Raw genomic sequence first — 72,089 nt, 5'->3', positions numbered from 1 at the left:
AAACAAAAACCAAAGATCACTCCTTTTTCATCATTACTTTTCAGTGAAATAAAACTAAAAACTATTGTAGGAATTTTTGGTTTTCTTCTGTACAGCTTCTACGACTAACTTTTACCGGAAAGAATAAAAATGAAACCTAACATTATAAATGTATTGATGTGAACATTCTGCAATTCTTCAAAACCAAAGGAAAAAAAAATCGTATAGTGGAACCATTTATAACTAATTAGCAATAATTAGATAACTATAGATATTTTATAACAGCTGATATACCCACAATAAAAGGTTACTTCAGGTAACACTCCCAAGAAACGGTGTAACTAGAGATTTCAACATGTTAACGGTTATAGCTCATCACAGTCAACGAATACATCTGTGAGGTAAAATGTCATTAGGCGAACTAATTTTTTTATTTATTAAATGTAAAATAAACCGACTTTCTCTAGATGATATTCAAACTTTACCTAAACCATAAAATAATGTTTTATAGGTTGTTTCCTTTGTTAACTTATTTTTGTTGTGCCCACCGCGGAGAGTAAAACCATAATTTTGGCGTTATATGTTCTCAGGCTTTCCCCTGCAACTGTTTGTTTCTTGAATTTCGCGCAAAGTTACACGAGGGCTATCTGCGTTAGCCGTTTCTAATTTAGCAGTGTAAGACCAGAGGAAAGGCAACTAGTCATCACCACCTACCTCCAACTCTTGGGCTTTCTCTTTTACCAACAAATAATGGGATTAACTTTCACATGATAACGCCCTCACACACAGTCGAAAAGGTAAGCATGTCTGGTGCCTTAACCACCTGCCCATCCCGGAACTTCACTATTTCATAAGATAAACTGTATTTAAGACAATAGTGCGTATTAACCCTTAAACAGCGGGAATGTTATAGATAGAAGCATCAGTTGATGGTGGCCAACGCTAATGGGTTGTGACATAAGTCTAGATAAAATGGATTGAGTGTAGCCTAAGGTCAGCGTGCCCGACTGTGAATCCGAGGGTGCAGAGTTCGTGTTGCAATTTCGTAAAATGGCGATCGCACTTTGAAGACATGAGTGACAGTCAAATCCTACTCGTCCCGCATGACCAGATGGTTAAGACGCTCGACTCGTAATCTGGGGATCACGAGTTCGAATTCCCGTCACACTAAACATGTTCATTCTTTCAGACTTGGGAGCATTATAATAATACGGTTCATCCCACTATTCGTTGGTAAAAGTATAGTCCAAGAGTTAGCGGTGGGGGGTGATGACTAGCTGCCTTCAATCTAGTATTACACTGCTAAATTAGGGACGGCTAGCGCAGATAGCCCTCGTGTAACTTTGCGCCAAATTCAAAACCAAACAAACAAATTCTACAGTTCGATTAAAGCAAATAAGAGATGGTGATAGATTACGTTTACTAGCTAACTTTCCTCTTACCTATCAGTTAAAAATAAGGAGCAGGTAACTCAATTAGCCCTTATGTATCTTCACGTGGATATCCTAAACAAATTGAACAGGATGAGTTGTCAACTTTATTTGTTTGTTTTGAGTTGAAAGAGACCAGTCAAAAAACAACTTGTTACCAACTGTATAAGATAAAACGGTATCAATGGAGTCTGAAATACAAGAACTAGATGCAAGAACAATGGAGGAAGGTGTTATTCAGTGACGAGACTCATTTCTTCGTACAGGGTAAAAAAAATCTGCATATTCGCAGATCTCCAGGAGAGAAACTTCGAGAATCTCACATCAATTAGTTAGTAAAACATCCCTTGAAGAAGATGTTTTGGGGATTTTTCAGCTACTATGGCGTCGGTGGCTTACATATCGTAGAAGATATGATGCGAGGACCACAGTACATCAAAGTTTTGCAGAGAAGAGTCGTTCCAGAATTGAAAAAATTTCTAGATGGATCTGGCATTTTTCAGCAAGATCTGGCTCCATGCCATACATCGAAACTTATGAAGAGTTTTATGACTACAACGCAAATAAAGGTGCTGGATTGGCCTGGAAACTCTCCGGACTTAAATCCTATTAAAAATCTTTGAACGATTTGTAAAGAAAGACTTCGGGGAAAAGACTGTACTACGAAAGAAAAGCTAATTGAGGCCATAATTGAGGTTTGGTACCGCGATTCAAAAATTAGTAAAGATTGCAGTCAACTCGTGGACTCTGATGCCAAAGCGGATTAATTATCTTCTGAAAAATAAAGGAGGTTTTATTATGTATTAATTTGTGAGTAATTTTTGGATTCTCAAAAATAAAACGCAAAAAATTGAAAAAATTGTAATTTTCCGTCTTGTTTCAATTAATTTGCACAAGGGTGTATGTCAAAAGATTAAGTTTCAATTTTTTAAAATGTTTACTTTCATACAAGAGTTCATAATATGTAACACATTCCTAAATACACTGTTTTTGTTCATTACATATTTCAGTATTTTTTTTTAAAACAAATACATTCTGAGGGTTTGTTTAAAAGTGAAGCACAAACCTTTATAATGGACTATCTGTCCTCTGCCCACTATGAGTATCAATACTTGGTGATTCAGAGGGTACAAACTATTTGATTGATTATCTTTTAATGCACATTAAAATTTAGTTAATGTTCATTAACATCTGTGAACTCGATTTCTGATTTTCAAATCACAAAACAGTTTAGTTGCCAACCTGACAGTGATTATTATTGAATTTGTAAGAAAAATTAAGTAGAAACAAAAAACTTGGGATGCTTAACATTTCAAGATTCAGTTATATATATATATTATAAGTAAGGATGACATTATGAAAAATATCATAAACAGATTCGTTTGTTTTTGTGTTTTAGCCGAAACCTACACAACGGACTATTTATGCTTTGCCCAGCACAAGGAACTAAACGTCGAGTTAAAAACGTTGTAAACCCTCACTCACTGGAGGATGATCAAAAGAACGTCGTCAAAAGAAAGTTTTTGTTTACAAATAAAAACGTGTCTGTGGTGGGCAGAACACAGACCGCTCATCGTGTAACTTTGTACTTAACCACAAACAAGCAAACAGTACAAAATACAGTTTTTATATTTTGTTGAATAAATACCTGAAAATGTAGATGCAGTTTGAATGAATGAGATTTTCAGTTAATATTTCAAGACAGTTATACTTTTGATTTTAAATAAAAACATCATTGCAAGAACTGCTAAACCTATTGCGATATCTGGTCCTTAGGCTTTTTTTATTCGCTTTCAGCTGGTTGTTTGTAATTGTTAATAATATTTGAAGACACCAAACTATTAAATCAAATCAAATGATTAACAAACGAGTTAGCTAAAAAAAAGATGAAATTATTCAAATTAAGAGAAATGTTGTTACCACTACAATCATATGGTATCTCTACGTCATTAATGATGCTTTTAAATTCGCAATTAGTTAAGTGGAACTAGACGCTTACATCTATAGTGATATTATATAAGTGTAGTACCGCTAATAATTAGCAGTTAATGTTACATTTACCTATAATTTAATCTATAAATAAATTATAGCTAAATTTACAAATACTGGGCGGTTAGATTGGTAGTGCTGTTAATAATAATATAATACATAATGATAATAATAGAAATAATAATATTGCTATAATAACTTCAAAATGGTTATAGGAAGTCCAGGGATAAGTAGTATGAAGTTTATAGTACGTGCCAGAATTGGGCTATGTTTGGGAACTATGATCTTGATGTGATTTTCAGATTATGAAAGCTACAATATTGTACATTTATAAATCTTACTTACTTGAGAATACACTAACGAAAACTTAAGGAAAATTATGCTATTAGCGATATAAAATAGTAGATTTATAGAAGTCTAGAAAGCAAGATACATAATGGATAGTGTTCGGGTAGAACTTTATATAGGAGAGGACGATGAAGAAAGTGCTGGGTGTGCAAGTAACATTACGGTAAGCAAGGTGAGGTAGGACTAAAGAAACAAGCCCTCTTAGCGTACAAGTACCTGTCTCTTATGAGTTTCAGTTTTTGGTTGTTTGCATAGAGCAAGGAAATAGTCAGTATGTGTATACAGTGGGAAACTCTGTCATTGAGTATGTTAACAAAGTTTGTTGTACAGAGTATAAAAGGAAGATGACTCAATTACTTGTCATATGTTAAACTAAAAGATATTGTAAATTTTGTTGACAGTTTAGTTGCTCTACCAAGGAATATTTTCTTTTTGTAGTCCTGGTAGGGACGAATGGTGATGGAAATTCTAAACTAAGAAAAACTGCTTAGAATGTAAAACAACAACTCATTCACAGATTTAAAGATACAACATGGTCCTTTCGTAATTCTTTCTTCAGATCAGATGTAAAATTGACTTACTTAGCAGGATCCAAGATTTAAACGAAATATTATTTAGGATAAACCCAGAACAACAGACAGGCTGTTTGCACCTGTAGAAACAGTTTACGAGAGAGATTAATTACATGCTAGAGGTAAACTGCTTTTAGCATGTTCAGGAATTTCTAACTAAATTCAGTAAATAATACACTAATAATTATTTACTTTTTCTTGTTCCTGAGCAGAAAGTGTTATTTCCCAGTTTCTTTTGGCTAAAGTAAATAGAAAAGACCAATTTCTCTCTTCAAACTTTGCTTTTGTGATCTGGTAATGAAATTTTCAAATTTATCCATTTCCCAGAACATTCCAGATAGATTCAGTGCTCAGTAGCTGATAGAGAATTTTCTCGAACTTCCAAGAATTTTCTAGAATGTTGTAGAACTTACGAGAATTTTCAAGAGCCTTTTAGAATTTTCTAGAACTTTTCGCAGTAATATATATATACATTTGCTCACCACTCACTCCTTGAATTTGGTTCTAGCTGTCTAAATGAGCACATAGACCTATCAGGTTTTATCAGAGATACCATCAAGAAGCTGCAAGCATTCTCCAGACGTATTCTGCTATGTGTGTGGCCAATTTATCAAAACAAGAGTGAGAAAGTACTCTTTGACAGGATCTGCTAAAATGTGTGAAGCACCTCATTTTACCTGTGAGCACTGCAAAAAAAACAACTCTAGAAGGTAAGGCGGACAATTTTTGTTTGCTTGAATAGTAAGATTTTATATTATACAAATTTTAAACCTTTTAAAATTTAAAGACAAAGGCTAGAAGCCTTGAAGTATGATGAGCATGGCTGGGAGGTTATCGGATACTTCAAAATGGTGGCATTCCTGATAGGTCTCTAAGGAGACTTTACCAAGTTTCGCTGTTATCTTTACCTTTGGGACAGCAGGGACACCGCAGCGCACTACAACAGGAAGCACTGGCCACAACGGACCGAGTTGTCTATGTGGAGGCACAATGTCAAGTGCGAGCGACTAGTGGACCTCCAGAAGGTGTTGTTCCCACCATTGCACATAAAACTGGGTCTTATGAAACAATTTGTCACAGCTCTTGATAAGGAGTTTGCAGCCATCAAGTACCTTCGAGATTTCTTCCCTAAGTTGTCGGAGGCAAAGATCACAGCTGGTGTCTTCGTTGGATCACAAATAAAGAAGATCCTGGAGTGTACAAAATTCACCAAGAAGCTCAGTAACAAGGGAAAAAAGCTTGGGGCAGCGTTGTCGCAGTTGCTCGGGGCTTCTTGGGCAATCACAAGGCTGAAAATTATGCGGAACTGGTTGAGGCTCTGGTGAAGAACTACGGCAAAATTGGCGGCAGGATGTTTATGAAAGTCCATGTCCTTGACGCTCATCTTGACAACTTCAAGGAGAACGTGGAAGCATACTCGAAGGAGCAAGGCGAGCGCTTCGACCAAGATATACAGGACTTTAAACGCCGCTATCAAGGAGCGTGTAACTAAAATATGATGGAAGACTATATTTGGGGGCTGACACGTGAAAGTGATTTATATTGCGGTCGTAAATCTCGAAAAACTACTCACTTCTAAACATTTTTGCATAACTTTAGTATAAATACATGAAATCTTGATTCATATTTTGTTTCATTCAGACTTTATGTGAATGAAAATGTGCAAATTTACCCGTTTTTACATAGAAAATAGTTTAATTTCTAAATTTCAGTATCCAGGTCACAAAAGCAAAGTTTGAAAGGAATAATGGTCATTTTCTGTACTTTTACAACATAAGCAATTAAGAAATAACACACACTCTCCAGGAACAAAATTTGTGTTACATAGTGCTGTTAAAGCTGAACTTGCATAATGGTGAGAATGTTTGATAATTTAGATATGACCCTATTAATAGGATAATTAAGACTACAGGAAAAAATATTTAAAACATAACAAGTTAAAAAACAGTTTTGAAAAGCTCCCACTATTATATCAATATGTATGCGGACTTACAACACTATAAACCGGATTTCAATACACATGGTAGGCAGAGCACATATGGCCCATTGTGTTGCTTTGTTCTGAACTAAAAACAAACAGTTTTGAAAACAAATATGTCAAATTTAAAAAATAACGTTTGTTGCTATATTTCTAGCGTTATGGGCGTTACAAACAAACTAGAGGAGTTCTGGATTCAAGTTAAAATGTATGATTTATCAGGACTTACTCGAACTTCGAGTTAGACGTGTACGATATTGACAATAGAAATTATTTTGAAACTCAAAAAAATTGAAATTTAACTTACAAAGATATATTTTTTTTAAAGATGGGTGGATGGCTGTTCTTTCTATAAGAATGAAGTGCCTTCTGTTGAAAACGAAAATATAAAAGTGATAGTTAAGATTTAAGAGGATATTTTGGTTATAATTATGAACAGCCCTTCCATTGGCAGCAGTAATAAACTATTGATGATATCAATGGAAAATTGTGGAAGGACGTCACAGTTGTCACTAAAACAGATAATGATGTACCAGTTATTCAATAATTTATTTCCCCGCACTTTGTTCGGAATTTTATTGGGTCAAGCAGTAGGTTTCTTAAAGTGATTTGAGATAGTTTAGATACCTTATTGTCAGACAGAGATGACATTAAATTTTAGCTTTATTGTAAACCATTAATAAAGATAAGGGTTTAAGTGGGGATCATTTGGAGAAATAGATCATTGTGTGCTACAGTTGAATCAGAAAAAGAAAGGAAAATTAGTTCGGATTTTCAGAACTATATTTTGAGGCTGTTGCACAAGGGTGAACTGAGGAAAATGAGTTAAAACCGATGTGGGACATATTTATGAGAAATTGTTTGTTTTATTAAACTGACCTTGGTTCAAGAAAGCTCGACTCGTAATCTGAGGATCGCGGGTTCAAATTCTCGTGGCACCAAACATGCTCGCCCTTTTAGCCGTGGGGCGTTATAATTTTACGGTCAATCCCACTATTTGTTGGGTAGCCCAGGAGTTGGCGGTGGGTGGTGATGACTAGATGCTTTCCCTCTAGTCTTACACTACTAAATTAGGAACGGCTAGCGCAGATAGGCCTCGTGAAGCTTTACGCGAAGTTCAAAAACAAAGAAGCGATCAAGAATGTTTCTAAAATGAAGAAAAGGATAATGGTGAAGATGAAACCTAACTGGCATACTAAAAACACGAAGGCGAAAATTAAAAATACATATCATAGGTTTAAATTAGCAGAAAGGATATAAGGTTTAGAGAACATGGAAAGTTATGTATTTGGATGCAAAATAAATTAAGATATAAGAAGGTTTAATAGGAAATTTGTGTCTGTCTGATAATACCAAACTTTGTTCAGTGTGTTAAGCATAAGAAAAATGTTCAAGTTGGTTTCTGGTAGTTGTTATAAATGTTCAAGTTGGTTTCTGGTAGTTGTTATAAATGTTCAAGTTGGTTTCTGGTAGTTGTTATAAATGTTCAAGTTGGTTTCTGGTAGTTGTTATAAATGTTCAAGTTGTTTCTGGTAGTTGTTATAAATGTTCAAGTTGGTTTCTGGTAGTTGTTATAAATGTTCAAGTTGGTTTCTGGTACATACGGCAGTTGTTATAAATGTTCTCTTCTCTCTTTACAAAACAAAATATTAGCAATCACCTTGAACGTTTTATAGAAAACATGAGGACTGAACTGAATCGTATAGATATTAATGTAATAAGTTGGTGGTAAATAGAAAGACGGAAAGATTAGGATAGATATAACACCAGGACGAGACAATGTTTTCCAAGCGGCTTATATAACTTTAAAGACCAAATACATGAACCTGTCTCTCTTTTTCACGTTGTGTAGGTCAATAGCCAGTGGACAAAGAAATAAAGATTGGAGAATTGCTTACCTTACTGCTATTTTAAATGACGTGATAAAAACTGCCCTGTAAATTATAGACCAGTTAGTTTTACTTTCTCAGTGAGAAAAAACGTAGAGCATCTGATAAAACGAGCTTTGCAAATTCATTTATTGATTTATGCTGTAAAAGAAAGCCAACTGAGATTCGAAGGGAAATAATACGTTTGCTTATTACCTGGACAATGGAGAGGACGTGGATTTGGTGAGTTGTTGTTGTTTTGAATTCAGCACAAAGCTACACAATGGGCTATCTGTGCTCTGCCCATCACGGGTATAGAAACCCGATTTTTAGCGTTGTAAGTCCGCAGACATGCCGATGAGCCACTGTGGGGCAGAATTTGGTGAGCTTAGATATTTAACAAACTTTTAATAACATATCACATAAAAAATGTCAGAAAAACACGTAGGCTTAATAAGTCTTGATGCTAAATGCCCCTGAAGAAGAAGGTACACCTTTCTAAAGCACTCAGATTACATGGTTTTATGTTTTGTATCACAAAGAGATTAACTTAAACACGCACAGGTGACTGTTAAAGAGGGTCTTAATGAATGGGATTGTAAGATAGAAAGATAAAGGACAGCAAAATTTATTTTATTATTAGAATTCTTTATATTTCTTCAGAAGTCATTACTTGGGCGTTTGTTCTTTATCTAAACTAATTATACTGCTAGAGGCAAAATAAGTAAACCACTGAGGTTTGCTGATAGCATTAAACATTGTGGTATTTTTATCTGTATTAAAGATGTTGATATCATACAGCATGGCTTAAATCAGTTGGTTAGTTAGACATATATTAAGCAGATTAACTTTGATTATGTATAAGATAATACATTTTGGTTGTCGAGGCGCAATTGTGTTGTAAGTGGTAAAGTTATTGGAATTTAAATCGTATTCGTTGACACAACGAATATAAGTCCAAAGGAGTAGATATGTAGACCTTAATGTGTAAAGAATACTGTGTACAGTTTTGGTCTTTCTATCAAGAAAAGCATAGTGACTTATTGAAAAGGGTTCAAAGGTAAGCTACTAGGGTGATTTCAAGGGTGCAAGGGTGATGTGACGTGGACAGATTAAGATATTTTAATTTATTTTCCCTTGGCACGTGCTGAACTCCTTGAAACCTATAGTATTATTTGGAGATCAGTAGAACAAAAACCTCTAAGTCCTTTGTGTTCTTTTGTGAAGAAAATACGACTAAAGGACCCACTGGAGACTTGGGAAAGACAGGTCAAGCTCCAGTTAAGACGGTTTTAATTTTCTGGCAACGTGACTGGCTTACAAAATGAGTTACAGTTAGCAGTGATAAAGATCTGTACCTTATAAAGGTTTGAAATGGGAATCAGTACTGTTCTGGAAAGTAAACTGTGGATTTATATGGTAGCTTGAAGGCTGTAGGTCTCTGGTCATCCATGTGCTGTGTTATATCAACATTTTGTGTTTTTTTATGTTATTATTCCTGTTGAAATTGCAATTAACTTACCGGTGTCTCTTTTATATGTGGCTTTAATCTTGTTTATCTGTACATAGAAAACTGTCATTGAATCATGGATTGTTGTTTATTATTCTTAAATACTTTTAAATTAACATCTCTTCTTCACATTTTGATATCTGAAAATTTCTTTTCTACACTCTGCTTCTATGAATTTTAAGTTTTGGATTTTTCTATACATTTGATTTTTTTTAGTATTCACTGTGAAAATGGTTGATTACTTTGACAAACCTAAAAATAACGTAAGACTTCGTTTACTTTCAACTTCGAAATCTACATCTCATCAGAATTTTAAATTACTGAGCCTTACAAAGCAGCAGAATTATAATTCAACACATGTAAAGCTGTATAAAGAAAGTTTCAAAACAACACACGAAAAGTTATCCAAATATCCCTGAATTAGCACACAACACTACTTTGCATACACTGGTCAATGCCATGATCTTTTTTTTGGAAAATACTTAATTGTTTCTTGTTCATATAATTGAGTATCAGTAGTTTATTATGAATTATTGGGATGCACGGGTGTATTTTATAAATGTATTTGTAGTTAAGATAAAATGGTATACTGTTAAATTACCATGTTGTCTGAACCGTTTGGATCAAACCAAAGTAGTTCAGAAGTGCCTCATAGTGACTTAGTAACAAGTCTGCAGGCTTACGACACTAAAAATATCAAGTTTCTATACCTGTGATGTGCAGAGCACAGACAGCCCATTATGGTATGTGCTGAGCTATATTTTCGCTCGTTTTTTTCAATAATCCTCAGAAAATGTTCAATAAATTTAAATATATCGCAAATTCTCTCTCTATACTAGTCTTTTACGACTTTTTTCCATTTCAGTATCATTAGAAAGCTATTAATTCTTTACATATTTCAGAAACACTTCAAAAAGTTTCAATCAGATCCTGAATTTGATTCCTGTGTTAAACTATATTTAAATAGTATGGATATATTTCATTATTTTCACCTCACAATATATTGAGTATAATAACTGTTATTCTAATAATTACAAATGTCACTGCTAGTTTAAAAGCTTTCATCTATCTAATCGTAAGCGGAACACTTTTACAATAACCTAAGAAAACTGCTTTTTGTTATTGTTCTCCCTTGTTAGGTTGCTTTCAGGCAGTTGCAAAAAGCTACAAGAGAAAATACCTGAACTCACCATACCTAATTTTGAACTGATAAACTAGAGAGAAGGTAGATGGTCAAAAGCCCTAAATGGAAATTCTTGGGCTACTCTAATCGAATAATAAAATTTGACTGTCCTTCTTGAAACACATCTATGTCCTCAAAATTGCAAAATGCCATTTATGGCAGCAAGGAGTGTACCATGAACTTTCTAACTCACAGACCGGCATGCTAGCCACTAGAACATAACTGAGCATAGAAAACAAACACTACTGTTTTAACCAGATCATTCATCTTAACCACGATGGTGTGTGACAAAATAACTTTATCTTCTCTCCTACTTTATCAATTATTTACACTCTTTGTTAATGCTATATCCTATTTAAAGGTAAAATGTGACTAAGTCCTTATGTCAGTCTCAGATAATGCATAAAATTCCTCCTGATTTAATCCATTACCTTGGATGCTTAGTAAGTAAAATACACTTAGAACTCAATCTATTATAATTATAAGAGTATTCGTCTATATTTCGTTTAATGCTATTCTTATCAAAGATTATCCTTTATAAGTCCACAAATAAATTATCTTAAGGGTTAAGATAAATATGAATGTGTCAGTTCGGATTTGGTTTGATCTTCGTTCCTACCTGTTGTTAAACATAAGACGTCCAGTGAGTGAACCACTTTATTAATGCACCAGTTATTTCAACTGGTTATGAATAGCACGGTCCGGACAGCTATAATCCACTCATTAAGTAAGAAATAATTACTAAAACCTCAACTGTGTATCAGAAGAACATTTTAAATCAACTCAAATGTCTTCTCTAAAGTGGACGAAACAAACGACAACATTCACTGGAAACCATAAACGTTTCTCACTTCAGTTCTAATGAACAGTCAAATAATAGTTTTGTTCGTTGCTTTAACAACCACAGATTGCACGAATTCAAAAGTCAAACAAGGGATTTATTTTTATTACTGCAATTCTAAAGTTACGGACGAAATTAATAATGATGCTCGTCATTCTAGCATGTATAGATAAATGAGGAAATTTCTTCGTCTTCATTTCCAACATCCTTCAGGAAACGAAAAAAAAAACAACAGAATAATATTAATGGTCCGTTTCATCGCAGTTTCCGGTTTGACATGTTAGATAAATCAAATGAACAATTATCTCCTCTAATTGTTCTACTTCAGCTTTCGCATTCTGAAAACATAATGAATGTATAATACGTCACCACCGTTATCTTATAACAGCCTTCTTAATCTTAGCTACTTTAGTGAACAAATAATTTTTGTTGTTGTTGCTGTAACTTGACTTTATAAACATAAGTGAACTTAACAAACAATAAGTACAAACGTCATTGCTACATAACCCACAGTAAGATGATTAGATAATCAATATATGTTCTATGCAAAATAATTATTATCTTTCATACTGACTAAACTCACTTATGCGTATACCATTAAATAAACTGAAAGACAAGAAGCTATTAAAGTTATGGTTTGTTCTGCAATGTTTCTAATAGTGAAACACGGTGGAAACATGTAGATTCTGACCAATTACACGTTTTATCTTTCCTTGCGAATAGGGTTAATATCTTTAACTCTATGGTAATATATGAAGCAAACAATTATTACTCGTGTAAATTATTCACTGGGTTGAAAACGTACATGTAGCAGTCCCTTAACTTCTGTAGGTATGTAATAACAATTTACTAACTACATTACAAACAAAACATTTACTGTAATTATCAATCATTTACATGAATTGAATTATATCTTGGCATGAAGCTTGTTCTATACTGCAGAAAATAAGACGTCCAACATATAAACAGAATAAGTAATCTCAGGTCCTCCACCAAAAGTAATATACAAGTTTCATCCATGAATGCTATAATTGTAAAGGACATGACCTTTGAAGATTTTCGCATACCATTCATACAATGTGAATATGTAATTGGTTTACGTGTATATCCATATATCCGGTGGGACAGCGGTAAATCTATGGATTTACAACACTTAAGTTTAGGTTTTATATGTGAATTTATTCATTTGTTTGTAGCCACTTAGAGCAATGGTAACGTCACCCTGTAAAGGTTTAATATTTTCCAAGTGTCGCTAGATATGATGTCTCGGTTTGTCGTTTTTTATCATACTAATCAGCTGAAAATGAGGTGAGTATCACGTGATGAGGAATAGGTTTAATCCATCTATATTTTGACCTCGTCCATCTGATTTGTTCAAACTTCTACGTACCTGACCTGATACGTGAGTAGTTTAAGAAGGTCACTTAACTTTTTTAAATGCCTTAAGTACACACAATAGTACCGTAACACTTTATAAGCTTTGTACATTCAAATACGAAATACCATAATAATAACAAAATTATTTTGTATTCAAAGCAAGAGCTTTCCCTCTTGTCTTTAATATAAAAATGCTAGATTAGTAAGGAGCTAATCCACATTTTATCTTCACCATGAAATTCATATCTTTAGATCTGTAACGGTACAAGAACAAGTAACTAGTACTTACATAAGTGTTCTGTAAGTGACCTACACTGTACCCTTTATTTAACATTAACTTCCTTAAAAGTGCTGGTTAAAGTATTTCCTATATCTCTTGTTATTAACGTTTTTTATTGTCATATTTTTATTATAGAAATTATTTTGCATTTTTAATATACGCATTCAGGACTGACACAAGCCTCTTGTTAAGTTGGACTTATGGTTGGTCAAACCTCAACAACGAGAGGCAGTTGGGGAACATTTGTTGTTGTTTCTACTAAGTGCACAGAGTGTCCAATACGTTACGAACGCGTTGAAACCGTTCCTCCAGTGAAATCAATACCAAAATTTAATGGTCCTGAACAAACATATTATTCCTTTGGGAAGACTTTTATTTGACGCCTTGGAAGTTTCTTTGCACTTTTCGAAGCAAAATTTCGAAACTTAAACTTATACAAACTTTTATATGGGAAATTAGTCTAGTAAATGTTCTCTGTTCAACGTTACCAGAAAAGCATGGCAATTTCTGTAAAATCGACTCGAAATGTTTCTATTAGTAAAAACTGTGTTTCTGTCGTTTTGATTGTTATTTTGTAGATCTGATGTTATGGGAAAATGGAAACAAAATAACAACAATTATTCTGCGACTTCTTGACCACAGCGTTACCAACTAAGGACTTGTTGGAATTTCTACAAGACGTAATACCTTATAAATTAATTTTCTTTTATCCTTGTCCTGCTGAAAAACAACATAATTTTAAGTCAAGGGTTTTAGAAACACATTTATTTGTCAAGCAATCTGCCCCTCCCCCTTTTCATTTTTTAACCCTCATGGTATTTCTGTTATGAACGTTTTTATCTTGTTAGCATCTTCTATAGCAATGCTTTCCAAAGTGGGGAAATCCGAGGGTTGCAGGTTCGAATCCCTATCACACCAAATATGCTCATCCTTTCAGCCGTAGAGGCGTTATAATGTTACGATTAATTCCACTATTCGTTGGTAAAAGAGTAGCCCAAGAGTTGGGGTGGATGGTGGTGACCAGCTGCCTTCCCTCTGCTAAATTATAGACGGCGAGCGCAGATGGCTCTCGTGTAACTTTGCGCTAAATTCAAAAACCAAACCCAAACCCAAAGTGGAAAAACCAAGGTTTTCCTAGGCCATAAAGCTTTTACAGGTGGCCGCAAAAAAAAAGCCGAAAACAAAGTTGCTGAATTGATTTTAATTTTAAATAAATAACAAGCCGATAAAACTTGTAATGAATTAATAAAATGATGCAGTATATCGAAAGGAAATGCTATTGTTGTTACTACGTCACTGTTTTTCAATCACATTGCTAAAGTAAATAGGACGGACATTTTAGAATTACACTTTAAGATTTATAGCCTCAGACTAAAAAAGTTTGGGAAACACGGTTCTATAATACTTGGTCATTAGCCACTTGCTTAAAGAATATAATACAGAGCTTTAATGACAATCGAACTACTGAAACGCTCTAAAGTGTATTTTTCTATTAGCAAGGTCAACAAGAATAGGAACTTCAAATTTCTACCTCGTTGAGCTTCAATAAATTTCTTTACCAAGGTCGCTGTCCATAGAGAATTAAAATTACGATCTGGTTGGACCTCACTAATGAGGCAAGACATGACTCTGTGTTGCCAGCGTCAGATGTCTACCTTGTCTACTCACAGTCATTTGTTCCATAGAAAACAAGTGTATAGCAATTTGTTTCAGTAACATGGTAGCGATTTGTTTTCTTTCGCAGCAATTAATATGGTGTGTTGAAAGCGTTTCAACACCACAACTTGTGCCTGTGGTTTACATAGAAATACATAGAGGCCTCTATAATTAAACTGAAAACACCTCATGTGAATTGTTCCTCGACAAGTTGTAACAACATGAGCTTCACGAACGTGGCAAGATTGCGAAGATAAAAGAAAAGGATTTATGGTCATGTTTCAGAAGGTTTTGTCAGGTAACTTAAATAAAATTCAATTACGGAAGTTTGGGTAAGTAAGTGGTACTTTAAGAATCAAGTTACTAATCTTATACATTAAACACGAGCCTTGAGAATGCATAAATACAAACGGAGTAACCTATACTGCAAAAACGTTGAAAATCCCTACAAATAAGACCTGATGTGTTTCTGAAGTTTATATAAACAAATAAAATGCATTCGAGACATGAATCCTATAATATCAGTGATCCAAAGTTCGATGGGAATAGCACAGATAGATCATTGTGTAGCTTTACGCTTAACAACAAATAAATAGACAATGGATAAGAGAGAGGCCGAAGTTTTGGAACGTTCAATCAGTGAGAATGAATTCTGAAAAACAATAATTATAATGTTCACACACAGTCAGCTTGCTATGAGATATTAGGTGTGGTCGAATACATCAATCGAAAAGTTTCCACCTCCTGAGTTCGAAAATGTAACTAGATCTCAAATCGGTAAAGAAATTAAGAAAGTATGAGCTAAAAGTTTGTACTTCAAAAATAAAGTGACAAAACTTAGAACCGTTCTATAGACCGCTATGCCTCAGGTAGGGAAAAAACTCTTTCTCAGGGCTAGATAGGCTGCTTGGTGTGCTTTATTTAGAATTTCGAGTAAAGTTGCTCTCGGGCTATTTGCGATAGTAATCTTTTATTTAGAAGTGTTATGCTAGAAATGAGGCAGCTAGTCAACACTACTCCTCGCTAACTCTTATGTTGCTGTTTTACCAATGAACAGTAGGGTTGGCCGTCACAATATAGTACCCCTACGACTGAAAGGATAAGAATATTCGATGGCAGAGATTCAAACCTACAACCATCTTATTACAAGTTGAGCTCCCTAACCACTAGACAGTGCCAGGCCACAGATATGTTGAAGTGTAATTCTTTCCACAACGACAAATTATTTTCAGGAAAGCACTTTGTCTGTTATTATTTACAATTTTGAATTTCTAAAACTTGGTTTGTTCGAACGACAAACTCCTTGTTATTTTATCTTTAATATTTCGTAATAATTTTTTTTGTTATTCTTTAAATTGTTTACAACTATGAACTTTGCTTAGATTTATCCTCATCGAGTTTCGGAACTCTGTTTGAAGTCTCGGTTGAATTTGTAAAAAAATACAACATAACAATTTTGTTAAAGAGATAAAATCTTTGTCTGTCGTTGAACAGTTTTCAGCCTTAATGCCATTATCCACTTATGTCAATGTTCTTTAAAAAGCATCGAGAGATGTTTACTGCTTGTGTTGCCATCTGTTACCTTACTTTTCAACTAATATTGTCTTGTATTTTAATACGGATTGCTAGAAACCAACAACAATATTAATTTTTTATCAAGTTCTCTAACAAATAGAAATAACTTTTGCAACTAGCATCACATGTAACCTTACTTTCTGTGGAATTAGTATAGAGAAATAAAGTACAATTTGGAAATGCGAAATGAAAACTTTAGAAACGAATTTTAAAATGTAATTTATATTTTTATTTGACATTTTAAAATGTCTCTTTTAAGTTGATCAGTAGCATTAACATGTAAAGATGTATTCAATTAATTTAAAACTAGTTACCAATATTTGAATAACCTTCAAATATTTAATAAAATGTTAGAGAAAATATTTTTGAAAATTGAAATTTCCTAAAAAACGTGGTCCTTTGAATAACATAATTATTTCCAATGTCATCTTAACTCTTTCTAGGGTGAAATTCACCATAAGAGAGAAGTAAGATTTCATTTATAAGCTTCAATAAACTGGAGTAGGGGGCTTCTCTGCTTTTTCTGTACAGTGCAAGTTTATATTATGTGAATAACGTGCAAAGGTTATAAACTACGTCTTATATTCCGGCTATTGAATGTATGTTCGTATTGGCATACACTAAAGGTAGGAAGTGAGTGATAAAACTTTTTAAATAAATTCTTCTAACCGAGATGGATAAGCAACCAACCAAAGAATGACTGGATAACATTAGAGGTGTTATTTACCGAAGGTGGTTCAGGAAGCTGACTCCTCCCTTTAGCACTCTCCTTTGTCAACAAACTTTGACGTGTTTGAAGTTCACAAAGTAGTGAAGTCCGTGTATAAAATTATCAAGCCATCCATATATATACTTCAAAGTTCATTCTGTACGTAATAACAACGAATGTAATTATCTTTAAACCATTCAATGTTTATAATTAATAGAAAGAAAGACTCTGTATCGCTAAACCCTTGCGATGAGTATTATCAAACAGAACACTTGAATAGGGAGGAAACACGTGTCTGTTGCCTCCAATATTAAAATCACCATTTTAATTTAGACAAATCATTCTGATGCTTCCACGTCATCTCTAAAATGTGAGTCAGTTCGTTCCAACAATAAACAAAAGATAACGATGTTTCTGTTGTCTGCTGAAACATTAAAAACGAAAAACATCACAGTATTTGTAATATTTTACTTAAGTAACTGTTTTTTGTTATTCGGTAATTTTAATCAGAACTTAAATTATCGGTAACTTGTTTGAATAGTCTTAGTATTATTAAATGTAACATTGAATATGGTTGCTACTCATGTTTTGAACACAGTTCTTTTTCCGCAATAAAACATAGTAATCACTATCTTCACATTAAATTTGTATTACAATGAACAACAAATAATGAAAACAACAAAAAATTAAAGGTTAGTTTAATTTATCTGATTGTTCTGGCCCGGCATGGCCAAGTGTGTTAAGGCGTTCGACTCGTAATCCGAGGGTCTCGGGTTTGAATCCCAGTCGCACCAAACATGCTCGCCATTTCAGCCGTGAGGGCGTTATAAGTGACGGTCAATCCTACTATTCGTTGGTAAAAGAGTAACCCAAGAGTTGGCGGTGGGTGGTGATGACTAGCTGCTTTCCCTCTAGTCTTACACTGCTAAATTAGGGACGGCTAGTGCAGATAGCCCTCGAGTAGCTTTGCGCGAAATTCAAAAAACAAACTAACTGTTCTATAGCCCTCCCCATAGTGGTTCAGCGTTTAACGTGAGGGCTTATAATGCTATAAATTTGGTTTCTCACTCACACTGGGTACAGCACAGATAGCCCATCGTATAATTTTGCGCTTTACGACTAACAAAACAAAAGCGCTTCTATGATTAATCACAATTATTTAAAAATATTTTGATGTAAGAATATCAGGTATTCAGAATACATTCATACAAACATGTCACCACCACAAAAAGAACGTTTTCTCATGCATAACGCACTACTAAACTCTTTTTGTACTGAAAACTTGAATTAACCAAAGCGCTTTATTTTAGTAGCACGTTACCGTTTAGTAGTTGTTGACTGGAGTGTAGAAACCATTGCAGTAGTAAACAATGATGACTGGCTTTATAAAATATGTCATAGACTTAACCAACGTTTCATATGTTCACGGCAGAATACTTAACAACGTTATCACGTGTTTCTTTGCTTGAAGCTAAGCACAAAGCTACTAAATAGGCTATCTATGCTTTTTCTACCATGAGTTGAAATCCGTTTTTTATCTTTGTAAGTCTACGGACACTGGGGGGAGGGAGGGTGTTTATGGTGTGTTTTCTGAGGTTATTGGTCATTTCATAGTCACCATTATAATGCTGTATTAATTATGTTTAGGCTTAAGAAAAAATGAGACGTTTTGGTAACATACTTTCTTAACCATTACATTTGACTGTTTATCACATAATTACATACGATTTTTTATTACATAATTGATGTTTCAAATTGAAAATATGACTGAACAGAAATGTGGGAGGCAAATTAAAAGTTGTTGGGGGATATGCGACACATACGTATTCATACGGGGGAATCCAAGTTTCACCTTAAAGCCCTGAAAGCTTTTGGGTTCTGGATTAGGTTTTATGCATTATTCTAATTTCCTAATAATACGGCCCGGCATGGCCTAGCGCGTAAGGCGCGACTTTTTTTCTTCCAGCCGTGGGGTGTATAATGTTCAATTATTTTTAAAGTAGTTTTGGTGATGACTAGGCCTTCCCTCTAGATACACTTGAATGAGTAGCTTTGTGCGGGGAGCTCCGGTACTTCCTTTCCTACGTTACTGGTGAACGAAATATTATAATGCAACAGAAATATGAAATTTCATGTGTGAATAACATAGAAATAATGTCGCAATCGTGACCTATCAAAACACAACGCTTCTCCCCACACACACACACCATAACTAGTACAACTGCTTAAGTTAAAAACCAAACTTGTAGCGTCTCGCAGGATTCCAGGTTCTTATTTCTGCACTATTCGCAGAAAAACATAGAAAATATATATAATATTAAAATCATGTTTTGTATCTACCTCAGAAACAACCTCAAGTTTTATTAGAATAAAAATATGTAGAGAGTAAGTGAACCTTTTATGTATATGAAAAACGCCCATAACCTAAAGTCAAATAAATTACTATATTTTATTCGTAACATTTAACTAACTCTGGATATTTTACTGGAATGTAAATAGTTATTCTCAATTTCATTGCTCAAACGTGATTAATAATCCTGACAAAAAATCCTTTTTACTTGTGAATTTATTTTCCTTTAGTAAGTATGTGTCACTTTCCTATAAACTTGGTGCAACAGGAAATTTGAAACTAAATGTGAAAACAAACAGTGAAAAAATAAAGAAAAACTGCAAAGCGTTGACAAGCGTGTCTACACAACCGCAAGCATGAAAATTGAAAAGGTTCCCCGCTAGTACAGCAGTCAGTCTACGGATTGATAACGCTAAAATCAGGGATTCGATTCCCCTCGGTGGACTCGGCAGATAGCCTAATGTGGCTTTGCTATAAGAAAACACACGAAAAATGTAAACCCTTGAAACGTTTTTGGTTTTGACAACCTATGATAAAATGTCAAATGACCAGCTACATGGTGCTTTCAGATATGAATTAAAGATTCGTGATTATGACACCATTTAAACTAATCACACGCGAGCCAATGAAAAACGCCCCCTTCCCCAGTGGGACAGTATTAAGTGTAGTAACTAGCAACACTAAAATCCGGATTTCGATTCCCTGAGGTGGGCGCAGTAAATAGTTCAGTTTGGCTTTGCTCTCAAAAAGCAAGCAAGACGGTGAATAATAGAGCCATGGAATGTTGTAAGTTTAACGTGTAAATCAATACCAAACACATCTCGGCATTCTTCACAGTCATCCATTGTTGTATATAAAACCCCTGGCGGTAACTTTTTTCAGTAACGTGTAGAGCTTGTGTTGGCCATGAATGATGTGCACTAAATGATTAGGCCCGGCATGGCCAAGCGCGTAAGGCGTGCGACTCGTATTCCGAGGGTTGCGGGTTCGCGCCCGCGTCGCGCTAAACATGCTCGCCCTCCCAGCCGTGGAGGCGTATAATGTGACGGTCAATCCCACTATTCGTTGGTAAAAGAGTAGCCCAAGAGTTGGCGGTGGGTGGTGATGACTAGCTGCCTTCCCTCTAGTCTTACACTCTAAATTAGGGACGGCTAGCACAGATAGCCCTCGAGTAGCTTTGTGCGAAATTCCAAAACAAACAAACAAACAAACAAAGCACTAAATGATAACAGTTTCCATGTTCTCAACGAGAGGTATTTACTTCCCTTGTTTCTAACAGCAGTTTATATTTTTCCTGTAACTACTGTGTTAAAGTACAGGACGCTATCTTCGTGTGCAGAAATACTATTGGTTGTTAAATATTGCCCCAAACTAGTCGAATGTAATTCGTGTTATATAAAAGACTTTACTTTCGAAGTGATAAATTAGGATGAATGCAGTTAGCCGACTCCAGTCTCCAGTTATCCTAATTGAGCAGTGATTTTTTTAATAATGTTGTGTAAACCATGTAAATTTCCTACCCACAGTCCGGCACAATAGTCATTAAGCTGTGCTTGTTTGATCCTCATAAAAATGGAGCTTGTGCCTTCCTTAAAATATATATAAATAAAATAAAATAAATAAATAAAGCAGTCTTGTTGTTAATAAGTAAATCAATAAAAGTTTAACCCTGAATATAGAAAATAATAGGTCATCGCCGAACCTGATCCTCTCTGGTCCAAAAACGTGGATCAAATTCTGATGACGAAGATCATCTAGTAACATATAAAATTATGTTTCAGTTACTGACTGGATTTTGTAAAACAAATGTATAAGTTTTTCAAACACCTTTTAAACAATATATATGAAAATAAACATTAACTATCTTACAAACTTTAACCCTATAATACAACTTTAAAAAAATAATAACATAAAATTATTAATTAACATAGAGTTTTGAACATTATTTAAATTCTAGATCGCAGTTTCATTCTTGGTAAGAAAATCTCATTGTACAATATGACCTGTTTACGGAAAAACTGTACAAATGGATAACCTAAGAATAAATATGAATTTACCTAAGTAAGCCTAACACGTTATAAATTTACGTAAGTAGGCCTAACACGTTATAAATTGGAAAAGTAGGCTTGTCGTATGACGAAGCTAGTTTCACAGTATGTCAAATCATACAGTATATTTAGTTTTCCACACTGAAATTCTAAAGATCTGTAAAAATAATCTTTAATATGACAAAAAATTTCATAATGAAAGTTTTATTGCAATCAGCGTAGTTGAGATATTAAGTAATCCGTTCTTAATAAATTTCATAATTTTGAACGCGTTTTATGAAACTGTATCTTAATACTAACAATGAAATATTATTGATAATAATATATTTCAATTGAGTTTATTTGTAAAAGATGGACTAGCTCCCCAGTGGCACAGCGGTATATCTGCGGCCTAACAACGCAGGAATCGGCGTTTTGATGACTCTCGTGCTGGGCAGAGTGTAACTTTGCATTTAACTACAAACAAAAGATGGACGCTAAACCCTTTGTTTGTTTGTTTTGAATTTCGCGTGAAGCTACACGAAAGCTATCTGCGCTAGCCGTCTCTAATTTAGCAGTGTAAGACTAGAGGGAAGGCAACTAGTCATCACCACCCACCGCCAACTCTTGGGCTACTCTTTTACCAACGAATAGTGGGATTGACTGTCAAATTATAATGCCCCTACGTCTGAAAGAGCGAGCATGTTTGGTGTACGGAGATTCCACCCGGGATCCTCGGATTACAAGTCGAGTGCCTTAACCACCAGACCATGAAACCCTTTGTGTTTAAATAGTTAAAATCGGGAGATTATTAACATAATGAGTATAAATACTTTGCATAAGCGATTAAATTAACTTAGGAAATATGGATGTTATTCCAAAACGAAAGTATTCATTTTTCGTTCGTGATTTATACTTACAACTCTTCTACTTTTATATTATAGTGTCTACGAAGTTTGAGGAACAGCTGATGTAAAAATATTTTTGTTTCCTTTTAAATGGTTTACTCATATACCTTGTGGTATTTAATTAATAAAAGTAATATAACATTTAAACCGCATTTATTTCTTAGTATGAAAACAAAAATATTTGGCTTCTTTTTTCTATGCAATAATAAATAATTTTGGTTAAAAAGGTGTATTATTTTTATCAAGCACCCCTGTGCTGTTGTATTAAACTATTCGTTTCTTTGTCGTTGTATTTAAATATTCGTTTCCTTGTTACTGAATTAAACTATTCGTTTCTTTGTTACTGAAATAAACTATTCGTTTCTTTGTCGTTGTATTTAAATATTCGTTTCTTTGTTACTGAAATAAACTATTCGTTTTTTTTGTTGTTGTTGTTGTATGAAACTATTTGTTTCTTTATCGTCGTATTGAACTATTCGTTAATTTTGTGCGAATTAAAAAGAACTTTACAAACACTAACTTTGTACTATATCAGTCAGTCCAATATTGTCTGTATAATTATGTATATATATATATATATATATATATATCAGGTTATCCCATAAGTTATGTCCGAAAATTTAATACAAAAAGTACATCATCATTTCTTTCTACAAAGACAGCAAGTTTTACTTGCACTGAGCCATTGTCTGCGGCGCTTAATATTTTTTTATAATATGGCCATTTTTCATCTCCAGTCACTAACCTGTCCGAAAAAGGCGAGTTACGTTTACGAGAGTGCAGATAAGTGCAAATGTCTACTATTGCTCTAAGGCTTCTGTTAAATTATGTGGGACCCATTTTCCAGCTTTTACACCTTTCCAAACTGTTGCAGATGACGGTGAATTGTTGAATGCATTGAATTAAGATTCTGTGCTAGTTCTTCAACTGTTACAGCACAATCTTCATCAGGTGCAACCAGCAGCAAGTTATCATTAAACTCAACAGGACGACCTGAATGTGCCGCATCACTTAAGCTCTAGTCACCTGATCTGAACTTCTGAAACCACCTACGACATGTTCTTTCATTGAGAGACTCCACACCATAAACATCTTGAATGTTTCGTGTAGTTTCTGCTGCACTATTGCCTTTTTTAAACTCGTAAAGCATTATATGCCTAATGTGGTTATCAGAAACTTCATCTTTATAAGTGTTTATTTGATTAATTATCTGAAAAAGTGGAGTCGGGTTAGTTTATGTTATTTGTCTGAACATTTTTATACACGTCCTACTGCACATTTTAATCATTAAAGCCTTTTTGCTCGACATAGTTAGTATGAAGGGATTGAAAGATTAGGAAAAATATCATAAATGACGCATGATTACTACAGTCACAAGTCGACTGCTAAGCGCACGAGGTTCCCTGCAGCACAGATATTAAGGCCAAGTGATGTGACGTGATCAGCCGCAGCCAATGATGGCCAAGTGAAGCATGACGTCACGAATCACACGAGTGGGGTGAACGGAACGGACACACACAGTGTGTGTGTCTTGACCTCGGCCGAATCCCTGAGATTGACTCAGCAAACCCCTGGGGTTCGATTGAATCCAGGTTAAGAACCACTGCTTTAATAGTAAAAACATTAATAAAGAGTAATAACCTGGAGAACTTTAGATATAATAATATTTTCGTTTTTCAATGTCTATATATATTGTAGTGTCAATAATAATAAATAAATGGATAAATGAAACAGCATGTTCTTGTGAAAGAACAATACAAATGTAAATTGAGGCACTAAAAAGCGAACGGAAAATAAATATTAGAATAAAACAGTTCAACAAAGGAAAATAAACATTAGAATAAAACAGTTCAACGAAGGAAAATAAACACTACAATAAAACAGTTCAACAAAGGAAAATAAACACTACAATAAAACAGTTCAACGAAGGAAAATAAACATTAGAATAAAACAGTTCAACGAAGGAAAATAAACATCAAAATAAAACAGTTCAACAAAGGAAAATAAACATTAGAATAAAACAGTTCAACGAAGGAAAATAAACACTACAATAAAACAGTTCAACGAAGGAAAATAAACAATAGAATAAAACAGTTCAACGAAGGAAAATAAACACTACAATAAAACAGTTCAACAAAGGAAAATAAACATTAGAATAAAACAGTTCAACAAAGGAAAATAAACATTAGAATAAAACAGTTCAACAAAGGAAAATAAACATAAGAATAAAACAGTTCAACGAAGGAAAATGAACATTACAATAAAACAGTTCAACGAAGGAAAATAAATATTAGAATAAAACAGTTCAACGAAGGAAAATAAACACTACAATAAAACAGTTCAACAAAGGAAAATAAACATTAGAATAAAACAGTTCAACAAAGGAAAATAAACAATAGAATAAAACAGTTCAACGAAGGAAAATAAACACTACAATAAAACAGTTCAACAAAGGAAAATAAACATTAGAATAAAACAGTTCAACAAAGGAAAATAAACATTAGAATAAAACAGTTCAACAAAGGAAAATAAACATAAGAATAAAACAGTTCAACGAAGGAAAATAAACAATAAAACAGTTCAACGAAGGAAAATAAATATTAGAATAAAACAGTTCAACGAAGGAAAATAAACACTAGAATAAAACAGTTCAACAAAGGAAAATAAACATTAGAATAAAACAGTTCAACAAAGGAAAATAAACATTAGAATAAAACAGTTCAACAAAGGAAAATAAACATAAGAATAAAACAGTTCAACGAAGGAAAATGAACATTACAATAAAACAGTTCAACGAAGGAAAATAAATATTAGAATAAAACAGTTCAACGAAGGAAAATAAACATTAGAATAAAACAGTTCAACAAACTTAAAAACGAGCAAGCAATTTTCATTAGTAAAGACTTAAATATTTATAGATTAATGTAACCCAAAAATGCAGAGAAAGTAAAAATTTGCCATTTACGCTTTGTGACATAAATCTACAAAAGTTCTATACTACCCGATTTTCGTTTTCTTTTCACACTTATGTTTGCTTTTCGATGTTTAACGTGGACCCACGATTTTGAAATGTTTTGTAAGTGAGTGTAGTCGTTAAAACATTCTGGATAGAGTCTAAGTCAATATTTATTAAGCTGCAATTCTGTTCAAGCTCGTGCATAAGTCATACATCCTGTTTCCCCTATATTTTTTCCACAGACGTATTTTAACGAAATGAATGTGAGCGATTACTTACTTAACGTTAATGGCTGTTTTTTATACACACGCGTAGCGCTCACTATATTGATGACACGAGTATACTTTAAGTCTTTTAATACTGTTCGAGGATCATAGACGCAAGCTTTTATAAGTTACTTAGCTTTGTGTGTGTGCGTGTGTGACATAGATGTATGATATAATGTGTTTGTTTTGAGAAATAGACCCTATGTGCTGATGTTTTCTTGAATTATGTAAGTACCTTGATGCTTATAAGTACCAGGATGGGGAGGAAGTGTTTGATTTGTGTGGTTTTTACTGTTAACAATGTTGAAGGATCGTGTGATTGACATTCATGACTTCGATTTGGGACTTTGACAGCTAAAATGTTTTTTCACTTAAATCAACAAATGTTCACTGGAACAACATAGCATGTTTAAACACGTGTATTAGATTCTTTTTTCTGTTAATGGAAAGTTTGTCAGTATGTCTGAAATTAACCGAAGTGTTGGTGGTTTTTTTCACATTTATGTGTTAATGCTACGTCATTAAAGTTTGTAATTAAATATATTACCTTCCCACTGATTACAGTAATTAGCCTTCCTTATCCTGTTGTATGATGTTTTTAAATATGTTAAGCACATTCATATTTAAATGTGTTTTATTGGTCACACACCTTAAAATGGCCTTTTATCATAACCTCTGCGAAGAAAGTTTTTATTTGTATTCAGTAAGTTTGCGCTCATCCGTATGTTGAATAATAATAATACGCATATTCTAGTCACTCTTTAAAAATACGTCCAAAGCTTTAAAAATATTTCAAATTATAATTCTTTGGTAATGCAGAAAACAATATAATCTCATATTATATTATATATGAGAACACCCGTCAATATAGAGTTAAAAACTTTGGGTAATATATAAATTTGCTTATTCCTAAAACAAAACATTGGAATACACATTAAATCAGTTAGTTTTAAAATACTGTAGACAAATTAGGACAAAATTTACATTTATCAGTTGTACTTTGCCAAACTCACAGTTAAAGAACCCAATGTTTTATATCGTCTCACATTTTAATTAAAATGTAACCTTTTAAACATTTTTATGTTTAAAAACTTATTTTTATAAGTTTTAACCGCGGCAGAGCAGCTCGTAAAATGTTTCTTGAGTTTTTTTTATGTTGTTTTCTATTTAAAGTACAAACTTTTTGCTCACAGCACCGCCATCTCTTGACCGATTTGAAATCTAAATACAGTTCCAGGCTCAGAGATCAAACCCTTTCCATAGACGTGCTTGACCACGCCCAAGGTCTCATAGATTAATTAACTCTAATCCTACCTAAAAAATTTAAATTTGATAGTATGTTAATATTGATACCCCTAGTAGCACAGCGGCATGTCTGGACTCCCACTGCTATAGACTGGGTTCAGGTACCCGTGGTAGGCAGAACACAAATAGCCCATTGTGTAGCTTTGGGCTTAATTCTAAATAAATAAACAAAAGAGATATAGATGAGTAATAAAATCGAATCAGTTATACGTACGCTTTACGCTTGGCGCCCAGCGATATAGCTAGCTAACAAGAAGGAGAAAAAATGTCTCGAAAATTAGTTTACCTTAATCTTCCCTAAAATAATTTCAAGTACCGAAACTATTGGGGATTCTCTCTTATCTTTAAATAGTCGTAATGGTGAATGGAGGAAGACCAAGCGTTTTAAGTACAACGTAGGGACCACTTACTTAATGCAGATATAGAAATATTAAACAAATAACAAAAAAATAACCGAAACTCTATCAATGATACTTTAATACACCAGGTTGTTTTAAAAACAGTGTTATTCAGAGCTTCAAGGTTGTACGAATAACAATGTTATTCAAAGCTTCAAGGTTGTACGAATAACATAGAGAGGCAGGGACTGACGAGCATCGTTTGTGTTTGTTATTTGTTGAGGTTCACTGTCAGTAAATTTTATGTTACGACGTCGTGCGTGTAATTTCGTTTCACCAATCTATACAGAATGAAACTAGGAAGTAACCTAAAAATGAAGATAATTCAGTAGTCATGGTTTTCACTTATTGAGCATCACGAAATTAAAGCCTACATTCGCAAAAGAAAATATATATTAACAATTACGGGGAGATGTCGTTTATCAGCTCATGAAAATATAGTAAGTATCTTTCGTGAGGAGAGTAGTATATCCAGAGCTTTTCTATACGAATATTCAGAAATAGAAGTTAAAATCGCCAAAATTTTTGTTTTCTAGTTTCCTTTTTCTTTCTCTACCAAAATTTATTGAAATGCAAGATCGGTATGAAAACGATATAACCTCTTAAAAACATCAGTTTTGTTTTTTTTAGAAATTAACCACAAAGCTACACAATGGGTTATTTGTGGTTGGCCATCACAGGTATCGAAGCCCGTTTTCTAGCGTTGGAGCTCCGCAGACATAACGCTGTCCTGTTGTGGAAAGTATCAGTTTTGCGGTGATCACAATGAAAAAAAAATGGAGAATAAGAAATTAGGGAAGAAAGAATACAACTAGAAGTTACATTAATACCAAAAAGTAGCTTTGAACAATGATCACAAAATAATCATACTTTGAAACGGAGAGGATATCAACAAATAGATAACGTTAACAATTGAATAAAATGGAGTCAATAGAGCGTATAAAATATTTACTCTGTCGTTTAGGGTTTTCCGTTGTTCCGTAGGACAGCGGTGTGTCTGCAGACTTACAGAAGCTGGAGGTTTGTTTGTTTGTTTTGAATTTCGCACAAAGCTACACTAGGGCTACCTCTGCTAGCCGTCCCTAATTTAGCAGTGTAAGACTAGAGGGAAGGCAGCTAGTCATCACCACCCACAGCCAACTCTTGGGCTACTCTTTTACCAACGAATAGTGGGATTGAGCGTCACATTATAACGCCCCAACGGCTGAAAGGGCGAGCATGTTTGGCGCGAGGGGGATACGAAACCGCGACCCCCGGAGTAGCACGCCTCAACATGCTTGGCCATGCCGGGTCGAAACTGGAGGTACTGTAGACATTATTTAATCAAACTATAAATCCCAATTTTGTCTCCATACGCTTACCTAGAATTACATTTGATGGAGTCAAAACAAGTTTAAGTAAATCATGTCTTCAGTATCCCTGTCTTACTTATTTTACAATTTCTATTTGCAGGTTTTTAAATCCACAATTTTTTATTTATCTTATTTTTTACTAGATATTCAACTATGGGTAAAGAATTACTAACTACCTTTATACACATAACTAGTAGTTAGTTGATACGGTTTCTGATGATTTACTGTGACTGTTGACCAATTGATCAAATTATTTCTAGACGTAAAATGTTTTGTTTGTTTGTTTGTTTGTTTTAGAATTTCGCATAAAGCTACTCGAGGGCTATCTGTGCTAGCCGTCCCTAATTTAGCAGTGTAAGACTAGAGGGAAGGCGGCTAACCATCACCACCCACCGCCAACTCATGAGCTACTCTTTTACCAACGAATAGTGGGAATGACCGTTACATTATAACGCCCCCACGGATGAAAGGGCGAGCGTATTTGGCGCGACGGGGATGCGAACCCGCGACCATCAGATTACGAGTCGCACGCCTTAACACGCTTGGCCATGCCAGGCCAAATGTTAAGCTGGACCCAGAGATTGTCATGGAAATTTGTTTGAGAATATAGTGAACAATTGTAGTTTCTGCGTAACTAAATTCTCTATGTATAATGCATAAAAATGAGCAATATATGTCTAGATTAAGACACAACTACCACTAAACGGGTATAAAATTATTATTCAAAAAAATGTAATAAAATTTAATATTATGTATACTGATCTTTTTTCTTTTCTTTTTTTCTACTCATTCACTTCATACGTAATATAGGGGGCGGCTCTCTAAAGACGTCGATTGTATCGTGTACAAAGCATTGAGAACGTACTTCTTATAGTCACCTAATGTTCACCTGTTATTAACTGATAATTTCTGTTTCATCCTATACTTAATTTTTTTCAAGAAACACCAAATATGTATTGGAAAGCTAACTCCAAGGGGATAATGACAACATTGTTTACACCAGAATCGTGATAGTTTTTTCAGGTTGTGTAAAATACAGAAGAAACAAATATATTTTTCAATACTACAACGAACTTTTGTAAAACGAACAATTTTGAAAGGTTTTTGAGCAAAATATAAAACACGTTTTTTTTTTATGGATTATCCTGAAATAGAGTTCTGCATGACTTCGTTTGAATATAGAATGAGATATACTTGCGAGTTAAACATTCACAATTGTGGGTGTGTTTTTAATCTAACAGCAGTGAGGACAGGATGATTCTAAACTTGTAACAACGTTTAGGCTATTCATTGAACCTGTTACTCACTGAAAACACTCCTGAAACCATTTTATTTGGTGTTGAAGTCAGCTATACAAGTCCGAATAATCCATCTCAGAACAAAATATCCTCAAAATCCCGCAACCCACGACTCTCCAAAAGTTAAAGAGACTTTTAAAGATCAGGCCCATTTTTTTGTTATAAGTGGACTTGGTCCCTTTAGTAGAGATTTGTGTGGCTTAGCACGGTGTAAGGGTTAGTAATATTCGTTAATTAAAAATGCTTTACAACATTCCATAAACGATGCTTTTCACATATCGTTTGTTTCTTTGTTTGTTTTTGAATTTCGCGCAAAGCTACACAAAGGCTATCTGCGCTAGTTATCCTTAATTTAGCACTGTAAGACTAGAGGGAAGGTAGTTAGTCATCATATTACCACCAATCGCCAACTCTTGTGATACTCTTTTACCAACAAATAGTGGGATTGATGGTCACTTTATAACGCCTTCACGGCTGAAAGGGCGAGCATGTTTGATACGACCGGGATTCGAACCCGCGACCCTCGGATTACGAGTCGAGTGTCTTAACCACCTGGCCATGCCGGGCTATACCCGTGGTTGACACAGCCCAGTTAGCCCATTAAATAGCTTTGTAATTAATTCTAAACAAACAAACAAACTGACTGTCTTGACTGCACTTTTATGCCTCTTTATTGGTCAAGCTTGATTTCGCAAAATTTATTTATTTCAGTCGGTCATAACATGTCAGTTTGGGGTATACTATAGAGTGAGGATGGTAGTACTTGCACCGACAGTTTCCACAAGCTTACTCTAGTAACTTGTGTAGTTAAAAACTTGTTTTCACAAAGGCACGTATTTTAAGTAGGCCCATATAACAGATGGTTCTTAATGAAACATCTTGCGGCAATTTAGTTTTGAAATTAAAGCGCTTATATGAACGGTATTTGTTATAACTATAACAGGTTTGATATATTTATATTATTAAAGCTTTAAGAAATATTGAAATAACTGTAACGAAAATCTAAGTGTTTCATGCTTAAGTTAGGATAACAAATATACGTTTATTCTAAAATATATAGATGTGTTTGTTTGTTTTTAATTTCGCACAATATCTGCGCTAGTCGTCCTCGCTTGAACTAAGCTTTTTGTAATATTTGAACGTGTTTTCCTGCGGTGAATAATAATACAAAGTGGAAAATTACATTTCTGTATTTTCCACGAATATGTATCGTTTTCTGTATCATAGCTACAAAATTCTGGCCCATTAAAGCAAAACGTGAAAATATCTGCTGCCCCCTTCCCTTTTGAGGGCTTGCATATGAGCATTAGAGTTTAGTAATTTTTGGAAGTTATCGTGATATTTCTAACTGAAGCTGTGCTTACGGTTTTCAACTACGCGAAATCTTCGACCACTGCGTACAATTTGTTCTTTTGCTGTCACGTGCAATCTCGTTTTGTTTTTTGTTCAGTTTATTTTGATTTTTCTTACATTGAACTTAAAAGTTACCGGCAGAGTTACAAATGGCAACAAAGCAGCATATGAACTTAAAAGATACAACGTTTTACTCGATTAATAAATTAGCAAAGTTTAAAGTCTTAGCTGCTGTTGAATTTAAACCAAAGTTTAAATACACTATTACGAAACAACACAGGATTTTTTTAACGCGAGTTTCGACACTCTCACGGCTGTTTTCAGTTTGACGTAATCCAAAGGTTGCCAAACTTCAACACATCTGAAGGTCACTAGTTAAACACCTTTGTGACATCATATAACTTGAAATCTTCGTTACAAAATAAACAGAGTATGTGTTTCTTTATCAAACAAACGTTGGAATGAGGAAGACAGGTAAGAGTATCAACATTTGTATCGTTATAAATTTGGTATTGTTCCATAATTGTAAATTTAAATATTATTTTATATTACACAGCATTTTTTATCTATTTACTATTACATTTTTTATTAATCTTGCTGGGATAACGTTGAATAAAACGAGAATAATTGCATAGGGAAGACTAGAAACAGATTATTTGGATATTGTTGGCACAGTACTTTTACGGCTCTCCTTATGCTTGGTCGTTTGCAGTGCCTATTTTGGCTAACTCACAAACAGCGAATTTGTGTGCAACCGAATTCAACCTTCAAAATATTAAATTAAAATGTGCGTGGACATAGTCAGGAATAGTACTGAATTCTGTTATCATCTTAATGAAAGAGCTTTTTGAAATTCCTCTGTGTTTAGTCTTTATAAAATTCATCGAAGTGACATTTTATTAGATCCACAGGCTTTCGTTACGGACATTGTAATTATTTAAGGTCAGTTTTTTCTGTTTTTATTTTTTTTTTAATTTCGCGCAAAGCTACATGAGGGATATCCTGTCAACTCTTGGGCTACAGTAGTAACATCATTTTTGGCTTTATTCAGCTTGTATGAATAATTAATTGACTTTTTGATTATGTATTGGAGGCAACGAGTACCTTTAGTAAGTAGTATAGAATCCACCTTCATTGCATTAACAGTATTTGTCAAAACCGTAACTAACATCACGAACTCGAATTTCTCCAATTATTTCTCAGTGCGTTTGCTCTTTTTCTTAAGTTTTAGAATATTTTAATCTAAGCTTTCTCGATGTTAATATTATATAACTTTCTACACATCAAATAATTCAGCCATCAGTTCACCGTAGGAGATTCAACTTGCTTTTACTCACCCAGGATTCGGTTATAATTAAGTGTTAAAATATCCCATCACTTAATGTTTTGGACTAAAATACGTGAATTCCCTGAAGCACTGCAAAAAGGGGAAAAATTCACTTACGAATGTTATTTAAAGCATCATCGACCAAAAATTGTAGTTACATACAACACAATATTTGTACTGTTTATTTGGTTCCTTGTACTTTATCCTCTTCTATACTTCAATGCTAATGAAAATACACGTGTCAATATTCTTGCACCCTTTGCAACATGCCTTTTCAGGCCATGCACTCTTTTTGACCACGGTGAATATTATATATGTTTGCTTTTATTTGTGAAGATTTAACAGAATTTTTAATATAGACATTTCAGTTTTGGAGAACGTAATAACAACACAGTCGATAGCGTTTTAGTTTTATCTTCGTCATGGCATTGTAAGGGTCTTTAGAAAACATATTTTTCGTTGTTTTGTTTACCTAACAAAAACACACACTCACACTTTAGTTTAATGTATCTGTGTTTGATGCTAGTTTTTCCAATATTAACCAAACTGCTCTAATTTTAGGTATATACTACCAACGTCTGTTTTATCACATTTTCTTTATTATCAAATGTAAGTTGTATTTTAATTTCAACATGAGGATTTCCAAAATAGAGGACCCGGCAAAGCCAGGTGGTTAAGTCACTCGACTCGTAATCTGAAGGTCGCGGGTTCGAATTCCCGTCGCACCAAACATTCTCGCCCTTTCAGCCGTGGGGACGTTATAATACTACAATCAATCCCACTATTCGTTGGTAAAAGAGTAGCCCAAAAGTTGGCGGTGGGTGGTGATTACTAGCTGCCTTCCCTTTATTCTTACACTGCTAAATTGGGGACGGCTAGCGCAGATAGCATGGTCTGGCATGGCCAGGTAGGTTAAGGCGTTCGACTCCTAATCTGAGAATCGCGGGTTCGAATCTCCGTCGCACCAAACATGCTCGCCCTTTCAGCTGTGGGGGCATTATAACGTTACGGTTAGTTCCACTATTCGTTGGTAAAAGAGTAGTCCAAGAGATGGCGGTGGGTGGTGATGACTAACTGTTTTCCATCTGGTCTTACACTGCTAAATTAGGGACGGCTAGCTCAGATAGCCCTCGAGTAGCTTTGCGCGAAATTCAAAACAAAGCAAAACCAAACCAAAATAGAGTGAATCATTTGTCTAAACATACAGGTTAAGTGTCATTGGGTGGGTTCTATTGAAGTACTAGGCATAAAGAAAAATGCAAAATCCATCCATTAATGAGAACAAAGCGTTTTATTTCTACACTATAAGTTCTACAACTAGTTAAAAAGTCTCCCATTAGCACAGCAGATGTCTGCGGACTCTCACCGCTATTAATCTGGTTTCGATACTCGTGGTGAGAAAAGCACAGATGGCCCATTGTGTATCTTTGTGCTTAATTCCAAACAAACTAATTTAAATAATAAGCTTCAGTTCACAGAAGACGATAATAAAACTTTTTACCTACTTGTTAATTTCTAATGTTCTACAAAATTTATAACGTATTTCTTACTTCATCTGCGATAACTCAAATAGACTCAATAATAAATAATCGACTATTATAGCTTAAATTGCATTTTATAGAGTTCAAACTCTTTTAAAACATTTTGGAGGAAATTCCAGGCGTCAAACCCCCTCTAGGGGCAGTGTGATGATTTAGAAGTTTCATGCTTTAGATTCGTAGTTGAATGATGGCTAGTTCGAGGCTAGCTCGCGTCATGCGACTGTGTTCTTTAACAAGACAATTTGTTCCAATATATTCAGTCTATCTAGCTCTTTGCGTACCGGTTGTTTGCTATGGATTCATCTGGGTACTAACTGAGCTGCAGTTTAGCACTAGATCCTACATGTCATATTGTTTAAGGAGGGATTTGACCTTTTGAGCGTCGCTATAGATGTCAGTTGTTGTCTTTGCTTGTATCTCAACAAATAAATAAGATTTGAAATAATTGAAAGTGACAATTATATATATCAATGACTTCTCACAATATCTAGAAGTGGACCAGTAACAACCTTGGCTGTCTTTTGCAGAAGAATCCCAGCAGTTCTCAGTTGGAGTTTATCATATCTCGGATTGTTCTTGCTCTTGGCGATACACACTCTAGGTGCTCACACTAATGCTGTTTACTCCAACTTATTTGCAGCCAGAGGAGCTTCCATCGAATGCTAACACAAGTGTAAGTTCCACCTTCGTGCCTTTAAAATCTTATATACTGCAACTACCAGAAAATTCCTTGCTACGGAATTTTGAGAACCATTAGCTACAACACAAAAGAGAACTACAACTCGATGATTTATAGCAGCAGTCAGAACATCTTCTTGCACTTGTTACACAGGATGCAGACGTCCTTGCTATACTCCTCTACTGGTGGTGGTTGAGTTTTACCTTGCTGGACACAAAGGAGCCCGTACTCGATTAAGGTTCTTCAGTTATTCATCTGTGATTTTCTGAAGGGTTAACTTCAGCATCCATCTATTACTGAAGTAGTATACCTGATAGTTTGCATTTGGTATGCAGAAATGTAGATGGTTTAATCTTGCAAACAGTGTTCAAGGTCTGATATTCTTAAAACAGAGACAGTCTCACCATACAGTGAGATAATACATATACATTTCAGTGCTGAAGTTATCAGATGATAACGATATTAATAATAAAACTGTTTTTTTAAGCTTTTAACAACATGAAATATTGGGCCAAATTTATTATATACATTAACAAAACAGAAATTCCAAAACAAGTCCTATATTCATGATAACAAAACTTTTCTTTCCATCTATTTGTAGCATTTCCAGGTAAAAGTGATTTCTGCACAAATATAAGGTAGGTCTATTTAATAACATAATGGTCAACAGAAATTTTTGGAGTAATTTGAAGAAATTAATTTAGCTTTAATCTTACATGAAAAATAAAATGAATGAATAGGTTTAGGAAAGCTAAGACAATTCTTATTCAGAGCAAACAAAAGGAAATGCAGTGTGCTAAATTGCGCAAACAAAAGTCACTTCTACAGAATCACTGAGTACGTCATTAGCTTTCCATTTCTCATGATGAATATCTAGCAAACTAGTCATGATCAAAATCTGAATAGAACTGAAAGTAAAGTTGCTTATATTTTGGGAAAAATTTCATATTTTTACTTTTGAGAGTTAATCACCACATGGCTGTTGTTATTTTACAGCATTCACAGGCTGTAACATACAGACATGGTCCACTCAACCAGCAAAGAACATTACAGTCTTTAGCCCGTTTACCAATTCCTCGGACAGAATAGATACTATCTGCTATAAAGAAGAAACGAATCAAAACAAGTTTATGCTAAAATTGCATAGAAACTAGTTAACTGTTTTTTTGTTGTTGTTGTTGTTTCTATATTACTGAAAGCATGTAGACAACATTTTATGTATCTGCAAATCACACGTATAATCTTACACCTACAACTAAGAATAGCGTAAACATGAGTTTAGAAGATTTTCCCATTGTATATTGACTAGTCTAATGCTGAAAATTGGTCTTCTTTAAGTAAATAACTTTGAAAAAGGCAGTGGTATTTTACTAAAACCTTGATACAAACGGACAAATAACTTATTTTTAAATGATAATTTATCTGTAAGAGGTGAATTGTTGAGAAAAATGTTGTATTGTTATAAAATGTTTGCATTAAGCTATTTTGAAAAGTAATCTAAAATCATTTTCTCGTTTTTCCAAATATTGCAATTGAAGAGATAGCACAGCGCAGATACCCCATTTTATGGTTTGTACTTTAAAATAAATAAGCAACAATCGTTTGGTTCTGTTCCCCAGTGGTATAGCGGTAAGTCTACGGATTTACAACGCTAAAGTCAGGGATTCGATTCCTCGGTGGACTCAGCAGATAACCCGATGTGGCTTTGCTGAAAGAAAATAAAACACTCATATTAGGTTGTGATCGATCGACTCCATATTTTAAGGTACATATATTTATTATTTCATTAAGGAATTTTGGATTGATCCAGTAACTGAAGCGCCGTTATAAAAGCAAACAAAACTATGAATATTTCGCAGAGATTATTTTCATATTTATACCTCACTATTAAAAAACGTTATTTTTTCTATATTTTACCTAATATTCTTCTTCTTCTTCTTCATGTGTCAAGTCTGCGGCAGACATCGACGACCATGGCATGCCAGACTTCTCTGTTGTCAATCCTCCTTATCAACTCGATGTTGCTCATTGAGTTCTTGGTGACATAGTTATTGAGGCTGTCGATATATTTAGTTCTTTGACACCCTCTGCTTTTCCTCCCTTCTATTTTTCCACATAGCATCTGTTTCTCTATCCCATTCTTCCTACGGATGTGTCCTAGAAATTCCATTTGTCTCTTTCAGTGATGTTGAGAAACCCACTTGTTGAGAAATTTATATGCAAAAACGGCTCGTTTGGGTTGAGAAAATATTTTACATAGAAGGTCGAAACGTTGTTCGCTCTTCTATGTAAAATATTTTCTCAACCCAAACGAGCCGTTTTTGCATTTGTCTCTTTCTTATAGTTTTCATGAGAGACCTTTTGTATCCTGCCAGTTCCATGACTTCCACATTTGTTTTTCTTTCAGTCCATGATATTTTTAGCATCCTTCTAAGGAACCACATTTCAGCAGCTTCTAATCTCTTCTCTGTATCTTTGTTCAGTGTCCAGCTCCCACAGCCATATAAGAGAACAGACCATACATATGATTTCAAGGTGTTAATTTTAGTGACATTTGTTATGTTCCTGTTTGTGAATATGGACTTCATTTTATTGAAAGTATCCTTGAACATTGCAATTCTTTTCTTTATTTCTGTGTCACTCTTTGCATTTGATGTTATAGTATATCCAAGATATTTGAAGCTTTCGACTTGTTTTATTCTCACGTCCTTGCCGGTTATGCTACATGTGGGTGTAATTGATTGTTTTGAGATAATCATGCACTCTATTTTCTTTGCATTTAACTGCAAGCCTTTTTCTTCACTCTCGTCTACTACATAATATTAATCAAACAATAACTTCAAATTATGACATTATAATATAGCACCTAACTTGGGTTAAAATTTGGTATTGTAAATAAAAACTGCAGACTTCGAACAAAGTCACTTTAGTCTGAACTTAAGATATTGTACTTTAATGGTTTGGGTTTAACTTGAGAAGTTATCCAGTCATTAGTACGCACAAGATGTTGTTAGATGTTTTGGATATAATTAATAAACTGGGTATTAGTAATTAGTACAAGGTAACTATATATCACCTACGATAGGGGGCGCAAATAGGATATACTATGGTAAGTTGTAGAATAATCTCTAATTGAAATTAGTTATACGTAACAATTATTGAATGACTGATATTTTTTACACGAAAGAGTAAACAAAATAAAATACATGTACAGTACCTATATGTACAATTTTAATAATTAATGTATAGTTTGAAGGCTGAAAGCCGTATGGTGGAACCGGGGAGAAGGTGTGGGACAGAAGGCCAATAATAAAAATATAGGCTAAAGCCTTATATTTGTAATGACACTGTATTGATAATAAGTCTAGCAGATGACTTCCGAGTTTAACATTAAAGTATGATGTGGTTGGAACAATTAATGTAACATAACATTTGAGGGCAGTCTTATTAATTTCATCAAACATCTATCTGTTTATAATTATGACTAACTATACTCGTCAATAATGAAGCCTCTTGAAAGTTAAGTCTAATTTTCTGAATCGTGTTTAGTATAGTAACACATCCGTAAAACATCAAGAAGGTAATCAAATCTATTTAAATGCTGATGACCTTGTTTGAAAAATGAAATGACCCAATTTTAAGACCATTTTAACCCTACCAAATCTTAATTCAGGGTCTCCTAGTCCTACCATTCTTAACAATTTAGCTGATTAACATGAGAAAAAGAAATGCATCAATCCTGTCTATTCCATTTATAATTTTGAGCACTTCAATCAGATCCTCTTTAATTTTTTTTTCATCAAAACAAAATATTTTCAATTTATTTGAGTACATTAATCAAATCCTCCAGCCCAGGAATGATGTCGGTGATTCTCTTTTGAACCCTTTAAACAGCTTGTTATCCTTAAGGTAGTGATTCTGAAATTGAAGTCTTCCTCATGTACTCTGTATACAGTTTATGCCTGTCATCTCACTTATATTTTATACAAACACATAATACATATGCACACATAGTATATAAAACCATAGGTTTGGGCTAAAAAAGTGCACTGTCTAAAATTACCTAACCTCTCGTGAGTTGCTAGGAGATGAGCCTGGTGAGCTCCCAAAGAGAGGTGTGCTAGTGATTGGAAACCATTGCTTTAAATGATGTTTAACCAGAAAACTTTGGAAAGAAATAATATCTGTCAGTCTTTCTGTAGTTACAACCTAAATTCTTATTTGTTTTTCCACTGCGAACAACACATTGCCTGAAACCTTTGAAGAACATAAGAAAGTGATCAACAAATAATATATAAATATTTAATATATTGCAAATAAATTATGACTAGCATAACTAGTACCAGTATGAAATAGGAGAGTACATGCAGGCTTACTTCCACTACTAGTATTAGTATTTTATAAATCTGTATGTATTATTTAAGCTAAACAAAAATCTAAAGGGTGAAGGTTATTGCACTTGCTATAATGTAAAAATTGGACAAATTGGTTGGTGATATATGAGATTATTTTATGATAAAAAGACATTCTGTGTGAACTATATATCTGGATCATTTTTACGACCAAAATGATTATGGGTGGTCATGTGGTGTACCTAGATCAGGCTTAGTTATTTGTTAAAATATTTAACTTCTGCTTCATAAATTCAGATATTTACCTTATAATAAATTAACCCACTAATTTATCATTATGACAAGTTACCTGTTCACCTTTAAAAATATATATTCTATTGTTTTATGTGATACACTGGTACCAGTAATTTTGGCCTTGTTTGTGTTGTTAGCCACAATGTTCAAATTCTACTTGTTGAGTGAACTTATAAAGATATTTTAAATTAAAAACAACTTGTATTCAACAAAGAAAACTCTTGCCTTGCAAACCTGTATCCTTTCTCAAGAACATTACTTTATCTTGATGAGGGGAAGGATGAGCACTTGATACATTTAAGATTATCAAAGGGCTTTTGATAAAGATAGCAAAGAAACATATTGGTGGAAGATATAGGTGGAGAAAAAAATAATAAATTCTATTGTAGAATTGGTGGATGAGAAAAATCAAATGTCTGTTTTATTACGGGAGTCTAGTTGAACTGGACTTCTGTTGTCAGTAGAGTTTTCTTCAAGGGTCAGCATTTGGGCATTTACTCTGTCTTTGTTACATTATTGATACTGATGGAGTGTTAATTATAAAATTATTAAATTTTGCTTATTACATTAAACTTTTGAGTATTACTTGTATTTGCTGCTTTAAAGGTGTTGAAGTATTAGAAGTATAACTTTAATCAGTTGATAGGTTTGACATATATTTGGCAAATTACCTTTAATTCCACAAAGTGCAAGACTGCATTTGGTTTGTCATGAGTTGGATCACGTGGTTTAATAGACTTGTAGATCAGTATTAACTTAAAAACATGACTGAAGAAAAGGATATTGGCATAGTAGTGGATAAGTCACTCATCCTTTCCAAGTAATGATCAGTTTCTAGTAATACATAGTGTTTGATAAATCGCTCACGTCATCATCTGTTGCTAGTAACGCATATAATGGATAAGTCACCCAAGCCATCCAAGTAATGATATGTTGTGCATGATTAAACCAGTACAATTATTTCAAGGATTTATAGGTTATCTTATGGAGAAAGGTTAAGATCTGTTATTTTATTTTGAGAAGAGTAAGAGGTTCATTTCTTGAAACTTAAATTACATAGTGAATTGATAATATAAAGGCTCTGAACTCTTTATACTGTGTTTTGAAAGTAATAGGAGGATAGAACATATTTAAGATAAAGTAATAGGCTGTAGTTATTTTAATTTCTTTAATAAGTTAATTAACATGTGAATTAAATCACCTTTATAGAAGTTTAATATAGGAGTCAAAGATTTTCTGAAAAGTAAAGTGTAGGCCTTGAAGTATTAAATGTTTCCTTATGTATCCATAGGTTACATTATGTTGTGGGCAGGTTATTCAGTAGGAATAGATTATTTATGGGAGGTGGGGTCTGTAATGTCTTTCATATAAGATATTGTACACACTTCGTCTAAATCATTTGACTAGGAAATATTACTTTTTGGATATGTTTTAAATACAATAAATAAAATCTAAACTGGAGTGGTTGGAATGACTGAAGTTTGTTTTTCCATGAAATGCTATCGAGTTGAGTGCATTATCTACTATATAAAGTGTGTAATACATTTTATATGTATTTGTACAAGACAAGACTTTTAGTTGCAGTGGGCTTTTCATTTCTCAGTTTTATAAACACCTTTTTGATATATTATAGGTTAGGTTATTTAAATAAACTGTATTGAGCTTGTTTAAAGAGTACTTAAGTAATGGACATAGTCTGTATTGATATATTGTGTTGCTTAACATGTATAAGGAATTGCGATAAAGATTAAACTTCTTGGAAATATGTTTTCTTGTATAAGTTTTATAAGGACATTTTAATAATAGCATACTCCAATCTAATAGGTTTTGAGTGGAGTTTCAAAGATTTTTGACAAAGTAGTGAGTGGACACAGAATTGACCAAGGGTCAATAATTGTCCGACAGTAGACGTAACCTGAGGTCGAGAGGCAAATGATTGTGTTGGGCTCTGTGTGCAGTTATCATAAGACCAAATGTGTTTTTCTAACGTAAGGAATTTAGTAAGAACATAATAGATGCTTTGCATTATTGTAAAGTTTACATTAACATGTTTTAAATAAGTGATTAATTAAACTATGAAATTGAACAGCAACAAATATCTAGACTGGTTGATTTGCTCTTAGGTATTTCAGTTGGATTACTTACACACTATATAAACTTGAATGCTCTTAGAGTAATATAGTTTGTAAACAGTTGTTGCTCATATGTCCCAATTCACATATGCAACACTTGAGTAAAGTTAGTGAGGTCTCTATGTTGAAAATGAAATAATTCAGTGTTAAAAGTATTGTTTCAGTTTCTTGAGCTAACATGATATACATATTTACTACAGATAAAGGTGTTGCTCTGGTGTTTTGAACATTTCCTTTAATAAAGTAAAATATGTTTGAAAAATAATTGATTGTTAGAAGGCTACACAGTGAGCAATGTACTTGGATGAAACTATGTTAAATTGTAAACAAAACCAGTAATAAAACTTGTTAAATTAAACGACCATGCAGTTGTGAAAACTGTGTATGATTATTAACAGAAAACGAAAAAATCATTCGCTTTCTGAACTTTGTGGAAATTTAGAAAACTGGAAATCATTAGTATACCAACTACATGATTTGGAAGTCTCAGCACACCTTCTCTGTTGTTTTAGTCATAGGCTGTACAGTTAAATATTTATCCATCCATTTTGTAAAGGCAAGATGTTATATGAAAAATCTTCATACAATATATAACTGTGTGTAGGTTTTACTATATAAAGTTTATTGGTTTAACAATTTTAAGTACAAACAATTTGTAGTAATATCTTGTTAAAATTGTCGTGCTTTCTAAACACAAACCAGTCTGATTCAACTTCAGTGCACTTAAATGATATTTAAAAAGTAAGTTTCAAAATATTATGAGTAAATATATTATTTTAATTTATGATAAAAAATAAACAGAAAAGGGATTTGGTGGTTAAATTAACTAGAATAACGTGAGCATTAATTATTGAAGGGCTGTTCAATCTGCTGCCAATTGTAATAAATTCTATCATTTCCTTAAAATTTGCAACAGTATAAATCATAAGCAACTACTGTGCTCAATTTGTTGATATAAGTGTCAAAGTTATATGAAACAACAATTCTTAATAGTATGAGAATATATATAAATACATATATGTATACACTCACAAATAGCTTTAATGACATATATTACCCTCTGTTAATGCCAGTTTTTGCTTGTTACTACCTTTGATACTTCCATTTATCTCCGTATACTAAAATGCAAATTATTATGAAGCTACTCTCCACCAATAGGAATGTGACACTACCATAATTGTAACTAGCACTCTCTAACCTAGCAGCTGTTATTTACTACTAGATTGGCAGTCTTTGAAGAGATTTGTTTTTCCTCATGGTTTGATTCACTTATACACCACTTTCTTAATTTTTATATTTTAGTTACATTGTTATTTACCATTTTCATTCTCTTTTCTTGGTGAGTTATGAATTATTTTATTTTCTCTTTCAATTTTATGAGTTATGCACTCAGGGTTTCAGGTAATTATGACTACAACTGCTGGAGTAGAATATACTGACCACATTCAGTGGGTTGAGACCACAATTCTTGGCCCATGAAGTGACAGTTCTGGTCTTACAGGAGTTGACCAGTTTCATGCAACGATCAGGACAAACTGATGATGGTCCTATCATAGTTTTCAACTATTGGGAAGTTTTTTTTTAAGATTTCAACAACCTACCCCCATTTTGAATATATTGTAGTTTATATGAGTTATTTTGAGAAGCATTTGTGTTTGAGGGTCAGTATGGTTCAATCCCACATACTGTGGATGATCATTCCAACATCTCTTTTTGCAACTCACAGCATTAGGTGTCTCTTCTCCCTTACTTGGGATCAGGCTCCAATAATTTGATTACCTTTTCCCATATTTGTCTTCATTGACTACCTTTCTTGGGTCAAGGCTGGTTAGAGCCAGACTCCTTCAATTTACTCGTGTTTGTAGGTCCTTGATCCTTGACATTTAATTTAATCTATGGGTTGTGAATTTTGTTTCAGTAAGTCTGGTCAACAGCTTCAAACATTTCCCCCCTTGTGTCACAGTCATGTCTTCTTCCCTCCTCCTTGTGACCTCAATTTTTCCTGTCTGTTTCATTCAGGGAGCCTTAATTTCCATTACTGTATGCACATTTGGCTGCTGTTTGCCTCCTCAGAATTCGACTCAAGTCTTACATTTCCAGTTTTTCTCTAGGACGCTGTCATAGTGGGTTGGCTTGTCAAAGTAAAGCAGATTTTTCTAACACTCACACAATGTTTTAGTTAATTTAAGGTAATTTTTCAATTTCTTCCTCCATTGGGAAGTACCTGCTATAATTCAGTTGTGAGAAATGGAATGTCTCATATGCAGTATCTCATCATTTCCTTCTCTTACTACACAAGGTTATCTTTCTTTTGGAAATATGGATTCTCGAAGCCCTTTTTCCTCTTAGTCATACTATCATGGACTGGTGGTTGAATGGGAACAATACTACTGTAGGTGTCTCTCATCATCCTCCTCAATCAGAATGTCAACTTTCATGGATACTTCTCTTTCCATGTATCTTGACACTCAGGAGATTTTTAGGACAATGATCTCTTTCAAAAGTTTTCTCCACATGTCAGTCTCTGGAAAGTTCTTGCAGTTTTGGGCTTTCATTCACTCCCTGCAAGCTCTTTGTGGCAAATGGGAACAGCCCACTCCAACATTTCTGTGTCAGTCTCATACATCACTGGACAATGGGTATTCAGTTGATCAGACTTCTGTTTTGAAACATTGGATCTTTTGTGTTGAGCTCACTGCTGTCACACTACTTTGTTGACAAGTCCTAATCTGAGTGCCCTCAGTTTCATCACAGATCAGTTATCCAGTCTTGACAAGATTCTTCCTGTGGCAGGGTCTTTGGATTCTTTTTTTTTTTTCTTTGCATCCTGTAACATGTACCAGATTTGGACACCTTTGCCACTCTTCTCAATACACCACTTCCACAATTTTTGTCTCATTTTCCTCGTATTTTGGTGGTGAGTTCTAAGTTGTAATTGGTTTGGTTGTTACCTGTTCCTCTTCTCCAGTGTGTCCTAGCCATATTTCCACCTCTTTGTATAGTGTTCTACTGGTGGCTATATATTGACTAGCTCACACACATACGTTCCACTGCCAGTTTTTGGTGTTGTCTACCCTTTTTCTTCCTTTATCTGTGACACTTCTTCATAAGCTATACTGTATCATCCATTTGTACCTGAACTCTGTCTTCACAAGTAGTTTTGTTCAGTCTCTTACCTAAAGTGTCAGACTTTCACAAGTAGCATTCTCCATTTCTTGTCCTCTTCCTTTCTCTGTGGCAGTTTACCAACATCACACATACACAGTGTATCTTAAGGGGCTATCATCTTTCTCATCCTATGGTTTCTCACATATGATATCCCTTTTGCTTTAACATTTTGAATGGAGCCTTCCAGTTGTCTGTCTCTTGTGAGCTATAGAACAACATTATTTGCCATTTTTCAGTTTTCTGACTTGTATTTTTGGTTGTATTTTTAGTTGCTTATCCATATCATTTTGTTCCTTCTGCTTCTTCCATTCTCCCCTATCTGCTTCCTTTTCTCATTAGCACCTCTATTTAGTCCTCCAGGCTCTTCTCCCTTTTCTATTGAGACTATTGCCTTTGTGGTAATTGTATCACATTTCCTTCTAGTCCATGTTCCTGCTGTTATTGGGTACTAACATTGTCATTCTGGTGTGTTCGTGATCAAAGTTCATCATGTTGTTGTTTCTTTCACTTCTGTGTTCTCCTCTTTCCTGATTGTTCCTTTATGCTCAAGATTTCAGCTGCTTAAGAGGATACTTCTGCCTTCACACCCTTTTACCATTCCCTCCTACCACCTTTTATGACCATTCTGATCCTGCCAGCTTCCTTTGCCCATTCATGGCTCTCCAGTGGTATATGATGTATATTGTTCTCTTCTGTGGTTCTTGAGTCTGTTTATTTCCTATGTGAAATTCTCATCTCTTGACTCTTTTCCCATTACTCTTTTGAGTTAAACTCACCAGTTAGTATTTCTGGTATTTTTCTTCCTTTCCTTCTGATAATTGTTGCTTTTTTCATGTTTTCTTCATATCAGATCTGTTACCTTATCAAGTCCCTTGCCGTATGTTTCCATCTGCCTTTGAGGGACATCATCTGTGCTAAAACTACACATCTGTGAGTGGTAAGTACTCCTTTACTTTTGTTCTTCTTGGAAGGGGCTTTTATCACATATTTGGATCTGGATCCATGGTGAGTGTTCCTGATCAGGTATTCTTTATTTTAAATATGCACTGTATAACCTGTGATGCTCTACCATTGTAGATGACTGTGATGTTGAGGCTCTTTCTACTGTGGACCTGGTGTACAATTACAGATGCTGCCAGATGTTGGTTTGTTGACACTGTCAATCTGTTCCCTGTGCTTCCAAAATACAATGTCATAACACATACCAAGGTCATATTGCATCTATCGTTTGAGTCGTAGTGTTCTGCAGGGCTACTCGTAGGTATACCTCATGGGTTTTTGCTTCATAAATATGTTTGTCCTAGACCATACATTCATGTACTAACATGAGTAAAGCAGACAGGGTTTACTGATTCTCTCTTATGATCTGTAGCATTTGAGGCTCTTCCTATCATGGACCTGATGTACAATTCTAGATGCTTTCAGATGTTGGACTGAGGACAAACACCCAACTGGGTCCTTTAACCCTTCTTACCATCTGCCAGTTCTTGGTAGATCTGGTGTTGATTATATTGGAGATGTCTACCTGATAATGTGGGTTTTTCATATGGAGGCTTTTATTCCCTGAAGGCACCCATTCTGGAGCTTAAAGGTGAAGGACCCTCTTCCTACTGCAGAACTGATGTACAGTTCTGTATACCATTAGGTGTTGGTTGAGGTGGTTCTCTTCTTTTTACAGTTTGCTGCATTCTAGCCACTTTATATAGGGTGGTTCTAGTTATTTTTGTATATTTAATTGGGGTCCTTCTTAGTTTCTGCTCCTTCAGTGACACATTACTAACACGTAAAGAGTATACCTAGTTCAGGAGTGTTGTTTTTAGCTCATTCTTAAAACCCATGGATTTTTTTTCTAGGCATTTCCTCAAGAAGGGTCACCTTTTCCTCAGCCCTTCATTGTTCAATGTAGGATTCTAGCTTCTTATGAAAAGAGATGGGATATAGTCTAGGTAGTTAACAGTTTCTTAAACTGAAAATGTATTTTTGATAGAAAGTTACTTCTGCTTACATTTCCCACCCATTCTCTTCACATCTGCTGTGGTTTGATGTGCTTTGACTGATCTCAAAGTGATTAACAGCAGCAAGATTAGAAAGGGCGCTAGTTATGATAGGGGTAGTATTGCATTCCTGTTAATACTGAATAATTATTGGCATGTTAGTATGCAGAGATAAATGGGAGTACCAAAGCTAGTGGTAAGTGAAGATTTGCACAGATAGAGAACATTGAGAAAGTTTGTTTGTGAGTGGAGGTATGTATTGGAAATACATTTTCAATTGAAGAAAATGTTAACTACCAAGAGTAGTTGAAAATATTACTATTATTACAGTGACTGCTGAGGTGTATATTGCATTTTTTATCTAAACTTTTCGTGTGTGTGTGTGTGTGTATTCAGGGCCAGGTTGGGAGTTTTCTTAATTTTTATTATGTTATATATTTTTCCTGGAGCTGGGAACTCCCATTATATACAAATGCAATTAAATAATACAAGTTATTTAATTTAAATACATTTGTTACTTGCATAAAACTTCCCAGGGAGTCTTGCAAGCTATGTAGAAGTTTTCTAGCAGTAGAACAACTGAAATAAAAATACCTGTTAAAGGGTAAAATTAAATGGGAACATATGTTGTCCTGCATGTTGATGAAATGAATTTCATTCACCCCTGTATGATTGAGCTATGTTTTAGTAGCTAAAATCTGTAATGCTGCTTCCTACAACATATAATTTATTGAAATTTAATAAAGGTACGACAAAAGAATTATTGTAGATTTGTAAATCAGCTATGTGTTATTTCAGTAATAAGTAAGCATAAATATTATGCAACAAAGTAATTTTGATGATTAATGAATGCAGAAAGTTACATAGACCAAATAATTTTTCAGTTGTATTAATTCTTATTTAAAACAGTTATATAATATACAGTGCTTTCCTTCTTATATAGTCCTTGAAAATCTAATTGTCTTGACTGAAAATTATAACGTGAATATTAAAATTTGTATTTAAAATAAATAAAACAAGCATTAAGAGCTGTATTAGTATTTCTGTGAATAGGTTTTAAAAAATTACATTAGTATTGCATATTGATGTATAATTATAAGTATTTTAATGGGAAAATAATTATTTGGAAGTCAAATAATACAAGTATTTATTTGAAAAATTAATATTCCAGCAAAAGTCTACTTTTATGTCAAATGATTCAAGACCCTTCTTTACTTTTAAATCTAGAGATTATATAAGATAGAAACTGTAAAGTAACACCCATGTTATACCTGCATTTATGTCAAATACACCATGTAAGTGAGATATGTTTGTGTGTATACACACACACACACACACATATATATACAGAGGACTGTTTTAACATCATAACATTTTGTGGCAACAAGAGATCTATTGGCTTATCTCAGGCATCATGTCTTCTAAACTAAACTAAATCCATCAAATAAGTAAATAAATCTTAAAGCCAGCCCTTATTTGCTTAAACTCACTTAAATTTACTGCCTCGATAACATCTGAAGGCGAACTATTCCACCAGAAAACCACCTTTGAGAAAACTAAAACTGTCTGATCTTAAGATGACTCCTACTCTACCAAAATTTATATTTGTGTCTCCTATTTCTACTGTTCTAACTGTTAAGTATGAAAAATTATGATGCATCACCACAATCAATTCCCTTTACAGTTTTAATCATCTCTATTAATTATTTCTCCTCTAAAGCCTTTCCAATGAATTAGTGTCTTTCCTAAGGTAAGAAGCCCAAGACTGAACACAGTATTCCAGATGTAGCTTAACCATTCTCTAAGTACAATCTAAAATCCAATTTGCCTAAACAAAAGCAACAGAACACTGTTTTTATGGTTCTTCAAATATTACACCAAGATCCCCTTCTTTCATGACACTATTAAGGTTATTCCCATCCAAATTATATTTATAATTTGAATTATGATGATCCTTATGCATTATGTTGCATTTATTATAATTAAAACTCAATTTCCATTTATTTGGCCAACACTAAATGTTCTAAATTTGTTTATAAATCAGCAGCATTCTCTTTACAGCTAGCAACACCCAAAACCTTAATATTATCTGCAAATTGAAGTAATTTTTTTGACCAGTCCATCATCTATGTCATTGAAGTACATCAAAAAGAGCACAGGCCCTAAGACTGAGATCAGAAATATCCTGACTGTTTGACTGAACTATACAGCAACCCTTTGCTTTTTTCCATCCAGCCACTCTTTTGTCCAGGTTGGTAACTTATCTTCCATACCCTAAGAGATCATTTTTACAAGCCTTTTGTGTGGCACTTTATCAGATACTTTCTGAAAATCCAGATACAAGAAATCTTCATCTTTACCTTCATTTGCATAAACAGAAAACTTTTCAAATAATATCAAAACATTTCTGAGGCAAAATTTTTCCTCAGTGATACTGTGTTGACTATTCAATAAAATTATAAAACTTTGTTAAATGACTTTGCAAAAACTTTTCCCACAACTGATGTAAAACTAATGTGCCTGTACCTACTACTACAATCTTTATCACCTTTCTTATAAAGGAGAGAGTGACTAGCTAACTTCCAATCCTTTGGTAACTGCTCACTATTCAAGGACTTTCAAAGAATAGTGGCAAGTGGTTCACACATAACCTATCCTTAATGCCCTTCAAAACCTTAAAGGAACAAGCTGTTATTTTTAAAATCAACTTCAAATCAATTGTACCCTGAGGAGACATGCTTCAGGCAGGCAGCAGTGCATTAATTTAAAAATCTACTGCTCATACTAACTTGTACAATTCTCTTTTTCATCCTTCATTTGAGAATGGCTTATCCCAGCTGAGCTGTAATGTAAAAGTAAAGTTAGGGTCAGACAAGTGTAAGACATTAATTACTAAGTGTCTTTGATGCTATGAAACTTTTGTGTTAAGTAGAAGATTAGTTTAAGTTTATGAACTTTACATTATGTTTACAGGGATGTCAGCTAAGCATATGCAAAATACCTCCAATGAAGCTGATAAATTTATGTAAATGTACCTCACAGAACAGTGATACATTCTTTTATAGTTATGGAAGTGTGAAATATAAATTTCTCAACTGTAACTACAGTTTATGTGCACATGTACAAATTTACAAGACATTTAATTATAATTGTAGAAAAAATTACTTTTAATTTTACAAAATGTATTGTTTTCTACTGTTTTTCATTTATATGAAATTAAGAAAATTAGTTACGTAAGTGTGAGTACATTTTATTTTTTTTTTTGGTTGAATAAAATAAAAAGTTGTGGTGTGAGACTACACTTCTGTCAGTTTTTAGTATCAGAGATAATTTTTGTAAAATAGTATTAGAACACTTGTATCCTAATTATATCTTTTGTCATACATTTAGTTAATCCACAAGAGAGAAAATTGTTTGTAAATTTTTATTTTATATCATAGTTTGTAATAAAATTGGTGTTTCTTACAAGTTATCTTACTTCTGCTCAAAGATATAGCTATTCTTGTTGAATGATGCTTTCTAGTTGCAAATATTTTTGCATGCAACAAGCCTTTCACTCCCACAGATCCCTTGATTTACATGGTTTAACTGATTCTTGCATGCAAATTATACTTCAATAAACCTACACCAATAGTTGAGTCCCATACCCACATGACACATGTGACTCCTTTATTCTATTCTACCTGTTTATCACTTCTTGTTTGGCATTTTCTTTAGTGCTTGCTTCAAATTTTGTTTCTTTTTTCTTTGTATCAGTTATTTTCAATTTCCTACATATTTTACATAGCAGTAATTTTACCTTGTTTCATCTTTGTTTGTTTTGTTGTTTTTTTTATGTGGAATTTAGTAATTTCTTCTCTGCTTTTCTTTCTTCACCAAGACAGTTGTATTTGGTTTCATTTTGCATTAAGAATTCCAAAGTGCAAGTTACCATGATGGAAGTTGTACCTTTCCAGTGCATTTACTCAGGCTTCAGGTGAGGGATTATTGGCAATTATTCATATAGAGATTGATCATTATTTGAGCCAAACGTCTCCCCATGATTTGCCCAACTTCCTCCTAAACAAATCAAATCTGTTCATGATGATGAAGCATTTGACAGCCTTTTTACCTGAATTTGCTGTGTCTGTCTTAGCTCCTTCTGTGGGTTCTGCTAGGCCTAATAATTTTTTTAACATGATTTTCCAGGTATATTCTGTTTCATCTCTCTCCCTGATTTGCCATAATCATCTCTTTTTCCTTCTTGCATATACATCTTGCTCTCAGTGTTTTGTTTTTCCACCATCTCCAGATATTTGGGTTCATGCTAAGCATTTTGTATCTCAGTTACATGAAGGTGCTGGCATGTCTCACCCTTCAAGGGCTTTGGAATAGGTTCTTTTAGCTTACCATCAGATTGATTTTCCTTTCTTTGATTTTCAAATTTACCTATTGAAGATTGTCCTGTTTGTTTGTCCCAAGCCAAATTTTCTCACCTTTGCCTTACCCTCATGTCTATCCCATGTTGCTTGTCCACCATACACACCTTCTCTCTTAGTTGATCCACCAAGTTCCTGAGGGGATTTTTAGGATATACATTTGCCCCTGTTACATTCTTGTTGGCACATTTATTGACTTTGACTCTTTCTTTTTGTATGTGGCTTCTCTGTTGTTAGAATCTATTGGAGAAGAACATGGTTTTTGCCCTAAGTTTATCATCTCCTTTATTTAAGGGACTTGTGCTTGGCTTGTTTTCTCCATCAATCTGTGTTAGGAGATCTTCCAGCAACTTTGAAATTCTGAGTGGAAACTAAAAGGTAGCAATAGATCCCTTCCTCATTAGTTGATTGTTTGTCTTGCACTGAGTCTTAACCATCACTTGTTTCTCTTTCCTTTACCTGTTCTTCCACAAGAAGATCTTTGTTGTATTTGATGTAGTGTTATGCTACCAACTATTGGGGAGTATCCTGTGGGTTCTGGTCTAGTTAAGGCTCATTTATCTGTGTTTATTCATCTACAGCAAACTTCATAGAAATTTGTAAGTCTCTCAGATTTTATCCAAATATCTTGATCAACTTTCTCTCCTCTCCTCCATTGTCTTAGATCCCTGTTTCTTTTCCATTGCCTTGGGATCCCACCACATGTCAGCTTCTGTCCAAGATAGTACAGGATCTTCTCTCTCAGAATACCATTGAACCTGTGGTTCACCCTTCTTTGTGTTTTTATTCAAAGTTGTTTGTGGTCCTCAAAGAAACTTGAAACTAGCAACCTGTGATCATCCTGTCACGCCTCAGTCACCACATCCTTTTGCCATGGAGGTTTATCAATGTAAGTGAATGTTTTCTGCCATTGGTTTTTAGGTCATATGTTATCTTCTCATCCCACTGTTTTTCTTAATTTGGATTTCCTCACTTAGTTATTTGATCAGAAGTTTTCTGTCTCCTGGATTGTAAGTTTATGAGCAGCCTTATCCCATATTTTTCATTTTTCTCCAACACCGTGAAGTCTTCACCTCCCATACTTTATTGCTATTGTTATGTTCCTTCCACGTTCACACGTATCATATGATTGGGATCCCTCATCCTACCGTATAGAAATGCTGGTTCCCAGCAGTTAAGTTTTTGATTTAGAGCTGAACCAATCATCATGATGTACTCACACATGTGGTGTGCTGGCACAAATGCAGTTCATCCCTTTGATTGGGATCCGTCATTCCACCTCCACATGTAAGTAGGTTCACAGCAGGTTAATTTTGTATTTAGAGCTAAACCACTCACTGATTCCTCACATGTTTCAACTGTTCTTGATACCTCACTCATTTCAGGTGCACTGCCCAGATGTTATGAGTCACAATGGGAGTACTTGTTGGCTGATTTGTTTCAGCATCTTGCACTACCTCTTGATGCCTCTATATTGAGGTTGTTAATGCAGTTGAGATTGCTCCTGTTTGTTTTCATTTGAATGAATTATGTAGATGCATGTTATATTACTCTGCTCAAGTGTACCCCATTCACAGTTCAGTGGTGGGATTTCTCCTTCTGGTCTGTTGAACTTAAGGTAAAGACAGTATGATCCTCTTTCCTATCCCCAGATGATCAAGTTTTGGATGCATTTAGCTTCTTATCTAGAGTCCATTATGTTCTATCCACTCTACACCTGAGGGTACATCCTTTAATTTACCCATATTTAATTCTTAAGGAAATCAAATTAATTGTCTTTTGTGGTTTTGGGTTACTGTCGAACCTGTGCTCTCTCCTATTGGGATGTGCTCCTCATGATTTTTCACTCAGATTGACCCCAAATAAAATTTCCATATTTTGACAAGACCTGGTGTAGAAATGATGCAGTCTCCCATGTATATTCCTCTCATGAGAGGGTATCTTTGGAAGGATGTCCTTTGGATGCTTTCATGACATGCATCTCCATTCTCTCTACCCCAGGTTGCTCCTCCTATCCAATATGAGATTCTAGCTATTTAGTGAGTAGAAGTAAGATATCTTGTTGGAAGTTACAAGTTTTCATGTACTGAAAATATATTTCTGACAGGGATTAACTAGAGCTCATACTTTCCACCCTTCCTCTCCACTGTCAACTGGTGCTTAGGTTTTGGCCTAAGCTCAAAGGGATAGTGAGGTAGAATAGCATATAGGGAGTCATATCGGTGGGGGTAGTGTATTTCTTTGTAGAGGTTTGTTGCATGATAATTTGCATGCAAGAATCAGTTAAACCATGTGAATCGATGGGTACATGGGAGTGAAATACTTGTGAAATACAAAAAACTTTGTAGAGGGTATCACTGTACTAGAATGATTACATATCTGAGGTGATGTAAGCACCTGTCAGAAATATATTTTCAGTATTGGAAAATTATAACACCTGCATCTTTTTTTTTGTGTGTGTGTACATTATATATGTACTTGTATTCTTAGTAATTCATTTATTAACAAGGTTGATCTATAAAACAAAGAATCATGTTATTTCAGGCATGTCATTGAGTTATATTGTGAAAAGAATTTATGAAACGTTAACCTGAAGATGAGTGACAATCATCTTGGTGACCTACCTCGGTTGGAGAAGTTGATCATACAGCTTCGTTGTCAGTCCACATTGGTTCCCTTTACATAAATGATGAGTATAGTGATGTGTCTTTAATTGTAGAAGGAATACGTCTACCAGGACATAAAGTAATACTAGCAGCTAGAAGTGAATATTTCAGGTTAGATAACATTTTGCTTTTGCAATACAGTATGCTGGTGAGTTCTGTTATACTAACATTTTTTCTATTGTTTCAGGTGCATTATATTTGTCATTCTAAAATGCATTCATAATATTTTATTATATTTGAGTTTATACCATTTTCTTTTATTTTGGCTGCAATTTACTTTTAAGTTTTATTTGAATTGAAACTGAATATTAGAGTGTCATATACTTTTAATGTTGTAATTTTTTGTGTGTTTCCTTCTCCCATATCCCCCACCCGTACAGTGGTAAGTCCATGGATTTACAATGCTAAAAGTAGGGGTTCAATTCTCCTCGGTGGATGGACTCAACAGGTAGCCCAATGTGGCTTTGCTGTAAGAAAACACACACACACTTTTACCCATACTGTATTTTAATTTTATTTTAAAAGGATTTATTGTGCAATTGTAATGTTTACTTGAAATGAATAGCTTTTATTAGGTCATTTTTAGTGATCAAATAATTTATTTCTATTTATCTTTTGGACTTAAAGTGAATTTACATGAAACTGCTATCGGTTAATCATAAGCATTACAACATTTCAGTGTAAAAAAAAGTTTTTTTTGATGTAAAAGCTTCAAAAAACAAAAGCAAGGTGATTTAAAATATACATTTTTTATTGTTCTTTGGAAAAAAAATCATTTTTCGAATGAATCACACTAAATCATTGTTAAAATGACAAAATATTGATTCTAAAATATTCAAGTTAAAATCATTGAAACAGAATTTGAATTAACTCCTTTTATGATTTGTGTGAAATAACTTAGACACCCGCCATGTTTCAAAACTTATTTATTTAAATTAAATTGGACAGACCATTCTTGCCATAATCTTAAATATATGCCCAAATGTATTTTCATGTTATCATGTATTACTATCAGAGCCATGTAGATACCATTGGAAATGTATGCTGCTGTTTTTTCTCCTCACAGCATTTTTGTTTTGTTTAAGGCTTATGAGTTATAGGCTAAAGTCCTTGTTTCTCATACACATTTGCCTGAGTAGAATTTCAATTAATATATGTTAGGGAATTAGTAATTGTAGTTAATTTACATACACCATGTGAATTCCACATCTTCATAGTTGTTGATTGTACCATTGTTCATTAATATGTAATATACATTATGTATTATGTTTTAATACAGATTCCAAAAGTTTAATTATTAAAATAAGTAATGATTTTCAAATTAGTTAAACTAAGTTAATAGCACAAAGGTTGTAATGCATTCATTTCTATATTTCACAGTAATATATAGGCATTGTTGAACTTCCAAACTGAAGTTGTAATGAAAGAAAACTACTTTTGTGGGTTATTTAATTGCACATATGATTATATGCTTTTTACTAATATATATTATTTGCAAAATGTAGTAACTCCCAATTTACCAAATAAAATTTCTGTAGGAAACAAATGTTGATGTTACTATTTGTGTAATAAACCCTTGTTTTCCATAAACATCACGTTCTTGGATATAACCCTATTGGCACAATTCTATAAGCATTTTGAACATTTGTGTTTAAATTCATATATTGTTAAGACCTTCCACAGGATAGCATGATAATTATAAATACTTCCAAAAAGGTATTATAAGCTTCCAAACATTTGTAAACAAATAAAACAATACAATACCCCTTGATCATAGCATGTGAAAATATGGGTTTGAGAGGCATGTTAAGCTGTTTACGCAGTGTGGAAACTTATTTCTTAGTAATTGCACCAAGTGAAAGACGTTGTCAAACATAGAAAGCTGGGTACTACTACATTCCAGGAATCAAAATACTATGTCCCCTAGGAATTTAACTTTCCTTGAGGAATTTAATCTTTTTTCTTGGCTTTCCTGAGGAGGAATGCATGGTCAATACACATTCCTTTAGTTATGACCAATGAAAGTGAACATATTGCATGGATTAAATTTTAAAAAAATCAGTGGAGAAATGCAACCTTACATGAGGGAAGGTGATTTCCTTGATTGTTTTCTCTCGAGTGAACATAATTTTATTTCATTACTTACATCTCTGCATTCAGTATTATTAATATCTAAACAGTTAGATAGCATTATTGAAAATTGTTACTCTGAGAAACTGTTAGTCAGAAAGTATGCTGGCATAACTCCTGTCAGTACTCAAAATTAAAAAAAAACAAACAATCTATCATTTTTATGCACGCTATTTAAGCTACGTTGTTTTACAGGCATTTTGTGTTGAATTAATAAATACTGGTCTGTATGAAACAAACCAATCCACAGTCAGACAGACACAGGCAAATTGACGAAATTTTGTTTATTATAACTACGTGTAATGGGCACAGTAAAATAAAATATTATTATTTATTACAGTGTACAGAATATGAAATAGTTATGAGCGTTTAGTGTATGTCTGGTTTTTACCAGCTGCAACAAATAAACTCAAAAACCAAGATAAGCAGTAGTAAAGGATAAAAAGGAGTTTAGAGCAGTCTATGAGATGAATCGAAGCCAAACTATGTCAAAGCAGAGTGAATGTAAAGTTGTAATGAAGGCATAGTTATCTGTTTATGTATCGCTACTGTGAATGGATAACACTATGTAACACTAATTTTGTTCCTGGATGGTATGTGTTATTTCTTAATTGCTTACGTTGTAAAACTACAGAAAGTGGCCATTATTCCCTTCAAACTTTGCTTTTGTGACCTGGATAATGAAATTTAGAAATTAACCTATTTTCCATGTAATAACAGGCAAGTGTGCACATTTTCATTTGCATAAGATCTGAATAAAACAACATATGAATTAAGATTTACATATATTTATACTATAGTCATACAAAAATGTTTAGAAGTGAGTAGTTTTTAAGATTTGTGACTGCAATGTAAATCACTTTCGTGTATCAGTCCCCAAATATAGTCTCCCATCATGTTTTTGTTATACACTTCTAGGTCACAAAAGCAAAGTTTGAAGAGAAAAATAGGTCTTTTCCATTTACTTTAGGCATGAGCAACTGGGAAATAACACTTTCTGCCCAGGAACAAGAAAAAGTAAAAATTTTGTTACATGGTTTTATTAATATGTTTATTTATTAGTGTTACTTTAACTTCCTTAAGCAAACATGTGTCATGGTTGAATAAATTATGCGAGTCATAATGTGTATTTAAAAGTTTTAAGAATTTTAAATAAGACTTTTCAACTGAAAATGACAAAATTCCTTAGAATATTACTTTTTGTCTTTGTATAGGTTCGTGAAGACTATTGTAGTTACATCCTGTTTACACATAATCATGGAGTGTGTTTGTGTAATATTGTATACATTATGAAGCATAATGTGGAAGAACGTGTATGTGCTATACTTTTGTTACTTTAAGAAAATGATTGATACTTGGAAATTTTAATATATGATATTAATTTATTGAGTTTGGATTTTGTTTATCAAAAATCATTCAGTACATTTACGTTTGCAACTTATCACATGTGATGACCTTATTTTCATCGGGAGGAACTAGGTCACCAACAGTAGCCTTGACTAGCTTGATAACAACACATCAAGAAATCCAGGAATCTGTTTACTAACACCTAAAGATGACTTACACCATACATTTCATAAGCACTGGACAAGTGATATTCACATGCTGAGCATAAAATCCAATCAGGCCCTTGTAGAATAAAAATGTACATGATAATGTCTGCAGCTTGACGGTAACAAAAACCATTGGCTCAGAACTTGTCTCTTAACTTGGCAGCTAAGTATTTGTATATTGCTGTTTAGCATGTATATCAGTATCATATGTTTACAGTTACTGCTATAGAATGTTTATGACAAACCAAATGACAATAACCATCTTGTAGAAAGTAGGTGAGTCTTGAATTACATATTACTCTATAGTTCTTGCTTAAATGAGATGACTGCACAAACAAATAAGTAGAAAACTTGTAAGGTATTATCAGTGGAAGTTACTTTTGTATAATATTACGTTCTGATTGTGTGCCAGTAGGTGCATGCATGTGAACGAAGAAGTAATGACAACTTAATTTGTTTAATAAGATTGAAGGTTTGCATCACTGAGTGGATAAAGAATGCTGTATTATAAGCATTTACCCTGTGATCAGAGAGTTGTGGGTTATAGACATGCTAGTGTCTATCACAACTCGCATCACAGCACAATCAAGAAAGTAGATTTATACTTTATATGGAACTAAAGAATAAAATTGTGTAAGTTACAAAATACAGTGTAACACAATAAAAAAAAACCAGTAATTTTACACCATAAAGTTACAGTTAAGCAATTATACCCTTGAAACATAACACTGTATAAAAAATAAATTGTAAATTTTCACTTTACTTTACACTGAAATAGCCACCCTAGTTTTAATAGTGGATGCTGCCAGTGGGTTATCCCACCTTCAAAATGAGGGATAGTTCCAGTTAACCGTATTAGCTTTATTTTACTATAAGTCAAAAATAAAACAAGAACAAATGTAATGTCCCCATGACTGAAACAGCCAACATGTTTGGTAGCAACAAAAATCAACCCTAAGACATGAATTATGAGGCAACCTCTCTGATCACTTCACCTTGTCTGCCTAAAGCTGTGCAAACTTGAATTAATAAAAAATATATATTTATGAGAAATCTTTATGATAATATTTTGGTTTTTGATAGTTGAAATAATTAAAAATAGTGATAATTACAAACCCTAATTTCTGTTATATTTTTAAAAAATGTGGGTGATGACAATAATAATAATAATGAGAAACCATTATGACAATGTTTTAGTTAACTGGATAGATTGAATAATTAGGAGCACTGATTTTGATTAGGTGACTATTTTCTTGACTTCAATCATTAATTATAAGTTTGAAAATCAGTTTATTTTTATGACACTAATTGATTTATGTCCAAAGGTAATCATTTACATCTCATGTTTGTATCTACTTACATTACTGAAGGTTAAAGACAATTTGCTGAGATGACAGTTTTGCCACTATATGTTTTATATAAGTGTACAGAATGTACATTAGATAAGTACAGTAGTATTTGTTATAGTTTAAATATGAGGGAAAACGTAAAGTATTAAGAAAAACATTTTACTGGAGTTTCATTCAATCGACTTAATTAAAAGATTTTATGCCGTAAAATATTCTACATGCAAATATATTATGTATAAAATACAAGTACGATATTCAGAGACATGAATATCCTAGTTCATTAAAATATGGTTATTCTGTTTAAGCATGGTTTCTTTTCAACCTAGTCATGGTTAAGTAACTATTTTTTCCTATTGAGGTTATACTTTACTTCATACAGTAACATAAAGGAATATTAGATGTCTGACTTTCTGATTTACTATAAAATAAAAAAGTGTACCATCCTATTTTAGCTTCAAAATTTGTGTATACTTTATAGATAATGTTGAATTAGATGAAACTGTAAATTATATGTGTTTAATGTGGTTTAAAAAGAATAAATGAAAGTATTAGCTTTTGAAATGAATTACTAAATAATACCTTTTTTTTTCTGTGAAATAAGATCCATAAATAAATGTTTTTTTTAACTTTGGTTTTTCAACACTTGTAAGACAAAATCAAATGCAGTTCCCTAAGGACTGTCTTAGTAGTTTTAAGGCTAAAAATAATACATTGTAGTATTTATTTTGCAAATAGACTAACACGCTGAAATTCTGTATTTGTTTCTATAGTAATGCCCATAAACGTAATGTATTACTACACTCATAGGTCAGAAGGTCGCATTTCACCAAAAGAAGTTCCAGGACTTGCATATCTTGTACATGCTTGTTGAAATGCTATCATTATATTCTGGTATTACATATCATATTTGTTTGTTGTTTTTCTGAAAAAAATTGTTTCTGTCTACATGTGCATTCACTCAATTTATGTTTATATGAACTTTCTCATTATTTTTACTGTTTTCTCTTGATCATTTAAATGATAATAAGGTGTAGGTATGTTTGACATAGCTCCAGTCTTTATTAAACAAAATTTAAGAATGATAAATGTTTAAATTTTTTTGTGTTATCAGAAGAGACCAGCATACAATTACAATAACATAGAAATTAAGATTGAACTTTTTATAGATTATAATATGGTTGGGTGTAAATTGAAAGTTTCAAAAACTCTTTAGATTGGTTATTATCTGTGTATTTATTATTTCATTACATTTAGTTATTGTTTTTGCTAGGGCCTTGCTCTTTGGAGGTATGAGGGAGTCACAACAGACTGAAATAGAACTAAAAGGAACATCTTTAACAGCTTTCAAAGCTTTGTTGAAGTATGTCTATACTGGACATTTGATCCTAGGAAACAGAAAGGTGAACTTCAAATGTCAACAACTTTTCATGAAACACAGAATTATTCAGAAACACTTGTAGAGTGTTGATACTAAATATTGGGTTGATTATAAAGCACAGTTTGGATAGCATTCAATGAAACTTAGCTTTTATGATTTAGAAAAGTTATTGGTTTTACATTGCAACACATAAAAAGTAAGGTGGAATAAAGTGAAACAAACAGATAATTTTTTTTTTATTTATAAAACTATTATTTTATTATTTGTGTTTATGACATCACTTTAACATTTATTTACATCAAAGATACCACCAGAGTTTTAGTTCGCATTAACAAGTAAACACTGAGTTTTCATATTGTGGTGTATGTATCTGAAAGTAAACAAAAAAAACTAAGAGATTCTCTGTTTTTACAGATATTTTCTTAAAATGCATATAAATGCTTAGGATTCAGAGAGTAACTTTTAATCACAAGACTTAATTAAATCTTGACCCTGAAATATTAAATGTACACTGAATACATGTACTTTAAATATAAAAAGCAACCTTTGAAAAGAACTTTGTAGCCTTTGGTGGTTGATCTAATATTTCTGAGGCTTACTTTTAGTGTCTTTATTTTTTCTTTTTCAATAATTTCAAAAGTATTTTACAAAGTAACTGTTCATTGAATTTTGCTCTAATGGAGAAACTTAACTATAAAGTGTGTATATGACAAGAAAAAAATTAAAATACACAATGACATTACATTAATACATTAATACACAATGACATTACAAATTAAAATACACAATGACATTACAAATTTGCCCAAAACATATTCTGTTAACTCTGCATAGTGAATAAATGTGAAAAAGTTAATATTATTGTGTTTAAGTACAACACGTTAAAAAATTATTAAACATATTAGAAAATTTTCCGGTTTCATCACTGTTGAGTTTTGTCAGATTACAATAATAAAAGTTTACTTGTATAAATTGCAAATTAAAAAATTCCATTTAATTGCACATTTTTGTTTCATAAAATTCTTAACAAGTGTTTTAAGTTTAAAAATTTATCATAATCAACTAGTATGAAGGCTAAAAAGAAACAAATAGTTGCAAATATATTTTTAAGTATTACAAAATATTCATCAATGCTACTTGCCTCTCTGCAGAAGAGATAGTTAATACTTTGAGCTACTGCCAAAATGCTGTTTGCATATATGTAAATCATTTAAATGAAACCCTCACCCCTACATTTACTGCACCAGTCTATAATGTAACCAGCATCAGACTATAACTCTCCAAAAATACATGGGTGACACATTCTTTTTTTCAGATCTGCTGAGTTATGAAGAAACAAATATAAACAAATGCAAAATTAAAGAAGTCTTACTTATACAACAACTTAAGACCAAAATAAATCAACACGAAGGAACACCTTTATACCTATATTAATATATATTATCAAAAATCTAAGCACACCCTCTACATTCCTACACTCAGTTACACAACCCCCTTCAAACATGTGAGTTATATTATTTTTATTCAGAATTACTAGGTTTGCATTGCACTCATACTTTAAATTTCACTTACTTGTTCAGCTTGTTTTGTTTTCCTTAATTAATTTTTGGGAATTTTACTATCATGCAAAAAGGGGAATATATTTTTGTAAAAACATTTCAACCATGAGTTCATGAATCCACATTTCTAACCCATTTTGTGGTTCATATGCTACTCAGCAGGAGTCTGAGTCATCTTGTATTATTTCACTAGCAACTGGAGGTACTCTGATGATCAGTGATGTCACTGCCATTCTGGACCATGAGGTTTGGTTTCACAGAATATAACATTTTTATTAGTTCATTTATCTTTATTGATTTTTAGGTTACTTTGCTGTATGAGCCTTCTTCCTTTAGCTGTCTTCTTTTCCCCTGATATTTGTTTTTGTGTAGATTCCTTTTTGTCTCACCTTTGTGTTAACTTTCACTAGCCACATACCTTAGACTTTGAGAGTCTTAGTTCATGGCACATGTTCAAAATTCTTATCTTAAACTTCAGTTCCTGGTGTCTCTTCTGCCTACTTAAGGATCTCTTTATTTTTAATTTTGACTATCTCTTGCCCTCAGTCTGTTCATTTTTGCTTTTCACTTATTCAGCATCTTTGCTGTTTGTACTTTTTCATCTTCTTTCCAAGGTTCTACACCTCAACCCTGACAGCTTTACTGTGGAGATCACAACTGCCTATTCTACATCTTAGCTTCAGTTTCTTCCTTTTCAGAGTTCCATATAATTTGTTTCTTTGACTTACTTAGTTTCAATGCTTAACTTTCTGGAGCTCAAACTGAAACAGCTCATCATCAGTCATCTCTGCTGAATTTAGTTTCCATTTATTTTCATCATAGAAATTCCAGCCTGTTTCTTGTCCTCAGAAGCCTTGTAATGTTGGCCATAATCCTGTTCCTCATAGCCTCACTACTTCAATTACAATGTCTTACCTCTGCTCACAGAATAGCGTTTCTCAACTAGCACTGGCTTTCCACCTCCTCTTTCTGCATATCCACATTTAACTTATCATGCAACAGCTCTCAGTCGATAGAAGTACAATACCACTCCAATCATAACTAGTGCTCTCTTCACATCCGCATTTGTTAGTCACTTTGATATTAGCATTATTACTGTACAAACGTGCTGGTTTTTGCTCGTGGTTTTTATTATGCTACTGATGTTTTTTTTGTTTTTTTTTACTATTTATTTAACATTTTTATATTTTGGTAATTCTGAAAAGTTGATTTTTTTTCAAACTTTTCATACATTTATAGAAGCTTTTTTGCTAGAGTATTATGTATCCTACTCTGTGGCAAGGGGTGCCTGACCAAGTTATATTTTAGTTTGGAAAATCTTCACTGTCCATTCTGCACCATGCTCTATGTCAATTACATTATAGTCCTTCCTACTGCAGACCTGATATATAATTCCAGATACTGCTAGGTTTTGGTTTATTGATCCTGTCAGTGTGGTTGCTCTACTGTATAAAATAGGTGTTGTGATCACCTGTTGCATTGCTTCTGATGATGATGTTCTCTGAACTCTGCAATGCATTTTTTGGACCCCTTCTTCTAGTGGAGTATGAAAACCCTTATCACTTATGAGTTCCTAGCCACTGGGATGATGGACCATAGAGATTTGTCCTACTGAGTGAGGAATAATACCATTCAGTTGAGAGTAGAGTAGTGGCATTTTGCAGCTGTTGCTGGCGTATCTCACCTCCTATTATGAACCCAATGGATAATTTCAGATACAGCCAGATTTTGGTTGTAGTTCTGTACTGTATTCTTGTCTATGTATCTGACTAACTGCTTTTTCCTACTGTGGCCTTCTTCCTTTCTACCAACTTCTGGGCATACATTCCCGGTTGGTCTGGTTTTAGTTGGAAATGACTTTTAGTATACATGGAGAGGTTGTTTAGGTAGAGTATTCATGATGAAACTTTGTAAAATGGACAGCAACTGATGAAAGGAGGAAGACTTTTGAAACGTCGTCCTCTACACTTGTGTCTCCACAACAGGCAGTTGCCGTGCATTATACAAAGTTTCATCACAACTTTTAGTATAATCTGTAGATGGTGTGATGCCTTTTCTACCATGGACCTGCTCATAAATATATATATTATTCCACTTTGTCTCTCAGGCCTACCATCTTCTAGATGTACATGCTTGGTGGAGGTTGTCCAGGTAGGTAAATTGTCATGTATGCTGGCCAGTATCCCACCTTCTGACAAATGTCCATTGCCACCAGGTTTTGAACTTGAGATGTACTCCAGGTTTCCAGTATCTCTTTATACTGTATGTTGCTTGTCACTTCTCTGCAGATCTGGTGTTGGTTGTAGCTGGATGCAGAACATGTTTACTCACTTTTGTATAGCCTCCTATTGTAGATTGAAAGTACCATATCCATTGCCATAAGGTTTTGTATAGGGGATCTCAACCTATCAGGGCTTTCCACTTTCCTTCTGTCTGTTGCATTGTGGATCTGGAATTGGTTGAGTTGGAAATGCTCACAAATGGAGACAAGTTTTGGGACAGAAGTTCATCTTCCCTACCAATTCCCATTTTGAGGTGATGAGGTAAATGATCCTCAACCTACCTGAATCTGATTTACCATTTCAGATTCTGACTGGCATTGGAGGAAGTCAAATTTCCGGTATGGTCTGTCACACCCTATCAACTTGACTGATGTCTAGGAGTTCCATTCATTTGTCATATATATTCTGGGATTCTGTAATGTTTTTATGTCTTTTATGTTCACAAAAAAATTATAAAAGTGTGAAAAGTATGCCTGGATCAGATATGGGGCAGTCTCCTGCTGAGGTGTATTGTTTTCTTTTTTGGTTCCACACATCCTATTCTCTCTTTGGGTACTTCTGAAAGGGAGATAATTTTTTATCAGTCTTTTACCTGATCAGTGTGAGATTCTAACTATTTTGTGAGAAAGATAAGATATTGTATCAGACGTTAGCATTTTCCTACACTTAAAATGTATTTCTTTTAGATACTTACCTCTAGTGACATTTTCCATTTCTGATTGCACAGATCTTCTGACTAATCTTAAAGTGTTAACAAGTGCAGTTGTAAAGAGGACACTGATTACTATAGAAATGGAAAGCTGATGCATGATCATTTGCATGTGAGTATGCAGAAGTGAGAGGTGGAAGGCTAGTAGCATGCATAAAAAATTTACACTGATAGAGGGCAGTGCTAATCAAGAAAAGCTGTTTTGTTGAGAGGAGATAAATAGCTATCAGGAATACATTTTTAGTTGAAGAAAATGCTACCTTTCTAATGTTCCACCTTTGGGAAAGGTGATCTTCATGGGTCTCAGTGACTAGTATCATGAGACATCTCTCTGCTCTCTCATCTTCTACACATGTGGACTCCTTTGCAACAGTTCATTGGGTCTAGGGGACTTTCATTCTCAACCTGTTCTTTATTCATCTCCCATAGTTTTTACATCATTCCTTCAAATTTCTTACATTTTTTAGCACCCAGAGGAAGCTGTTGTCTCTCAAAGATATGAATGTTTTGAAATATTAATGATGTCAGGAAAACATGGCTGAAGAAGTCTTAATATAAAATGATAAAAATCCAAGCACTTTCAAAAAGTGGATCTTTCTTTTTCAGTGGTAAACTGGGAATGGTGGTGTAAACGAATAAATGATATGTGCCCAAATGTGTCACTTTTGTTTATTTTGCATGTGCTATTTTTGTTGTCTTGTTCTAACACTTTTACACATCAGACTGTCGAAGAACATGAATATGTGTCATGTAGACCTAACGAAGTAAGTGTGTTATTACATCTGTTTACATTGTATTAATCTGCATTGTATTATCTTAGAAGAAACATTATTCCATTCTGATCAGGTTGCTTTGTTTCTGGTCATGTTTTGTTACATTACAATATGACATTGATGGAAATTGACCATTAAATCTGTGGTGATACAATCTCTACCTTCATATGTTCCTTTAAGAATAATTTTACATTATGCATTTTGTTTATTGTAATTGCATACCAGTACATGTGTTTATTCCTTATTGTACATTTGTTTTTTATTGTGAATTAGTTCAGTGTGGTGGCTGGTTGGAATAAAGCCAGTACAACAGTAAACTGTTGAAAAACCATGTGACATTCAACTAAACACATATGCACATATGTATATTTTCTGTAAATGGATGGCCACTAGTGGCCCAATGCTACATCTGAGGACTTGCAACATTAGAAACAACGTTTTGATACCCGTGGTGGGCAAAGCACAGATAGTCCATTTTGCAGCTTTGTGCTTATCTTCAAACAAACAAAGAAGTAAATGGAAATATAAAACAACATAAGAAACAAGATTAGTGAAAATTGTTAATATTAAAAGGGGAATAGGGGTAATCAAAAAAGTACAGAAACGAGTTGAATAAAAGCGCACAAATCATATTTCCAAACCTACAACTAAGGATTCTTAAAAAAAATAAACAAACAAGGCTGAAAATAGTGCCTACATTCTTCTCTTAAGTTACAAATAATGTCTACAGTAATTATCAGTTTTAATGGAGTCAAAATAGGGATTTGTAGCTTGAGAAAGTAATGTAGATTTTTAATATACACAAAGTGCTCTGGAGGTGTACTTTGTTTGAAGGATTTATTGCTCTTTATTGGTAGAGGGCTGAAATATATTACTGATTGCTGTTTCATTCAAAGGCCTGGTACATACTCAAACTTTTTGACAGTAGTTTAAAGATATTATCTAACTAATGTGTAGAGAGGTGAGTATGTCTTCAAAATACATTTTCATTGACGAAGAATCTAAACAAGTGCTTGTACTTCATGAGCTTTATTGAGTGCTATAGGAATAGAGTATTTAAGATGCTATTTCTTTTATACATATACAATTAGTTCATTTACACTGACATAAATTAATATATCACTTCATATCTTTCATCACAAAATTTGGTTGTTGCATCAATTTCTTATGAAAAGTTTTTATTTTTAACTTTTGACTTATGAAGAACTAGTTCTAAATCTCATGTACCTACTTTACAAACTAACTCAACGCTGAGTAAATTTGGAAATTTTCTTGTAAAATAGTTATTTTATCTAATACAATTTTTGTGTTTTGCTTTTGATATTAAAGAATCTGTTAAATTACTGCTTTTAATTCAAGAATATAGATAGTTCTCTGAAGCCATTTAACACCTCTTATTCCACTTTTTTGTTTTTTTATAGTACTTCATATGGTAAAAAATGTTTAATTTTCAAGAATATTAGTTTAAAATATAACTTATGAAATTATAAACATAAAATTGAGCTCAATTTGATCTGTTTCTTTAAAAAGATGTTTATATAAATGTTTATTAAATGTTATTTTTTGCTTTTTAAAGATTAGGCTTAGTTTGGCAACTGACTTTTAAAATGATATTTATATAAAGTATAAATTTAATTAAAAGTATAAAAAATATTTTATTCTCCATTTTCAAGTATTCTCAGCCAAATAAGATACAAAATAATAACATGGGTAAAACTGAAATAAAAAGATGGTCATTATAACTAAATTTATTTGTTTCTATGCAGTCTTTTAATTGCAAATTCTATAATAAAATAATTTGTCTGATGCAACAGTAATTAGTAAGTATGCCTGAATAGAGAATGATTAGAGATAACTTTATAGATAATTCATTTAGAACTGTGAAATTTATTTTCTCTTCTCATGTAAAATATTTTCTCAACCCAAACGAGCTGCTTTTGCATATATATGTGAAATTTATTGTTTCATTTGCATAGTGTTTTTAGCTTTATTATACGTACCAGTACTACCTTAGTATTTGTTTATTTTAATTTTTTTTATCAGTTTTAAAAGTAACCCTCCACATTGTGTTCCTTTCTGATGAGAATGGTCAAAAACATTTCGTAACATTGGTCTACATATAATAATGCATTAGTATGTTGCAGCAGTTGTGAGTGAATAGGAAACAATGTTAGGAATACATAGTCCTCAAACAATATAAGGTATCGAAAATGGCCTGAGAACATCAGTTATACCATTTGTAAGGTACAAGTTAATTTATCTTATTCCTTTTTAAATATTATAACATTAATATTTCAGGAAGAATTGATTCTAGACATATTAGGGCTAGCACACAAGTATGGATTTGAAGAACTAGAACATTCCATCTCAGAATACCTGAAAGCAATTCTGAATATTAAAAATGTCTGCATGATCTATGACATGGCCAGTTTGTACCACTTAGTATCTCTCGCTGATGTATGCTGCAGTTTTATTGATCGTCATGCTCTCGATATAATCAACCACGAGTCCTTCCTTATGCTTTCTGCTGTAAGTATTTCTATGTTTGACTGAATTCTATAAACTGTACTTCTGTGTTCAAGTATTGATACTTACACATATTTTAGCACATTTAAATTTTTTAATAACTTTTCAAAAGTCTTGAAGACCCAGAAACAGCTGAAATCTAGAAGTGGGTAAATAAATTGTACATATACTTAATGATAGTATATAATGGTTAAAAATACTGAACATTTTATGAACTGTTGTATGATAAATTCAGTAATGTAGCTATGTGTAGTGTTACTAGATGAGTGAGGAAATGCTAATTTTTACAAGAGATATTTCTTTACCTAGTTAAAGAATTTTCAGGGACTTTCCTTTTCTGCTGTTTTTGTTTTTCTTTATTTGTCCTCTGATATATATTTGCATGTTGTTGAACAATGACATTAAGCTCAAATTGATATCACTTAGGTCAAAATTATTTGTCAGATTGTACTTTTATGAAGACTGAAAGATCTGTATTTCTTATATTAGACATTTAAAGTATGTTTACAGACATGATAATGTTTACTCATTTCATGTATTTCTCTAATATTACTTAACTCACTCTATTCTCTTTTTCATTATCTGTTTTTCTGCTTATGAATTAGATCTTTCTTCATATGAACTTACTAATGTTTACACATATGTTAAAATACATTATTCAAGTTTCATATTCCACATTGTTTATATGTTTTTATTTTATCCACAAGCCTTCTGTTGCAATTTCTGCAATCATCTTCAGGTATTTGTAACTACAGGATAACAGAAAGCCAATTGATTAAGAATATTTTAACCTTTAAAATAAATAAAATATGAAACAGTTGAATAACGACTTATATTATTACATCAAGATTATAAAAATATTAATCTATCTTTATGTACCTTATGTTAAAAGTACATCACTACTTAAATTTTACATTGTAAAATAAATTCTTAAACAGTGAAGAAAATGTTTATTCTAACAAATTATCTTTTTTATTATTTAGAACTATTAAATAAGCAAGTATATTATTCCTGAGCCTCTATTGAAAGATTAATTACAACAAATTAAGTGTATGCAGTGGAACCCCTCTAAGCAGCCACCCCTCAGATTTGGTCATCCCTTGAAAGTGGTCATTCAATCACAGTCCCTTTTTTTTGTTTACATAATCCCTAATTATGTACAGTGGAACCCCTCTAATCAGGCCAGTTTGTCTCAGTTCTGAAGATGGCTGCTTTAGAGGGGTTCCACTGTATATTGTATATGTTGTTTTTCTTCTTATAATTAAACTGATAGCCATGATCAGAAAGCACAAGCATTAAAGCTATATATTAGCTTCTAACTACACTAGGTGGTTATTATACCAGTTACTGTCATTTTCTTCATATAGTTCCTTTAAGAATTTACTTGTGTTTACCTCAAACATAATGTTTTTAGGTCTATATTTATCTTTTACTGTGATTGTTCTAATTATTAAGTAACAGCTGTTGTAACTCTAGAACATTATTACAGTTACATTTACTAACTTCGGATAACAATTAAAATTGTTTAAGTACTTACAATTTGTTAAAAAACTTAAATGTTTATTGAGTCAACTAAACTCAGTATGTATGCCTTAACTTTCACATAGCAATTTTGAGCTAGTCAGTAGTACTAAAACATTAAAAGATAATTGGAGTTTATTATATTCTAGTTGAGGCAAATCTACTAATGTAAACTAATTTCAATTGTGCTGCCACATTCTCAGTTAATCTTTGTGCAAATCAAGAATCTAGTTATTTGTCACATGATCTAAAATGCAAGTAATTTTTCATTCAGTTTATTCTTTTTAATATAAATTTGGTGAGTCAACTTTAAATCTTTTGAGTTCATACCATTTCACTCCAATATGGTTGAAACTTTAATTTCTTCAATGTATTGATATAACTTTAGAGATTTCTCTGAGAAACTGGTTTCCAAAACATTTTAGTTTATGAAGTGGTAAATAGAATAAGAAGAGATTCCTGAAAGTATTTCATACAAACATACTCAATTGGAAAAAAAGGTGACAACCAACTAAACATGGGAGGCTGGCATTATCTTCCCTAAGTTTAACATTATACACAGTTGCAGTGACATGATGCAATTTGAAGTATTGTTTGATATGACATTAATAGTACCATTTTGCAGAGTATAGAGAATGGTACGTCAACCAATTATTATTCCTGTCCAAACCATCAGTGCCATGAAAGTGTGGTATGATCTGGTTCCAGATTTTCACCATCTGAGTAAACACTTGATGTATGAATATAGCTGTCAAACGAAGTGTGGTTGATCTGAAAACATATTATTTTGTGTGTTTTCAGTCATGTGGATATTCTTTGTGCCATTACGCAAGCTGTTTCGAGCATCCAGTTGTAAATATCTGATTTTGTTGTGGATGCTGGTTTACCTTGTCATATTGTCCAAAGAGGTGTAGCATTAGTTTGACATTGACTCCACATTCTGCATGTGGCAATTGAACGTTGTAGCTGGTTTTTAAAAACCTTACTGTGATTTACCAACTTTTGTTTGACAGCAGTTTAAAGTGACATTTGAAACAAGATTATGTGTATAACTAGTATATATAGCATAGACCTAACACCAGTAATTTGCATTTCAAATTTCATAAGTAATTGTCAAGTGACTGATTTCATCACAGTAAATTGAAGGGAGTTGACTGGCAAGTATTGTGTTGTTGGTTTTTTAAAGTACATTAAATAACAGATTTTTAGCAATTTAATCTAATTACACTATGAGTTTAGTTTTACGGAATTGTTTTTTTTTAATGTTTCCTTCACTTTATTGGTTTTCAGAAACACCCATCAGTGTATAAACAAGTAAATATATAATTTTTTTGCAATTGAAATCTACATGTCATATGCAATGTTTTCTGAAAATTCCTTTAGCTGACTAGTTATATGCAGCTTCAGATATTTGTTGTTGGTTTTTTTAGTAACTTTTAAAGTAATATTTTCCAGAGACAGCAAAGTTATACGTAACTGCTTTTTTTTTTGGTATTCTCAGGTTAAATGATTTCCAACACATAAAAGTAGAAAATAACTAGAAATTTGAGCAGGAAAATACAGAGTTAAAGCTCTTATTCTTGACGTGACTGTAATAGACAAAAGTATATATTGAGCACTGTAAAATGTTTATTTACAATGAAAAAAAAGTCATAGAAATGATGGACAAGTGCATTAAATATTAAATAGCACCTCTAATGAATTTGAAAATATTATATAAAGTAAAATTCTGTCCTGTACAGAATTTATTATTTTTAAATACACAGAAACAAATATTGCGCTTTCTTCAAAGAGCAGGTGCTTTCCATGCCTTTGGTTGCCACAGATGAAAGTAAGGCAAGGTTAACTTTAGACATTCATAAAGTTAAGCACTGTAATGTGTGCTACAGTTAACTGAAAATAATTTGTATTAAATCTGTCTATAGGAAAGGTACTTGTGTGGGACATTTATTTGAACCATGTATAATTAGTACTAGAAATAAAGTCAGTATTGTATGGAGTGTATTTTCTCTATGTGAAAGGTTTCTAATATTTTGTTCCAAAAGTGAATACATATCTGACAATTTTTGAAAAGAACTATTCAAATTAATTTTTGAGCTAAAAGAAAATGAAAAATGTGGTGTTGCTAAGGGTGACACATGTGAAAATCCTGTTTATAAAAAAGCATTTAACAGAATATTTGTTAGATGCCAGTTGATTTTTATGTTCATAACTACTTAGCTGTGAAGCC

General features: G+C 33.3%; 1 protein-coding gene across 9 annotated transcripts; it reads left to right on the top strand.

The window, feature by feature from the left end:
- Positions 1-31,863: 31,863 nt before the first annotated feature.
- On the top strand, positions 31,864-68,380 carry LOC143252289 (BTB/POZ domain-containing protein 9-like). Of its 9 annotated transcripts, XM_076504197.1 has the most exons (7): positions 31,864-31,982; positions 34,868-35,049; positions 41,526-41,689; positions 53,958-54,190; positions 57,128-57,226; positions 60,382-60,511; positions 68,111-68,380. In XM_076504197.1, exons 6-7 carry the CDS (start codon positions 60,401-60,403, stop codon positions 68,363-68,365), a joined length of 366 nt encoding a protein of 121 aa, XP_076360312.1. In that variant the 5' UTR covers positions 31,864-31,982; positions 34,868-35,049; positions 41,526-41,689; positions 53,958-54,190; positions 57,128-57,226; positions 60,382-60,400; the 3' UTR covers positions 68,366-68,380. The 9 variants fall into 9 exon arrangements, with proteins under 9 accessions (XP_076360312.1, XP_076360305.1, XP_076360306.1 ...); XM_076504190.1 differs by lacking the exon at positions 57,128-57,226 and having other exon boundaries at positions 31,866-31,982; XM_076504191.1 differs by lacking the exons at positions 41,526-41,689; positions 57,128-57,226 and adding an exon at positions 36,675-36,820 and having other exon boundaries at positions 31,866-31,982.
- Positions 68,381-72,089: the final 3,709 nt, after the last annotated feature.

Source organism: Tachypleus tridentatus, chromosome 6, assembly GCF_004210375.1.
Source record: "Tachypleus tridentatus isolate NWPU-2018 chromosome 6, ASM421037v1, whole genome shotgun sequence".
In the NCBI taxonomy this organism is placed as follows: Eukaryota; Metazoa; Arthropoda; class Merostomata; order Xiphosura; family Limulidae; genus Tachypleus; species Tachypleus tridentatus.
The sequence above is the reverse complement of the archived record's forward strand: the minus strand, read 5'-3'. Positions and strand labels throughout refer to the sequence as shown.

Bases quoted from the DNA above. Each gene is read 5' to 3' on its own strand.
- LOC143252289 (XM_076504197.1), top strand. From the start codon at position 60,401: ATGAGGGAGTCACAACAGACTGAAATAGAACTAAAAGGAACATCTTTA. The intron at 60,512-68,110 runs GTGAACTTCAAA...TTAATATTTCAG, and splicing joins TGATCCTAGGAAACAGAAAG to GAAGAATTGATTCTAGACAT.